Here is a 67,795-nt window from a genome sequence, read left to right as displayed (position 1 = left end):
TCTTGATTAAGCCATTAAACAGAGCATATCCTAATCTAATTAACGCATTAGCCGATCCAAATTCTTAACAATGGTATCAGTCGCCTCTAGCTATTTTGCGTTGATTAGAATTGGAAAGTGAATAGAAAAGAACCCTAGAAAAGATCCCCGGAAACATCCCAGTGCAACCCGTGAAACCCTAACCCTAGATGCAAAAGAAAAAGAAGAAAAGAGGCCAACCGGGGCGAAGATACTTACCCTCAGTTGGCTCACCGCCGGTGAGCCCGCCTCCCCGGCCAGATCCGGCGCCGTCACGCCGGAACCGAGCCCGACCCGAGCTTCGGCCCGGGCTAGGGCACCACAGAGAGACACCTCGACGGCGGCCCGTTCACCTTTCGGTGAACGCGCGCGCCGGCGAGGCGCCTCACGGTGGCGCCGCCACCGCGGCAGCCGCCGCCCGCCGGTCGCCGCCGGTCACCGACGGCCGCTCACTCGCGCGCTCGCGTGGAGGAGAAGAAGGCGTCGGGGAAAGAACAGAATGAGGCTAGGGTTTGGGGAGCGAGCGGCGAAGGGGGTTTTTGATCGGCCGAGAACCGCGCGCAGCCGTCGATCTTCATCGTGCGGTCGCGATCGAGCAGCGCTCGGTTGGGCTGCTTTTGGCCCATGCGGGCGAGCGAAATGGCGGCCCGGGCCCAGGTTGGCTCGGCCCCGAGCCGCGCGCGCACGCGGAGCCGTGCGCGGGGGGGTGCGCGAGGGGACTGGGCCGGGCCTTAGCAGGCCGCGCGCGTATGCGCGCGCGCGCGATGAGCCCGGTTCTCCAGCTGGGCCGCGCGCGAGCGTTTTGGGCTGGCTGTGCTGTTTGCAAAAGGAAAAACAGTGCGTATTTTCTTTTTCCAGAATCATTTTTTCCAATAGAGTTTGATTGAATTTGATACATTTCAAATTCAAACTTGAATGAACTTTGATGCACTGTTTATAAAAGATATATTTCGATACATTTTGATAGAATTACAGTTTTCCGCTGCAAAGATTTAATATTTTATATGTTTTTTGTTTAATTGCCTTGAAATTTAAATTTGAACCAACGGAATAATTTAAATTCTTCGAGGCAAATAGATATTTTTCTGAATTGTAATATTATTATCTTTTGACCAACGTTAACGAGTGATAATATTGCAATTATTATTGAATTACTTTTCATAGATATTTTCATGTATTATTTCTATTTATGCCCAACGGTATTCTAGACTTAATACAAAAAGATATTATGCCTTAATTTTAATAGATAATTTTTCTGTATTAATTCTAATTCTGCCCAACGGTGTTTTAGTTTTAATACACAAGGTTATTGCATATTTCATTTTATGACCAACGTCGTATTTTACATATGCAATAAATTTTATTTGATTTTAATTTAATGTTTTCACCACTCATGGATATTTTTCAGGAGGAGTATCAATGATGTTTTCCATCAACGATATTCCGATATTAAAGGGAGATAATTACAATGAATGGTACAGAAAGCTGGAACTCTATTTCATCATGGGTGAATTAGATTGGGTCCTAGCTACACCGACTCCTACAGAGCCTGTGCTTCCTGAAAGGGAGGACACAGACACAGATGCTTCTTGGAAGCAAACAGAGCTTGCTTTTAAGAAAGTAAGAGCAGAATATGAGAGGCTGTATGCAAAATGGTTCCCTGCCAACAAGAAATGTTTGGCAGTGGTAAAGAACACGATTGAGCCCGCAATCATGGGCTCAATCCCAGATTGTGCCACCGTCGTAGAGTATCTTGAAAAATTAAAGAACCAGTACACTGGTTCTTCAAAGACTTATGCAACCCAGTTGATCAAACAACTGGTTTCAGAGAGATACACTGGCGGTGGCATTAGAGAACACATTCATCGCATGGTCAACCTGAATAACAAGCTAAAGTCGTTGGACCTTGCCTTCAAGGAGGATCACATTGTCCATCTGGTCTTTGCTTCGTTACCAAAAGAGTTTGACACTTTTGTTGTCAATTACAACACCCAACCACAAACTTGGGACATAGAAAAGACCATTGCGATGTGCGTTCAGGAGGAGGAAAGGATCAGGTCCACCACTGGAGGATCCTTAAACTATGTGAACAAGAAGAAGCATGCCAACTTTAAAGGCAATTTTTCATCTTCTTCTTCAAACTCCTCTAAAGGTAAAAACTCTCAACAACACAGACCGCAGCAGGGACAGGCGCTCGTAGATAAAGATCAGTGTCTCTACTGCAAAGAAAGGGGTCACTACAAGAAGAACTGTCACAAATACTTAAAGATGATCATGGAGAAAAGAGGTGAGAACGTTATTTCATTCGTAAATGAATCCTTGTATATAGAATATTCAAAATCTACTTGGTGGATTGACTCAGGAGCAACTGTTCATGTTGCAAATTCTTTACAGGGATTCCGTTCGACGAGAACCACTCAAAGAAGCGAAAAGCAAGTTAGAGTGGCGAATGGAGGTCAGGCAGACGTAGAAGCAGTAGGAGACGTTCATTTGGAACTCGACACTGGCTTCATTATCGTACTTAGAGATGTTTTATTTGTTCCTTCTTTACACAGAAACTTGATTAGTGTGTCTCGCCTGGATACAGATGGTTATTCTTGTCTATTTGGAGATGGGAAATGTTTGATCGAATGTAATGATACAGTAATTTCCACTGCATTTAGAAAGAATGATCTTTATTTGATATCGTTACGCGAAAGCGTTAATTCCGTATGCGATAACAGTGCGAATGTATCCTCGCCTACACTCGCGAATAGAAAACGTAAGAGAACTCACGATACGTCGTCGAAATTATGGCACTGTCGTTTAGGCCATATTTCGAGGGGGAGAATAGAAAGATTAATTAAAAACGAAATTCTTCCTCCATTAGAGTTCTCTGACTTAGAACAATGCATTGAATGCATAAAAGGCAAATTCGTTAAGAAAATAAAGAAAAATGCTAAGAGGAGCACAGGTGTATTAGAAATAATTCACACAGACATCTGTGGTCCGTTTAATGTAAAGAGTGTGGATGGTTATGACTGGTTCATAACATTCACAGACGATTATTCCCGTTATGGATACATTTATCCAATTAAAGAAAGATCGGAGGCTTTGGATAAATTTAAAATATTCAAGGCCGAAGTAGAAAATCAACACGATTTAAAGATTAAAATTGTAAGATCCGATCGTGGAGGGGAATATTACGGTCGACATACCCAATATGGCCAAGTTCCAGGACCTTTTGCGAAGTTCCTGATGGAGCAAGGCATAGTAGCCCAGTACTCGATGCCGGGCGAGCCTCAGCAGAACGGAGTGGCTGAAAGACGCAATCGCACCCTAATGGATATGGTGCGAAGCATGATCAGTTACTCTACGTTGCCAGTGAGTTTATGGATGGAGGCACTAAAAACCGCCATTCACATTCTCAACAGAGTTCCAAGTAAATCGGTGCCGAAAACGCCGTATGAAATGTGGACAGGAAGAGTACCCTCACTAAATCACCTGAGGGTGTGGGGGAGTCCTGCTGAGGCAAAAGTGTTTAACCCGACTATTGCAAAACTAGATTCAAGAACGGTATCTTGCCATTTTATTGGCTATCCAGAAAGGTCAAAGGGTTTTCGTTTCTACTGCCCAGACAGATCGACGAAATTCGTAGAAACGAGGCATGCAGTTTTTCTTGAGGATCAAATGATCCGGGGGAGCGGCACAGCAAGAAAAATTGATCTTGAGGAGAAGAGGGCGTATACACCCAATCCCGTGATTCAGGAATCTTTTTTCTCGCTGCCCGTTGTATCTGCACCGCCAGTGCAAGTCACTGCGATGCCGATACCTGTAATGACTCCTCCTGTGGTGACGATGAATGAGGAAGAGGAACCCATTCCTCAGGCTCCTGTCGAGCCAGTTGCCGCACAAGAAGAGGAGCCCCAGCAGCCCCAAATAGATGAGGCACCGCAGGCTCAGGCTCACGGGAGACCTCAAAGAATAAGGAAGCGCGCTATTTCCAATGACTATGAAGTCTATAATAGCGAAGAGACCCAAATGGAGGATGATCCCACTTCATTTGAAGAAGCCATGAAAAGTGAACATTCGTCGAAATGGCTTGACGCTATGGAAGACGAAATAAAATCGATGAGTACCAACAAAGTGTGGGACCTAGAGGAAATTCCTAAAGGAGCCAAAACAGTAGGCTGCAAATGGGTCTACAAAACCAAATATGACTCCCAAGGGAATATAGATAAATTTAAAGCACGACTCGTGGCAAAAGGATACACACAAAGAGAAGGAATTGATTACAACGAGACTTTTTCCCCAGTCTCTTGTAAAGATTCCTTCAGAATCGTAATGGCTCTCGTAGCTCATTACGATCTAGAATTACATCAGATGGATGTGAAGACAGCATTCCTTAACGGGGACCTAGATGAAACCGTCTACATGGCACAGCCGAAAGGTTTTGTCGTGGAAGGCAAAGAAAAATTGGGATGCCGTCTAAGAAAATCGATTTATGGGCTAAAGCAAGCTTCAAGACAGTGGTACTTGAAGTTTGATAAGACAATAAAAGAATTCGGGTTTAAAGAAAATGTCGAGGATAATTGCGTTTACGCAAAGTTCAAGAATGGAAAGTACATCTTTCTAATCTTGTACGTGGATGATATTCTACTGGCAAGTAGCGATGTCAATCTGCTACTAGAGACGAAAAAGTTTTTATCCTCGCATTTCGAGATGAAAGACCTCGGTGAAGCAAGATTTGTTCTAGGAATCGAGATTCATCGAGACAGATTAAAAGGGGTATTAGGACTGTCTCAAAAGACATATATAGAAAAGGTCCTGAAGAAATTTAATATGCACAAATGCAGTGCCTCACCTGCACCTATAGTCAAGGGCGACAGATATGGGGAATTTCAATGCCCCAAGACTCAATATGAGATTGAGCAAATGAAAATGGTACCATATGCTTCCGCTGTGGGAAGCTTACAGTATGCACAAGTGTGCACACGCCCTGACATAGCTTATGTTACCGGGTTGCTTGGCAGATTCCAAAGTAATCCAGGACCAGAACACTGGAAATTGGTAAAGAAAGTTCTGCGCTATTTGCAAGGAACAAAAGGCCTCATGTTAACGTACAGGAGAACAGAATCTCTGCGTATCGTAGGATACTCAGATTCCGATTACGCAGGAGATGACAGAAAATCCACGTCAGGATATGTATTCACCCTAGCCGGGGGAGCAATATCGTGGAAAAGTTGCAAACAAACCGTCACTACATCGTCCACAATGTATGCCGAGTTTGTTGCGTGTTATGAGGCTACAGGACAGGTGAACTGGCTAAAGAAATTCGTACCCGGTCTGAGAATGGTTGATAATATATCTAAACCATTACAGTTGTACTGCGATAACGAGCCCGCAGTAATGTACGCTCACAACAACAAGACAAGTGGTGCTGCCAAACACATAGACATAAAGTACTATGTTGTGAAAGATAAAGTCCGAGATCAGATAATAAATCTTGAACACATAAGCACAGTGAAAATGCTTGCGGATCCGCTAACGAAAGGCTTACCACCCAACGTGTTCAAGGAACACGTAGCTGGCATGGGGCTAAGGGATAGCCTGTGATCTTCGGACTACAAGGGCCCAAAAAGGTTAAAGAATCGTTTTCTGAATAGAGGAGTATATTGTAGCTGTTGAATCTATCGGCGATTGACCGTGACGATAAAGCATGCTCTATGTACAAATCCATGAAGAAGCGAGAAAAGTAAAGGAAAGAAAAACACAGAGTGAGATCAAGGGGGAGACTGTTGGTTTGATCTCCTACAACCCCTCGGATCCCAACGGATCCGAGAGGGCCTTCCCTCTCACGCGCCCTGATCGGGGGCGTACCAGCACGATCTAGCTGGTGGGCCCCCCGTCGCGCCGCGCAATATAAAAGGGGGGTGGGGGCCAGCGGCTCGTATCACGAGGTTCGACGCGCCGCCGCCGCCCCACCCACAGTTGACCTAACCGATCTAAGTCAAGCGCGGTAAGCGGCGGGAAGCGCCTCCGGCATCACCGTCGACGCCCCTGCGCCAACGCCTCCGGCCATCGCCCGCGGCACTGCAAGCACGTACGCCTACGGCCGGTCCACCCCGAGCCCCGCACTACACCACCATGGCGGCCACCTCTGCGTCAGCTCCCGGCTTAGGCCACGAAGGTATACTCCGTGATATTCCCTCCTCTCTCTGTCCCTCTAATCATCTCTATCTCTTGATTAAGCCATTAAACAGAGCATATCCTAATCTAATTAACGCATTAGCCGATCCAAATTCTTAACAATAACCTCTACGTGCTGGCGGCCGTTGGCATCCAACCTGGAGAGTTCATCCTTGGTTGGCCTACCGAGCCGCCGTGCGTTGTTGCAACGAGCCAACGACGATCCAAGACGCACGGATTCAGAGAAGCCATCACCATCGGCAGAACGACAGCTGCATCGTGCGCCCGCTAGCCCTCGTGCTCCGTCGATCCAGTGGTAAGGTACCAGAACAGCTTCACTTGTTTGATCTAATCTGTCTTGAAAACTCATCACCTTGAATGTCTGTTATTTCTCAATGTATGTTTCGTTCCTCGGCAAATCCATTTAGTCCCACGTTGATCCCTATCATTTTATTGCTTCGTTTGGATGCATTCAGCACCCTCGTGGGTTTACTAAATTTGCAGTTTTTCTGATTTAGATTACTCGCTGAGGAGTAAACAATGATCAAGATTTGGATGTGCAAGGACGACACTGGCTAGCGGCCGGAGACCAGCAGACAACAACAGATTGATAACTGTTCTACCTTTTCTTAGATTGAATATGTAGTGCGATCTCCACTTACGTAAATTTTAATTACTCTTTTTTAATCAATGTATCGGTCTACCTGTGAAATATAAAGAAGTGTTATGATCAGCATCTTCTGTTTGTTCCTCTTTTTTTTTTGTCACGCGGGATATTTGTGCATTGCAGGAAAGTGGTCAAAATTGAATTCAAATTAAATAATAACTGAAAGGAATAAGAACAGTTTAGATCTAAAAATGTACAAATGGAAAACTAAAAAGTATATTTAGAAAAATTAAAATGGCCGCCAGGAGTCACGCCGGTCGGTAATTGTATGGCTGTCCATTTGTTTTGTACGCTATAATCAAGAGCAGACCGAGAGTGAACCGTCAGGCATTCACCCTTGGTAATCGTATGGCTGACGGACCATCGGAGATTGGTCAAATGCCCGACCAAGAATGCTCGAGAGGCACTGGCCGACGGTTTACTGTTGGGTATTGTTATTTCCGAATGTGCTAGGCAATGGCCAACAGTTTAAGAAGGCTCGCCTAATGTTACGATTCTGGTAACGATTCATCTTACTATCGCAGTAGGTCTCAACCCAGTCAAATGTCAATGCGATTGGTCTCCGGTCGCGCCTGCGCGTCCGCCGCGTTAACAGTGAACCTTGATGATCATGAAGACTTTTGCAACAGCGTGCACGCTGTACGAGCGTTGTGCTCGTCAGTCTCGTTGTCGTATCATTCTGCCGCCGCCGGTGCCTGCCCTACAGCACACCACACCCAAGCTTTGTTCTCGTCTCCCTGCACCAAGAACAGTAGAGATTTGGCAATGTGACGCACGAAATGACTTTTCCCCAGGCGACACTACTGCTGCAACTGGGCAGCGGGGTAGGTGATCCTCGCTCCTCGTAGCGAACACAGGCCCGGCCGGCCGCGGCTTCAACGATTTCACATCACTTCACGTGGCGGCCGTAACCGAACTGGCCAGCAGAGGACTAGTGGATTAAGGTCCACGGATTCACACCTTGCTCCTGGATCCTGCGGCCACCCGGGAGCCGGCCATGGCGGGGGAGCAGGCTGCCGTGCATTCCCTGCTTTTTATTACGACAACGTTAGATTAGATTAGTGCGGGGGCCTCACGTTTCTCGGAGCCACGGCGTTATCCAGGACGGGGGCAGTTGGTACTCCGTGCATGTCTTCACGGTCTCACGGAGTCATCGCCTGATCACGGATGTAGATGTTTTTTCCGTGGTGCTGATGAAGTCGCGGTATTTTTTCCTCGCACGGCGCCTTCACGTACGTCAGACAACGTGGCTCGTGCAGTCAGCGAACTGACACACAGGTGTTGATGAAGTGCTACTGGTAGTTGCAGTAGTTTGTCAGATGTCGGGTGCACACTAGTCAACTGAAGTCACGAGATTCTCTAGCCGGCATGTCCGGGCGTAGTTGACCTACTGGTCAACACGGTGTGATTTCGCTTTAGAACTTTATCAGCTTTATTCTGTTCTCTCTGCAAGAAACTTGTTTATTTATCCTTTTCTTAGTAAAACATCTGTATGTATTTATCTCAACTCGATACTGTACAGACTACAGATTCAAAATACCATCACCTCCGGACGCTGCTCCGACGTCGGAGGCAGGAGGGGATGTGGTCATGTGGACAACCTGAACAAAATTCAGAAACCCTTTGAGACGAGTGAATGGGGAACAACTTTAGTCAGGGTGTATTCGTTTCCGGGTACCTAAAATTTAGAGGGGTCACATCAAAGAGAATCTTATCATTTAGAAGTATTAAATAAAGTCTAATTACAAAACTAATTGCAGAACCCTAATGCTAATTCGCGAGACGAATCTAATGAGGTATATTAGTCCATGATTAGCGAATAATTACTGTAGCATCACTGTGGCAAATTATGGATTAATTAGGCTCATTAAATTTGTCTCGCGAATTAGCACCTAGCTGTGCAAAAAGTTTTATAAACAGATTTTATTTAATACTTCTAAATAGCAAGATTCTCTTTGATGTGATGGGTCTAAAGTTTAGATAGCAGGAGGGTAGAGGATGCGACCCCACAACCGCCTGGATCTATGCCGGCAGTGCTTCTCTAGACGTTAGCTGTGCTAATGGGCCGGATCGAAATGGCAGCATGAATGGGCCCGATCTGGTTTGGCGGCATGAACCTCAAGGAATGAAGGGTGAAATTGGCTGAGATCAGCCTGCTAAAGAAACAATATATGTGATCTGTGATCTGTGCCTCGCTCTTGTAACAAAGTTGCTCATTCCCTAGCTGTTTTGGGACGTATGTGTCCTCCGGAGGTCGACATTGCATGTAACGGCTCTCCTAGTTGTGTTGAGGACTTGGTGGCTAGCGACATCGCTGAGCCGATGAGTTTAATGGAAAGCTCTCTTCCACGAAAAAAAAAGAAGAGGAGACGGAAGATGAAGTGCATCTAAAATGGTTCGCAACCTTTTGTATTTTTGCTGCTAAAACTTAGCAGAGCGCTCGGAAAAATACTTCTACATCTGTTGTAAAATACAAATTATTTTAGTTTCATTCTAAGTTAAATGTCTTTATTTTGACAAAGTTTACGAAAAATACAGTAATATCTACAAACATCATCATTTCTTAATATCGTGTTTACTTTAATACTGTAGATGTTAGGAGCTCTTTCTGTAAATTTGGTTAAAGTTAGATGAGTTCGAATTAGAACAAAGTTAAGATAACCCACATTTTCAAACAAAGGGAATTCAAGTCTGGCAGCCTAGGAAATGGCAGAGATATGATCCTGCAACTCTGCAAGGGCAGCAGAGCGAAAGAAGTTTGTTGAAGGAGATGAAGAAAGAAAATGGCGATGGCTTATTGGAACACGGGGAGTAGGAGGAGGAAGTAATTATAATGTGCAACAAAATTGTTTACTCCTAAGTGTGAGGCACCGAGGCTCACTCAAACAGTGGCGGAGCTGGCGAATCCGCATGCCTAGGGCCAACATCCATGCTTAATTGCACAACAAATTTGATGAAAATATGAGCCGCGAACAAAGGAAACGTCTAATTAACAACAATTTGGTTAATCCCGCCTCTTGCATCTTCGTCAACAGTAGCCTGTACATCGGCCATTAATTTTGCAAATATGTAACTAAGAAGCACTCTCCATATCAGCCCAAATGCCTGTATAACTTGTAACTTGGTGCTGACTGCTGAGGGGTACGAGACGGAGACGCCATTTCTCGATGCGCAAAGGCGAGGGTGCTAAGCAGGCTGGTGAGTGAGGCTCGGCTATGCGAGCTACAGGCCTTTGCTGCTGGTGGAAATTTAGTGGGGATATAAAGGGGGGTTTTGGGCCACGACTGGACCACGACCCCAGTGCTCTAGTGCCCTAGGTCCAAATCCGCCCATGCACTCAAATACTCTCTTCCTCCGTAAAAGAATGCAACTCTTGTCATCACAGCTATGCATCACATATGCTGCAAATTCATAATCTGATGGATGGCGGGTTCGTTGGTGGGCTAGATGATTAACTTATTTGACCTAATTGTTCGGCTCGGTGTGGCCTATTTTGGCCAAATAAATTTATAGCAGCCCATCACACATAAAAGATGGCAATAGGTACCCAAAATCTAAAATCTGATAGGTTTTACTTTAGTAGAGTACGGGGTTGGATCAACTTTTAGACCTATAGATTCGTTAGTTAAGAAATTCTGCCTGTTGGGTTTATGAGTATGGATTTATTCCTATAGGACCTAAACCCGTAAATTCGTGGATTTTTAAAATCCGATGCAATCTAGTACATACTACCATTTATTGTGAACTTCTAACAAATTTGATGTTAATACCATCATTTTATTATTATGAACTTGTAACAAACTTGATTTCAATACCACTATTTTATTCTAAACTTAAAACAAACTTGTTAATACCGTTCCACTTGAAATAGTAAACTTGTTACATGTAATTTTATTCCCTCTAGTATCTTCATACAATAAATTATAAACTTATTACTCATTCTATATTTATGCAAACTATAACTTGTTGCTTAGATAAATATATTATCTTTTTTAGTGGTTTAAATTGAAGCATAGTTGATAATTAGAAGAATATGCACGTATTGATCATTGACAAGCTTTTATCACGCAAGTGTGTAACCAATGCATAAAGAAATATCCTCGTCACGGCTGACCCATGGGCGACCCGTAGGTACCCGTTAACCCGATGGGTTTGGGTTTGGGCAAAATTTTATACCCTTTATAGGTATGAACTTTTAATGGGTTCAGATAATTTTCGCAGGCACGGATTTAGTATAGCAAAATCCAATAAATTTGTACCAGTTGCCATCCTTAATCGGGCACGTGCTACGAAATGACAGCATGGTGTATTCGGAAGTCACATGCTAGTCGCAGCCTGCGTGCATACAAAGCTAGTGCATCTTTTTTCTTTTTTCCTTTTCTATTTTCTTACTCTTTTCTTTCCTTTTTTTCTCTTTCTGTTTTTTTACTCTTCTTTCTATTTTATTTTCTTTGTTTCTTTTTCTTTCCTTTCCTAGTCTCAGCGTGAGTACTGCATGCATGCAAAGCTAGTACATTATTTTCTCTTTCTGTTTTCTTTACTCTTTTCTTTCCTTTTTCTCTTTCTGTTTTCTTACTCTTTTTCTATTTTCTTTTCGTCGTTTGTTTTTCTTTCCTTTCCTTTTTTATAGATTCCTTAACATAAAATCATATATTTTTTCACCATTGCCCCCTTACAGACTTAGATACCTACAACATGAAAATAAATGCTACATATGAAACCATGAAATATGAAAACTATGGTCACAATTTTCCTTGTGAATCTTTACTTATTTCTTTAACTATGGTCACAAATTATTTATGTGTTCTGCCTTCTTGAAAGGACCTCAAGATGCCTAGAGGGGGGGTGAATAGGCTAATCTGCAACTTAAAAACACTTCGAACACGATTAGCAACACAAGTGTCCGGATACTTTGGATATATGTCCGGATACTCCGGATGATGTGTCCGGAGTTTCCGGAGATAATGTCCGGACTATCTGGATATGAAACAAACTGCTACAAAACAAAGATAGAAATGCTGTAAATTGGATTCAGTAAATTTAGAGGAACTAGTGGTATCTCTGCAGTGTTTCTCACCAGTTATCTTACTCCTGAAACTTGTATAATAGTGGATCGCCCTCAAACCCTAAAAGGTTAGTCTCACAAGCAAACAACCACAAATGCAAGATAGAATTGAGAGAGTGACACAGAATTTGTTTTCCGAAGTTCACTCCCAAAGGAGCTACGTCTCCGTTGAGGAAGAATTCAAGAGACGGTGCTCAAGAACTCCTATGCTCTTCTCCCAAGGGTGAGACCAACGCTCAAACCCTAGGGTCACTTACTATGAATTCCTCGGAGAGAAAAGAAGATTACAAACCAGCTGTGATGCTCACAAATCAATCACGCAATCACAAGCGACGCCTAGCCGTCTAGGAGCTTGGAGCTCCGAGAGTAATAAACTAGAATCCACGGGCTAGACTTGGATGATGTGCTCAAGAGATGAAATCAAGGCTTACTTGCACAATCTTAGCTCTTGCAACAATCTCACTTCAATCCCCTAAGAAAATCACTCAAGAATGGGGCAAATGGGGAGTGAGAGAGCTCTCTTTTGCTTTTAGGCTATTCTGGTCGAAAATGAGCAAGAGAGAGAATGAGAGGGGGTATGGAGGTATTTATACCCCCTCATCCAGAAACTAGCCGTTGGGAGAGCGATACCCGGAAACTCCGGGTATATGTCCGGATTCTCCGGGCATAGAAGTCCGGAGTGGTTTTTGCGGACAGGTAACAGTAACCCGGAGACTCCGGGTATATGTCCGGATACTCCGGACACTCTGTCCGGACATTCCGGATTGAGACCCGGACACTCCGGGTTAGACACAGAATTTCACAGGAAGTCTCTTTTTGAGTGATGGGATGGTTTCTTACGATTTTTGTGGGTTTTCTTGAGCACAACTACCTTGTCTACACTTGTAGATCAAAGTTCCCCTTGATAGTGCGGCGTTCCTATACTCAATTTCAAAAATAAAATCTAGTCTTTTAGTACACTTGAGAACGCCGCTTTTCATATCTTTTTTATGGTTCACGCTTCGCTATATGCTTTGCTCAGTCACCCTTAGCACCTGCACACATGCTTAATAACACGATTAAATATACATATACTTTGTCATTTATCACCAAAACTCACTTAGGGGCCTAGATATCTTTCACTTCTTCAGGTTTGTGGAGCAGCATATACTGAAACAACTTGCATGGACAATTTTATTTACTCTATTTGTTTCTTTCATGATTAATTTATACTGTAATTTATGCTCTTTATATTTCATATCAACCATGATTGTCTTTTATATAATTGAACGTTAACAGATCTATACTTACATATTACAATAGTATAATACTAATTTTTCATATTTAAGAATGAGTCTTGCTCAATATATATTGATTTATTTGTATTGTATACTCATTAGTTAATGTTTGAAGTAATTTATTTACTTTATACAGTAATAGTTCATGTATGCTTATAAGAATAATTTTTTTGCAATGTGGAAGTATTTGTTCTTCTTGTAAAATTATATGTCTTCATGTAACTAATTTATTCGCAATGCCAAATTATTTATTCCTTTTGTGGATTAAATTGTTCATGATATTAACTTATTTATTCGTGATATTTATTTTTACTATTTATCCTATACAATCAAATATTCGCGATGTTTAATATTTTGTTAGTAGTACATTATTATTTGTTCGCCGTATTTAAGTTTTTGTTCGTAGAAAATTTTTATTTGTTCGTGTTATTAAAATATTTTGTTAGTAGCCGAAACTAATTATTTAGTATTATTTTTTAAGAAAAATAGTGCAAACATAGGCAAGTGTGATCTTTATTTAAAGATCTTGTAAGAATAAAGATAATGGTGTAGTAAGAATTTAATTTGATTACATATTTTAAGATTTATAGATTTTTTAGGTTTGAAACCCTTTGCACGCGGTTGATGTCATCAATTTTTATCTGCATGTATGCATCTCTTATTCTTTTTTCTCTTGTGTGAGTACTGCTCGTGATGCTAGTTTTTCCTGTAAAGTTTATGGGCCTGCTGAATCTAATTATGCGTGACAAAAATAGTAACCGCACCCCGCGGCAATAAATCTCATCCCGTTCAGTGATGGCATCTGAAGCGTTGGGTAACCGCGCCCAACTCTCGTTTTGCCCGACGAGTGAAATAATTTTAAATTTAATTAATTTTATAAAAATTACTAATATTTATATATCCAAATATATATATAGTATAAAAAATATTACATGATTAATCTAATGATATTTATTTGTAGTATAAATATTAATATTATTTTATATAAATTTGATTAAATTTAAAATTATTTAATTTCTCGGGAAGCGAGAAACGCATTCGTAGTGAGGAAAAATAGCATTTATTCGACTTACGGAGTACACCTACTTGTTTTTTTCAAATTGCTGCCTGTTTTAAGACAAATCAAACTCCGCTGTTCTTATGTCGTCAGATTTCCTTTTTTATGCCGAGCCATGTTTCATGGCAGTTAGATTTCTTAGTCACCTGACAAACATTCCCGATCCACGCGCTGTCATCCCGCGAAAGCACCGCAATCTAACGCCCACAGCGCACACACACAAAAAACGCGGAAATCAAAACCCTGATGGCCTGATCCGATCGAGCTCGCACACTCGCCGCCGACTCCGCCCCCAAATGGGGCTCCTCAGCTCGCTGCCGCCGCACCGCCGGGGCGGCGTCCTCTCCGGCGGCTGGCAGTGGTCGTTCCTCGACGTCGTCTGGGCGGTCTTCCTCCTCGCCGTGGTCGTCTTCCTCGCGCTCGTCTTCACGCCGCGCCGCGGGGGCGGGGACCCGCTCTCCGTCGCCCGCTCCGGTGGCGCCGCGGCGGTGCCGCCGTGCGCCGCCTCGGAGGTCGACCTCCTCCCCTGCGAGGACCCGCGCCGAAGCTCCCGCCTCAGCCGCGAGATGAACTACTACCGCGAGCGCCACTGCCCCGCGCGTGGCGAGGCGCCCGCCTGCCTCGTCCCGCCGCCCAGCGGCTACCGCGTCCCCGTGCCCTGGCCCGAGAGCCTCCACAAGGTGCCTGCCGTTGGCAATGGCCTTTCGATTCTCAGAAGTCAGAACTTATCGCTTGTTAATTACAGCACTTTTTGAGCATTGGTCGGAGTGTGCGAGTTCTAGTGCTGGTGTGAAACTTGGTTTAATCTGATATATGTGCATACATTGTAGCGCCTGATTCGCTTTGTGAAGCTCAGATTGCCTTAGTTTCGTACTTAGCTTTGTGCTATTGTATAGCTTTGTGCTATTGTATGGCTTGCTTCTGCATCTAGGTGTCAGCGACTAAATCCTCATGGTCTACTGATTTAAATCACTTGTCAAATGGGTTTCCTAGTTTGCACTTATAAAACTGTGAGTTCTAGATACTGTCAAGAGTGATAGATTGTCTAAGGATTCGCTTACTGGTAGTTGTGTCTGTCTACTTGCCTAGAGATTATTTTTGGGGTTAGGACTTGGGAGATGTTAGATGTGCGCTCAATTAGTTTACAGTTTCTGTAGGAAGTAGTATAAGCTTACGCAAGTGATCAGACATTCTGTGCTAGTGTAGTGTGCATGATAGCCTTAAGCTAGCAAAACAGAAGAGTTCAAAACTTAGACGTGTTGCATTAGTAATTGGTATATGAACTTAAAGAAGGGCCACAAAATTGATTTTAAATTTTAAGTTTCAATTTTAATCGAGTTTTTTTTTCATTTAATGTTTTATCGTTGGAATATAGGAATGTAGATTAGTTTTTCATTTATTTTATTGATATTTATTGTTGATAGTCACTTTTCTCCTTTCAGATCTGGCATGACAACATGCCTTATGGTAAGATTGCTGAAAGAAAAGGTCATCAAGGGTGGATGAAGCATGAAGGTGCATACTTTATTTTTCCTGGTGGTGGGACTATGTTCCCTGATGGAGCTGAACAGTACATCGAAAAGCTTAGCCAGTATGTTCCACTGAAAACTGGTGTCCTCAGGACAGGTCTTGATATGGGATGTGGGGTAATATTTTAATCCAAACTTGGAAGGTTCTAGGTTTTATTTTTAGGAAAAAATGGATACCATGATCTTTTCCTCTCTGAAGGTTGCCAGCTTTGGAGGGTTTTTGCTTAAGGAGAATATCATGACACTTTCATTTGCACCAAAAGATTCTCATAAATCCCAAATACAATTTTCTTTGGAGAGAGGAATCCCAGCATTTCTTTTGATGTTGGGCACACGTCGTCTTCCATTTCCAGCACAGTCCTTTGATTTTGTCCATTGCTCCCGGTGTTTGATACCTTTTACTGCCTATAGTAAGTAATTTCCTCCTTCTGCATCCCATAAGGTGCATGGATATGTGCACACACTTTTGGACCAGCCTCTGACTTGTACACTCTGGCAGATGGATCTTATTTGATTGAAGTTGACCGTTTACTTAGACCAGGGGGGTATCTAATCATATCGGGTCCCCCTGTGAGATGGAAGAAGCAGGAGAAGGAATGGGATGAACTTCAAGTAATGGCAGGAGCTTTGTGCTACAAATTGATGACTGTAGATGGTAATACTGCCATTTGGAAGAAACCCGCTGAGGCTTCATGTCTTCCTAACCAAAATGAATTTGGCCTAGATCTGTGTAGCACCAATGATGATCCAGATGAAGCATGGTACTTCTTTTTCCTGTGCCTACAAACTATATTTATAGCTTGAGATTGAGGGTGCCAGAAAGCCTGTTGTATTTTTTCATATATACAAGTTCTGTTGCAGGTACTTCAAGTTGAAGAAATGTGTCGGTAAAGTTTCTATGGTGGAAGAAATAGCTATTGGTTCCATTCCAAGGTGGCCAGATAGGCTATCTAAACCTTCTGCTAGGGCATCGCTTATCAACAATGGAGCAAACTTGTTTGAAGTAGATACTCAGAAGTGGGTGAGGAGAGTATCATATTATAAAAAATCACTTGGTGTCAAGCTTGGGACCACACACATACGCAATGTCATGGATATGAATGCGTTCCTCGGAGGTTTCGCAGCCGCTATAGTGTCTGATCCTGTATGGGTTATGAATGTTGTTCCTGCTCGAAAACCATTGACACTTGGAGTTATTTATGATAGGGGCCTTATTGGGGTTTATCACGACTGGTATGAGCGTAACTTACTACTAATGTCAATGCCTCATTTAACTATAAGTTCTCACTTTTCTGCATTTTGTTGAACTTCATCTTATTGGTAATTTAACATACAACATTGTTACTCCACAACTCTTTGCTATAGCTCTTCCGCTAACTTTAGCTTGAATTTACTGGTGTATCTGAATCTGACATAGCATTTATCAACCAATCAACTTAACATTATAATCCTTGGGAACTCTCGGCCTGTTGCTGCACTAAACAGAACTGTAATTTTAGTAGTATTTGGATATTTGCCTCTTTCAATAGATCTGAGTGACACCATATAGCTTTTAGGCCTGTACTTTCTACAAGTTCTGGTCACTTCACAATTAGTTAGATATATATATGGTCAACTTATTTGGTCAACTATCAAATGCTCCTTCATAAATGTTGCACCTGTTATTTTAAGTTCATTTGTTGATGAAATATTCATTTAATAAACCGATCATCATGATCCTGAATTTTGCCTGATTTTATGTATTTGGTCTCAGGTGTGAACCATTCTCAACATATCCTCGAACTTATGATCTCATTCATGCTGATGCAATCGACTCCTTGATAAACAATCCAATTTCAGGCACTAGCAGGTACACCAGCCATATACCTGGAGTTATAGTGCCAATTTTCTAGGATCCTTATTTTGTGCTTGTTTCCTTTATTTTTTCCCGTCTACTACAGTAGTCTATTCTCCATATACTTTGGCATGATTTTTCCTGTATTAATGTGGTATAGAAATTTTTTTATCTCATATTCCATCTCTTGCACTGATAAATATGTTAAGAAAAAGGGCCACTGGCATGTGAATCTCGCAAATGTAAATTAGTAACAATCTGTAGTTCATTTACAAACCTCTTTAGACTTGCTTTCTGTTTAGTTTTTGAAGTCCTAGTCCTTATCTTTTATTTGTTTGCAATGGCTTGTGCAGCATGTGCTCCAGGTGCTAAATTTTAGGTCCGGTCAGTTCACTCATTTATTTGTTTCAATGGCTAGTAGTGCAATGTGTGTTGCATTTTCGGAATATACAGAAACCATGGGCTTCAGCAGCATGTGCTCCAGTTGCTAAATTTTAGGTCCGGTCAGTCCACTCATTTATTTGTTTCAATAGTCAGTAGAGCAATGTGTGTTCCATCTTCAGAACCTACAGAAGCTTGAGTTTGAGTAAGCATCCTATACCGTGATCGAACTTGAATTATTTTTTATAAAAATCTAGTTATGGTTGACTTGACTACTTGAGTGAACAATTAAAGCACAGAGAACTGAAGTACTTTGGGAGTTGTTCCTGTACTATTGTATTGGCCTTTAGCAGCTCATAGTACAATTAACCACAGTCTTGCTAGATTCAAGCAGATATATTATGCACGAATATTACCATAGCCGTACCTTTATGTGATTAATCTTACGAACGGCTCCATGCGACTCTATTTCTTTTTTCAGATGTGATCTGTTTGATGTCATGTTGGAGATGGACCGCATACTGCGGCCAGAAGGAACTGCTGTTATCCGGGGCTCCCCAGATGTGATAGATAAGGCAGCACAGGTTGCTCAGTCAGTTCGGTGGAATGCCCAGGTGCATGACAGTGAACCAGAATCAGGTAGTACCGAGAAAATACTTGTGGCTACGAAAACATTTTGGAAGCTACCGCTAACATCACAATAGTGTAACTGTATGCTATGCATGTGTGAACCCTTTGCACTTACACTCAACTCTGTTTTTTTTTTGGGGGGCATATGAGGCTAATGGGATTGACGAAATAGTTTAATCGAGGTGGTCATTCTTTTCTTCATTCTTTTGTTTGTTCCATAGTAAAGGTTAGGTGTGGCTCCATCCCCTTTTCCATTTGACAGCTAAATACCGCTAACATTGATTAATTGATTTGGCTTACTCCATCGGTGGTTACGGCACTCAATGATCAGAAGACCAACCGATCTTGCTATAGCTGTATAAGAGATTGCTTCAATCCTGACACGATTTGCGCCAACTGTATGTGTTTCATGCTCATACAAAAAGCTGACCCATTCAGCAAACGTGAAAGAAGTGGTTCAGCTATCAAATGCGATCATATTATTAGTCTCGACATTGCAAACGGGACAGAACACATGATGAACCAACGAATAAACGCATCAATCAGAACACAGGCAGAGTGATTTACATATTTCTTGAAATATACAAGAAAGATTACTGATGAACTCGTCATGTGCAAAGAATGCGAAAGGGACAAGCTTGAAATTCTATACAAGGCTGCGTTTAAAAAACCAAACTTGAAAGCAATATGTTGACAATGTCACGGAAGGTGAGGGGCATGTATCTAATCTTGACATTGTCTCCAATGGTGGGGACGCATGTTCTCACTTCTTCTGTAAGACGGACGCAAGCGTGCTAACGCGTCACTAATCTCTGTTCAGTTCAATTGTCACACTTCCAGCTTGACGTCGGCACGCAGGTGAGGTAGTGGCACCAGCTGCAGTGATCGTTGCCGTTCTCTCCCCTGAACACCATGACCAATCCAACAGCAAACCTGAGGCAACGCATAACCAAATGTTAGAAGTTAGAACTGAGACGTTCCGATCGCATTATGAGCTTTTCCTTGGGAGCTTTCAGTCTGTAGGACAACGAATTATGCGTACCCTGCAGCCAACAAGACCAGCGCAAGCAGCAGGAGGATGATCTGATACGCCTTGTACTTGGACTTGGACTTGGCCCCGAAGGGCTGCTCCAGCCACCCGAACTGGGGCTGGATCAGCAGCACGAACCCGAGGAGGAAGCCGGTGGCGAACCCGCCGATGTGCGCGAAGTTGTCGACGTGGGGGAGGATGCCCAGCGCCAGGTTGATGGCGGCGATGATGATCAGGTTCACCATGGCTGCAAACTGATGTGAATTCAACGATTCAAGGTCAGATGCCAGCACGACGACGAGATGGTTCTCAATTGCTCAGAGCTCAATCGAATGGCCCAAATGGGGGGAGACGCGTACTCTGTTGGTGTAGATGGTCCAGTTGGTGATGAGCTCCGACAGCATCGCTCCGAGGAGGCCGAAGAGCGCGCCGGAGGCGCCGACGGAGACGCCCTTCCTGATGAAGAGCACCGAGAGCACGCTCCCGCCGAAGCCCGAGACGAGGTACACCAGCCCGACCTTCCCTGCGGGAGGACGACGGCGACAAACGCCGGTCAGGTCAGAAACGGCGTTCATCCGCCTGGCGGAGGAAGAAGGAACCTGACAGGCAGAGCCGTCAGGTGTTTGGGGGACTTACAGAATCCGAACTGCTGCTCGAGGCGGACGCCGATGAAGATGAGGCTGATCATGTTGGCGAGCAGGTGGATGAGGCCGGCGTGCAGCCAGGTGCACGACTCCAGCCGCCACGCCTGGCTCCCGTGCACGACCTTGTACCAGTCGAGGGCGCCGTACTTCTGCAGCCTGCGGCGAGACGAGTTGGGCCATCAGAAAACCAGATGGGAAGGGAGGTTCGTCTTTCTTCCTCCGCAGCATAGAGATTGATCTCGCTTCTTACGTGGCGGCGGAGGGGCCGAGGAGGGGGTTCTCCTTGAGCGGCTGGAAGGAGAAGCGGCGGAGGAAGCCCCGGCCGACGCAGTCCCCGCCGCCGCGCGGGCAGTTGTTGGCGAACATGACCACGACGAACATGGCCACGTTGGCGATCACCACCAGCGGCACGAGCCACGACCAGTGGTGCCGCTCGTGCGCCGCCGCGTTGTCGTAGTAGAACGGCGACGGCGGCACGTACGACGCGTTGCCGCTGCCGTTGCCGTTGCCGTTGCTGGCCATGTTGTACCGCCCCGGCGGCGGCTTGATCCCCGTCGTCGCCGGCGCCGCCCGCGCCGGGCCGCCCGCCTCCACGTCGGGGTTCGACATCGCCGGACCACTAGAACAACGGACGCGCTTCTGGTTCTGCGGCTCTGGGCTGGTCTCCCCTCTCGGCGTCTGGCGTCAGCTGAATGGTCTGTTCGGCTCCCGGGGTGGAGAAGAAGAATGCGGGGTGGACGCGGAGATGACGACCGTCGACCGGAGACTCGGCGTGGGAGGAGGTTTTAACCTGTGGGCTTTAACGTGTCTTCCGTTTGGCCTTTTCTCTTGAAACTAACACAATCTCCTCTTGTTCAAATTAAGGGGGCAACGAACCAACCAACGACCGAGGTGACTTTTTAGGCGCCTGAAGATTTTACAGCCAATGAATCTGCAACCAACGTGCAGGATTTAGCTTAGTGCAACTGAGAAAGTGTCTCAACGTTTTACTTTTAATATTTAATATTTCCTTCAATATTGTTGGGAGGTTTAATTTTGTGAGACTGCTTAATTTAGTATTTCGCAATCAAGGTTGTTGGAAAGACTAGGAGTTGGGGCGACATTTTCGGGGGAGCTTTGTGGGTTCGAGGAGTTGAGTTGATGACGCAATTACAAGTTGACCCGCCGGCTCCGTTTGATGGTACTACAGTAGAGCCGTACTTTTTTAACCTGACTCAACAGACTGTAGCTTAAACAAAACATACAGGTCAGCTCTAACCTGAAGCTTGCCAGCTGCAGTTCCTTCCTTCCTAGTATCACAGATCTCCAGATCATGCATGCTGCTCCAACCTTCAATAGTATTCCATGCATGTACCTTGATCTTTTCCATAGCTTAGATAAGCTAGCTAGGATGGTTAACCCTTGGCAGTTTAGCTGGTTCTGTGGAGCGAACGGTAGTTTTCGTCGACCTCATGTTCGTGCCTTTTTTTTTATTTTGGCTAGAATGCTTCCCTGGCACATCGTTACGGCTGAAAGCTCTTGCTGATGGCGAGTGCGACATGAGGGGCGCGTCGGCTCAACATTGCCATTGCAACGAACCTCCCCCACGCGTTCCTGCAAAAGCACTCCATTTTCTAACCATATTTCGCCCTCCTTCCCCTTGGTTTTGGGTGCGGCCAAGCTTTCAGAAGCACAGCTACCCGATGTTGCTGCCTAATGCACGCCCCCTCCCCAGCTCAATCTGGCCCATCACTTGCATTCTTTTTTAAAAAATTCGATTTACACCCTCAAAATTATTGCAAAAGTTCGATTTTCAATCTTCAACATAGGCCATCTAACTGTCGAAACTGGACAAATTTAACTCTTAGAGTGGTTTCGAAAGTGATTTTATATTTTTTAAAAAATAAAAAAATCCAATAGATCTTTAAAATCAAAAGTAATTAATTTAAAATTGTAAAAATATGAGTACTAAATTTTTTTTTAAAATGTAACCTATCTATTATAGCTCTATTTGAATCTTATTTATTCAAAGATAATAAGCATAACTACAAGCAACTAAATACTATGAATATGAAAAAATTGGATTCAAATAACTGACAAATATAGTGCTAATAGATAGGTTAGATTTTTAAAAGGTTTTGATACCCATTTCGTATTTTTTAATTTAAAATGAATTACTTATGAATTATTTAGTTTAAATTTGAATCTTTTTTATTTTCACAAAATGGAAAACACCTTTGAAACTACTATCAAAGGGTCAAAGTCATCCGGTTTGATAGCTGAATGGCCTATGTTATCAGATTTTATAGTTGAAGAATGAAAATCGGAGAAAATCGGACTTCTATAGTAGTACGAGGATGTAAACCGATTTTTTTTCTACTTCTTTCTTCCTTCTTTAACGTGGCTCGAGAAAGAAACAGCCTGGTGCCTCGTCCTTTTCCGAGAGGCAGCAGCGACCATCTTCATCTCAAAGGCTCCTGTTTCTCCTCTTTTGCTTGTGCCGTGCTGGAGTTTCTTTTGCCGTTTCTGCGAGATGCTCTCTGGTTGCAATATATTTTTTTTAAAAAAAGGAGGTTGCAATATTTTTTTAAAAAAAAGGAGGTTGCAATATTGCATCATGCTATTGCTGTAGCTGGACAGTGCATATATTTCTTTTTTTTTTTGAAAGACCTGGACAGTGCATGGTGCTCCCACAGTTGGCTGCATAGGGATCCCTGCTTTGCGTGATGGCTAGTGGGATCCCACTCATCGTTCGTAGATAAACAAGGACAAATGCCACGCCATCTGCGGTTAAGATGTAAACTGGGGTCATCAGGAAACGCAAGCTGAGGGCGCGAACTGAACTGGAGGTGTTCCGTTTGGTTTCTCTCCATTTCCATGGAAAACAAAACGCGGACTTGGACACGACCACGAAGATCCCTCGTGGACCCAGCAATTCCTCTGCGCTCGTGTCGCCAAATGGGTACTGCGGCTTCGCTCGTTGGTTGGCTTCGGCAGCGTCGGAACACGCCGCCGGTGGTTCGCAGCGCGCGGCGGCGACACTGACGGTTTCTTCTCTGCTCCTTCAGGCCGGCTCGAGTGCCGAGGCGCACGGCGACGGTACCGATGCCGTGGTGAGACATGGTCACACACAACACAGCATTTCCAGGCCGTGCCGGTTTAGCACGGCTGATTAGCGGTTACGGAACGGGCGGGTGCCCGTGCCGGTGCAGTTCCGTCGCGTCGCTGCTACGCCTGCTAGCGAATCGGCCGTCGCAGTCAGATCAGCCCCCTTCTCCGTGCACACCCGGCTCGTCGCCCTCGTCTCTCTGCTGTGCTGCTGATAGGTTGTTGGCGATGCCGGTAACCGATTAAATCAGGGCCGGCGTCACGCACGCGAGAGTCCAAGTGCAGGTGCTTAGCATCTGACGGGGCTCTGATACGGCCAATAATCACCAGGTCGAACCGACCAATCATGCTAACTGAAGAGAGAATGTGCAGGTGCACTTCCAAAGCCGTCAGCTCTGCAGGCCGGGTCAAGTACATCCACCAGTAGTTCCCAAGCTGATCCTCCTGGCAACCACCTCTGCTAGCGAGGTGAATTGTCGCCGTCGGCCAACGGACCTGCAGCCAGAATGCCCCCTGCATGCGGACGTAAGAGAATTGGTGGGTGGGGCTTCATCTGATCTGAAATTCTGAAACCCCGGTCCTCCGAAAAGACAAGAATTCCACTAAAAAAAAAGAAAAGACAAGATTTTCTAGTCGATTCAGGTTAGGTGCAGGTGCAGCAGCTGCTAGCCTGCTACGCACCTCGAATCGGTGGCGCCGGCCGGGAGGGATGCACGGGCGGTTGCGTGCGTGCTCCCGGCTCCATTTGGCCAGCCCTGTCGCGCCTGCGTCGAGAGGACCCGAGCACGGAGGGGGTGCGAGGCCGCTCTGTTGCTAATGGTGGGGAAAGACGGCCAGGAGTCGGCGGTGGGAACGGTCGGTTAGCACCGGATCAGCGGCTGTTCCTTGCCGAGAGTGCCGTGTCGCTCGGAAGACGCGCAAGTGGTTGGCACGACACGGGGTTGGCTCGCGCGAGTCCGGGACGACGACCTGCTCGCACGTCGGGGCCACACGAACACGAGCGCTTGTTGGGCTTGCCTGGGGACGCGTCTGCAAGTCTGCACGCGTTTCGACTCGCTGCGCTTTGAAAGGGAGATTGTTCGTGGTCCGTCTGAACGAATCTGCCTGGCACGACCGGAACTCGTACATAGTAAACACTCTCTCATGTGTACGGTACGGGCAAAGGCATCACTGGGAAACAAATCAAGGCCAGGCCAACCATTTCGGCCGCATTACATGGAGCTACTGCAGCTTGGAGGCCACGGGCCCATGATCTCTCGCGACTGATAGGATCCCGCCCGCCAATGATAAAAGAAATTGTTGGTAGCCTCCGGGCCGTTTTGTACAAAGGAGCACGTTGGGCCCATTCAAGCCTTGCTGGCCCAGCACATTGCTTTTCCTCCTCCTCCTCCTCCTGCTGCTTCTTCTCCTTCTTCTTCTTTCTTTTTGCGCCCGCGACGTTTCTCTCTCCGATTTTTCCTCGCCGCCATCGACCAGTCTCCGAACTCCGATCCACCGAAACCGGCCGGCAAGGCGCAACCACGTGCAATCCGTTCCGCCTCCTCCGATCCCCTCGACCGAGACTGCAGCAGCAGCAGCAAGTCTCAGTTCCGATTCGAACTGCGCTCCCTAAACCTCTCAAGCGAGCGCGCAAGCAGCGATCGATCGCGCAGCGGAGAGATCCAGGCCGGCATGAGCCAATCTTCCGCACGCCCCTCCCTCTGCCCGCCTCGGCACGGACACCCACCCGACGGCGGCGGCGCTCCCCCGCCGAGCTGGGTCCTCCTCGACCTGCACGCCTACGTCGCCGACCGCGAGAACGTCACCTCCGCCTACGGCACGATGAGCAACGGCGAGGCCATCCGTGTCACCTTCTGCACCGCGCCGCCGCCGCTCGTCTCCTACATCTGCGTCTGGTGCCCTAACCTGCCGCCGACCAAGCTGGTCATGGAGCCCACCATCGAGGCTGCGGAGGTGGACCTCGTCCACTTCCGCGTCTCTCTCAGAGCCTACAGCTCTCTGTGTGACTACTTCGTCGACAAGCTAGGCCCCCAGCTGCGGCAAGGGGCCCTCGTTGTCGCGGCTCGAGAAGCCTGACCGCTACCTGCCATATGGCAACTGCATTGCCCTCCTCGCCCAACGCGAGGTCGGCGACATTCGCCCACATGTGGAGGATGAAGGCCACTACTACTTGGCAGCACTCAATCACTACATGAGCCGGCCTGGGAATTTCAACCTGTTGCTGCACAATTCCATGGACAAGAAATGGTCAAGCAGCCCCGTTTCTCTAGATAGGTTGCGCATCCACTTGACAGCCAAGACGATCACACTTGGAGAAGGTGGATTGCTGGGCTTTGCTGACGCCTGGAGGGGCATCCTCGTCTGCGACATACTTGGCCGCAAACCTGAGCACTACCTGCCTCTTCCCGAACATCTCATCAGACTCGACAAGCTCCACGACGAGCCATTGCTTCTGCGAGACGTCGCTTTCGTCAAGGGCCGCCTCACTCTCGTCGAGATGCGCCGCAGCGCACCCGACCCGGACAGCAGCTCCAGCTGCCAGAGCTGGGACGTTTCCACATGGAACATCTCCAGTCCTTGGGAGGGACAAGATGGTTGGCGAATGGACTACATGATCAGTACCCGCAACATCACAGTTGATGAAAACACTGCCAATGTCGACCTGCTGCCGAAGTTGCAGGACAATGGAGGCACGCCGAAGCCATCCTTGGGTAGGCTCGGAATTGCTCATCCCACGCTGAGCTTGAGCGACAGTCACGTCGTTTACCTCATGGGCAAGGCCGGCGACTGGGACAAGAAGACACTGGTGCTGTATGTCGACATGAGGAACGAAAGGCTGCAGGGAGTTGCCGTGTTTGATTTACGTATACACAGTCCAGGGTCTCCAAATCGTTCAGCATGGTTCCAGGTGATTCCCTCTCGTTTCCCAGATAAATATGATAGTTAGCTGATATATGTTTACATTTTCTGAAACCCTGATATTATCTAGACATGTGTGCTGCTTAGTAGAGATTTTACAAGGGTTTAATCCAAGCACAGATATACGCACATTCAGTTAGTTGTTTCTGCACCAGCTTTTTTTTGCATAGCATAGGTACTGTTTTGCTGAAACCACGACCATGATCCTCAGCTGTTTCTGCACGAACTCTTTTGCACTGACACAGGAGCTGTTCTGCTGGGCGCAGGTGTCAAGCGCAACCTGAAACGGCCAGGGAAGTTCCAGATGCTGTACCCCCGCAAACTGCAGACTGGGGTCGGTGGGATGGACGATATGGTGTATGAGGCAGTGCAACTCTTTGCTCAAGAGCAACATGATGCTGGACCTGAAGATGGGGACAATGATATGGCCTTGGATTAGTCTTGCATTGAGGACGGCCTGAATGTTATGCAGTTTTCGTCGATCACCCGTTCAAACTGACCGATCATGCTGGCCGAAGAGATAATAATGCGCTGCATGATGTGCAAGCTGGTAATCCTGGCAACTTCTGTCAAGGTCCGCCAGCGAGCCTGCAGCCGGAACATCCCCTTCGTACGGACGGCCTTCTAAAAGCAAGTATTTTCTTGAAGCGTCTGAAAAACGTCACGGTTTTGTGGATTATACTAGTAGTAATCAGGTTTAAGTGCAGTCGCCGTGCAGCTGTTGATTCCGGCTTCTGTCTGGTGCAGTCGCCTGCGTTCACAAGCGTCCGATCTGTCTGGGCATGGCTGCCTACGGCTGTGAATTGGTGACGGAGACAAGATGGCTGCGATTAGCACAGGATCAGCTATTTCCTTGTCTCGCAACCGTGTGAGACGGGACTACGAGCAAGTTGTTGCCACGAGCACGTCACGGGGTTCGCTTGGAAATTGTCGAGCGGGACCTTGACCTGCTCGCACGTAACAGGGTTCGATCATGGTCGTCTGAATCAGATCTGCTACAGGAAGCTGTTTCTGTTTGTCCGTCGACCGAGAAGATGGTGCCACACAGAATAGACACCATGAACTCTCAGAAGTGCCCAAAATCTACTCCCAATAACTTAGCTTTGGGTGTGATTAATAAATATAGACTCCAATTGTTTCTAAAATCAACTCCCAATTTATTCGCACACCCGAAGCACGCAGGCCCGGGAGAATTTTGGCCAGGTCCCCGCGCTCCCAGGCAGACTCCAAAATCGACCGCACGCGACATCTTTCGCCGCTTCCGTCGTCCCTGCGTGCCATTTGCCTCTGCACCGTGGCCACTGTTGCATTGCCTTCCTCCACAAATGTCGTGCTGGTCAAATCTTACTCGTCCTAGTTCCCGTCGCCGCCTCACATACTGTCGTCTTCTCCGCTCCCGTTGGCACCCAGCATGCTCTGCAATCGCCGTCCGGCTTTCAACGTGCTCAGGATTCGATCTTCTGGTGGCACGGCGTCCGGAGCGCCCTGGCTTTTTCTTCTGGAGGCGTGGAGTCCTCGGTCGAGGACGTTGTTGCTGGAGGAAAAAATATCAAACAGCTGGGCCACATATGGACGATACAGCAGGAATTCAATTTTTTAGGAGTTAATTATTAGGAACTGTTGGTGATAAGGGTCTTTTTTGCTCCTAGTAATTTTTGACAAGGTCCCAAAACTAGATTTTAGGTACTAAATTTTTTAAACACTCTTGGAGATGCTCTCAGCCATTTGGCACCGTCCTAAAAGGCACCATGAATTGTTAGCCATTTGACGTCGTGGCCCGTTATATTGTTGAGGAACTCAACACCGACAGTTTCTTTGAGATGTTCAAGAATCAGAAGAAATAATCATCTTTGTGTTGCAGCAGATTAAGGAATTTGGGCCCGGCCTACCCTAATAAATTTCCACTAATTGGGCCCATTCTGCTCTGAGGACAAAGTTGGGCTCAGAGGCCTCAACCCATTGCTGCCTTCAGTCGCGTCGCGCAACATCGTTGCGCTGGGCCGCCTTTTTTATTGATACCTACATTCCTACTGACTACTGTGTTGTCCCACAGCGTATAGCGGCCTCTTTCCTCGACTGCAAACCACAGCCATATGCCAGTATTGCCACCGTGGTGTCGGCTCCGGGTTCTCTCGGAACCAACCGCCCGGCCGTCGTGCGCGCCCGACACGGCGCCGTCCCGTGCTGCGAGCATCCCGTCGAGCCCCCAGAACGCATGCCGGCTACACAGTCTCGACGATCGGCAGAGCGACCAGGCGCACGTCGAACCATTCTCGCCGTCTACCGGCGCCACGCACTCGCCTTTCCCATGGGCAGCAAGCATCCTCGAGCGCCCACCGCGGCCTACCGACTGGCGCCGCCAGCCGGGGCCTTCCAGCGAGCTAGCCCGCTCTGCCTGCAGACTCCAGTTCGCCGCCGCCGCCAATCGTCCGGCCGTAGTACGTCGGTTTCACCGCATGCCACGCCCTCTTGGGCTCTTTGGCATCCCCGGGCGAACGGCCTCCAGCCGGCGGCCGGTTCCCTCGATCACGCGCAGAGTTTCTCTTTCTCGTCTGCGTCCCAAGTGAGATCCCGCGCGCATGGCCTGCCACCTGCGTGCCGTCCGAAATGAGCTCAAGTTGTCTAGGACAGTCCAGGTGCTTCCTTCCGATCGGTCACGCTCTCAGCAACCGGTGCAGACTTTGTGCACAAACAACACCGGAGACCTTTATCCGGGCTTTTTGGGGTGGCATCCCACTCCAACCAAACGCTGACCATGCGTTTCTTGCACTGGGTCGGGTTACCTTTTCTTCCTCCACCAGTAGAATTTTTAGACCTAAGCTTTCCCACGGTTCGTCAATGCTAAGCTCGCCAATGTTCTTGGAAGCTTGCACGTAGTAGAAACCCCTTGCTCGACGCAGAGGCACCGGTCCCTATCGCGTCGAACTGGCCACGTCGGCACGTCGCGTCCTTGGACTCGAGGAGCACATGCACACCCCGGTGCGTGTACACACTGGATCGACTAGTGGGGTCATTGGGCGGTCGCAGGCAGATTTTCTTGGAGCTTGGAAAACGGAGGCAACGCACAGCCGGAGAAGAGGTCATCTAGACCGCGCTCCAGTCCAGACTGAGCAGTGCCGAACGAGATCTGCGTCCGCCACAGGTGTGTGGCGGCCGGCCCGGTCTCATGTTGACAAGAGGGGGCGCAGGGTCGTCGTCGGCGAGCTGCTGATGTGAGCGCAGAGGGCCGGCGAGGAAAGAGACCCCGCGCGCGTCGCAGCTTGCGAGCATCCGGGAGCGGATCAGTGCTGTGCTGGCTCTTCGTAGGTGGACTCACCTGCATGACCGGACAATGACATGGTACGGTCACAGGCACAGCTCGTTGCAGGTTCAATTCGAACTGAGAAAATAAGCGGCAAGACAAACGAGAAAACCATCTGTTTACCCATCTGCACTGGTGTGGGTCTAGTTCGTGCACATTGCCCTTTTGGTGCTCCTTTCCTAGTTACCTTGAGGGAAATTCAGTATAGGGGCTAGGTCGAAAATGACACTGATTGAAGCATGGATTTGCATTTCTGCTAAGAGTCCCTTTGGAAGTAAATTGGAACAAAGTATAAGGAGGATTTACGTATGATTATAAATTCTATAGGGAAAGAAAATTCTATGCGATCATTTTGGAAGGGCAGAAACATCCAATGCGCGCGATTCGCATGGGCGTGCAAGAATTTTCTGAACCGAGGTCTAGTTTACCGTTTGCGAGTCTAACCCCGGAAGTAGTGGCTTGTCGACATTACCCCAATGTTTGGAAAATTTTCTAAAAAAGAATTCCCAAGTAAGGGCCCCGAAAACCCGTCAGAGGCGTAGACAAAGATGCAGTCCAATGAGCACTTGGTGGACCGGACTCCACATTTGTCCGTGTCACTGTGTGATGTGACTGGACGACTGATGGGTACGTGTGGCTAGGACACTGGGTGTGGGTGAGGTGAGGCCGTGAAGCAGTACGAGTACGGAGCAGGAGGGTGGGATCCATCAGCAGGCCTCTGCACACAGGAATGTGTGATGATGGCAGAAAATCTATCTATATCGTCGATGACACGGCGAAAGGAAAGCCTAGCAAAGGGCGGTCGTCGGGCGCAATCCAGCTTACTGGCTTACGGCTACCGTCTGTTGTCGACGACACGGCGAAAAATGAAATACTCAAAGTGTAGCATATGCAGAATGGCAAATGGTGTAGAGATCCTTTTTTTTTAAGAAAAGGAAATGTGTAGAGGGGAGCAATTTGGCGAGGAAGGGCAGGAGGCACCTCTGCTTGGTTTACCAAGAGCAAGGAGGCAACAGTAGCAGCCAAGCCAGAGGCAACCGTAAGCAGCAGTGCAGGGCAGCACCCCGTCCCCGTCGGCCATGCCGGCCTGTTCCGCACGCGTCACGACGGGATGTCACCAGCCCAGTCCCGTCGCTCAGCTAGTCAGCTCGCCGCCCACCCTCCCACCGCCACCCCGCGCCGCACGCCTCGGCTATCACCCCATGCCTGCCTCGCATTTATGACCGAACCCCTCCCCCGGACCCGCCGTCTACGCGTACCGCTGCCACAGCGTCACCTCTCAGCTGACAGGCGGGACCGGCTGACACGAGGGACCACCATCCAGCCTGACAACCAGGTCACCTCAGCGTGTCCAGCGGCCAGCGGTTTTGTTCCCTATCCAAGAGCCCAAGGCACAGAAGAATTCCCACCCCTCCCCCGCAAACCTACTCCCATCCGTCGGATCTCATCACACGGCCCACACCGCTCTTGTTTCCCCGTTGGCACGTGACCCCACGCCCGGGGTGGTCACGCCGCCCGCTCTCGCTCGCACTGTCACGCGGCCGGCCGGCCGCACAGTGCCGCCGCATCACGGTCCAGCAAGGCAGCTAGTACGCAAACCGAACCAACGCACACTGGCGCTCCCTTTCCGGTTTGAATCCGGCGTGTCCCCTCCGCGCAGAAACAAACAAGGAGCCGAGCCGCGCGGCAGAAAGCCTGCCTGGCTGGCTCTGTCTGGGGTCGGAGTCGAGTCGGACGCGGCGGACACGCAGCTGGCGGCCGCCGGCCGCGCCAAGAGCACGGACCACGAGGCCGCTGCCCGGGACCGCCGGATCGCCGGCCGGATCGCGTCGCGTCCGCCGCGCGTAACCTGTGCCGGGGCAGGCGGCCAGCCGCCCCGGCCGGACCCGCGCCGAACGCGAGTGCCATGCAGGCGCAAGCGAACAAAACCCCCCGCCCCTTTGACCGCCGCGCGCGCGTCCACACACACGACGCTTACACTGACTGCACATTCCTTCCCGTGGACTACTGGACTGTTCGCGTGCTTGGTTGTTTGCTTGCTTTGACGCATACATGGCAGCTTACCTGGTGCTTAAGCTTAAGCTGCAGACCCGTCAGTCACGTCGTCGTGCCTGAACCCTTTTTCTACGCGGTTTTGCTTAGGGTTTTGAATTTTGATCAGCCATTAGCGTTCCCATACTCGGTGACCTGGCGAGGGTAGAGAGAGAGAGAGAGGGTGAGTGAGTGAGACAGGAGGAGAGGGGAGAGAAGACACTGGAAGTCTTTTGCCGGGCCGGTGCTTGTGCGACCTGTGTGATGTGTGCGGGGAGGAAACTCGAGGTCGAGGGGCGGATCCGGGCACGGTAGACCTTTTCGGGACTAGAAAAGGGGAAGGCTGCCAGGGACCGAGGCGCTGCCGCTGCTCCTCCTCCTCGTCGTCTGCTCGCCTGGCTCCCGCTTCTTCTCCCGAGTCCCGACGCCAAGGGGAAGGAAGGAAGGGCGCGACGACGACGAGGTGGAGCGGGAGGGCATGAGCTTCGGCGATCTCCTCGGCGGCGTCGGGGACGCGGCCGGCGTGCCGTACACCCCGTGCGGCGTCTTCGCGTCCTCGCCGGCGCTCTCCCTCGCCGTGGTACGTACTACTGCTACATGCGCGCCGACCCGTGCGGCGCCCGCTTTGCGTGTCTCTATGCTTGCGCGGCGTGGGATTCATTGGGTGCGGTCGACTAATTCGGGAATGCGCGCGTGTTTCGTGGCTGATTGGTTGCAGGCCGACGCCGGGCGCCGCCGCGACGGCAGCGGTGAGCGGGCGGCCGGTGGCGGCGGGAACGCGAAGGACGCGCCGGAGGCGAAGAACGACAGCCGGTCGCCGATGAGCGGGCACCTCGACGTCGTCCTTGCCGGCGGCGGCGAGGACGACGAGGACGGCGAGGACGGGAACCCGCGCAAGCGCAAGAAGCGGTACCACCGCCACACGCCGCACCAGATCCACCAGCTCGAAGCGTGAGCGCTCCCCCCGCCTCGATTCGTTGCGTTCTCTTCTCCTGCGCTTGTGCGTGTCCGCTGTGCTAATGCGTCGATGGTTGTGCCGCAGGATGTTCAAGGAATGCCCGCACCCGGACGAGAAGCAGCGCGCCGAGCTGAGCAATCTCCTCGGCCTGCAGCCGCGGCAGGTCAAGTTCTGGTTCCAGAATCGGCGCACGCAGATGAAGGTAAGCGACCGGCCAAACCCCAGCTGTCTGCGGCACGCGCGTTGCTTTTCGCTATTCGTGCAGTGCTTGACCCGAGCTTTCGCTTTTGCATGGGGGCTGAACTTGGAAGAACCAACTGGAGCGGCACGAGAACGCGCTGCTGAAGCAGGAGAACGACAAGCTGCGCGCCGAGAACCTGTCCATCCGGGGGGCCATGAGGGACGCGGCGTGCAGCGGCTGCGGCGGCCCAGCGTTGCTAGGGGAAATGTCACTGGAGGAGCACCACCTGCGCCTCGAGAACGCGAGGCTCAGGGACGAGCTCACCCGAGTCTGCGCCCTCGCGGCCAAGTTCATCGGCAAGCCCCTTTCTCCTATGGCGCTGCCACTCGTGCAGCAGCCTCATCCCATGCCAGACTCGTCACTGGACCTTGCAGCCACCTGTGTTGGCTCCGTGCCACCAAGCACGATGCCCTTCTCGACGATCTCCGAGCTTGCTGGCAGCGTGTCCAGCCAAATGGGCACGGTTATCTCGCCAGTGGTGACTACGCCATTGGCGATGGGTAGCGCTGACAAGTCCATGTTCGTTCAGCTTGCAATGAGGGCCATGGATGAGCTTGTCAAGATGGCGCAGATGAATGAGCCGCTGTGGATTCCAAGCGTTTCCTCACCTAGTTCAGCAACCATGGAGGCGCTGAACTGGAAAGAGTACTCGAAGACATTTTTGCCATGTGTTGGGGTGAAGCCTATTGGTTTTGTGTCTGAAGCCTCTAGGGAGTTTGGCATTGTCACAATTGACAGCGCTGCTCTTGTGGAGGTCTTCATGGATGAGGTTCTGATCGTGCCACAATGGCCCGTCGTTTTGCTATTGCCTGTATATTGAACTGACATGGTTTCTTGAATTGTTGCCTCAGAGACGGTGGTCTGACATGTTCTCGTGCATTGTTGCCACGGCATCAACTATCGAGGAAATCTCAGCTGGGGTTGCGGGAAGCAGAGATGGTGCATTGCTGCTTGTGAGTGTTGAATGGTATCTAGCGTTGGATTGATCATAACATGTACATCCTGTTCCAGTGGTTAAGCATAATATCTGCATGTTTTCTGTACCATTTTGCTACAGATGCAGGCAGAGCTACAAGTGCTTTCACCTCTTGTCCCTAGAAGGGAGGTGACATTTCTTAGGTTCTGCAATCAGCTTGCTGAGGGCGTGTGGGCTGTAGTGGATGTTTCCGTTGATGGACTGGAGAGGGATCAGTGCCTAGTTACGAACATGAATTGCCGGAGGCTGCCTTCAGGTTGTGTGGTGCAAGACACCCCCAATGGCTGCAAGGTACATCATATCAATTCTTTTACCTCTTCTTGTTTGTTGGAAGACTTCAGGTTGGTTTACGTTTAGTTGCCTATCAAATCCTTGCAATGTTGTCATGCTTATCATTGATTCTTGAAGTCCATAATTTCCAATGCCATGGCCCAGCATATCAGTAACTTCTCAAAATAACCATACTAATTGCTGAGATTTTCTACTCTACTCAAAGTCTTAAGGATCATCGTTGGTTCCTATTCTCCATGTCCACCATGACACTGTTGCACATAATACTTAGTGTTGTTTGGTAGCGTTCCAAGTGTTTCTTGTTAGTTTATTGTGCGCTGATAGTCATGCGATATAGTGTTCAGAGGTCATGGGTAGGCTCATGTCCCAATAAATGAATCGCTGTACGAGCGCACCACCCAATATTAATGGATTTGGTCAGCGGGGATGGGTTTAAAGAATTGATTTGAGAATAATTAACTGGTTTTCTAGATCCAACACTTCTCCCCAAGCATGCTCCCTTGCTTTTGTTTAGTCAGGAGCTCCATCCAAGGGGATCAGATACTTCTACCCCTGGAATTGAGCCCCTTGGGTAACTTCTTGTCCGCAGTTCAATCCATGTGTCTCCTCGTAGAAACTTTGGCCAGTTCCTTTATTATTTAACCCAATGAAGAAAAGTCATCTCCTTGGGTTTGACATCTGGGTTTTGTCTAATCCTGAATCTGAAATGCACATCTGTCCATAGACGAGTGGCTGCTTTTCAATTATTTTAACTTGAAATAAAGAGAATTCAAACAAATTCATTACTGATAGGAATATAAGTTCTTGATTTACGTGGAAGCTTGAGCATTTTTTGCCCATCAAATTCACATGATCTCAAATCACATCATATCAATAAGAACGCGTGGTAGTTACATGTTTTCAGGGTTTCATGAAGAATATACTTTTGCATTACTTTTATGTCATTCTAACAGCATATCGTTAGGAATTGATAATTAAATATCTTGATCAGAATGATGTCAGAGCTTGTGACCAGACCACATGCAGAAAGATCTGCTATTTCTTGTCAAATTTGAGATGCCGTCACCCTATGCAAGATATCAAGTTTCCCTATGTTCTTATTTCATCTGTATTGTTTGGGTTCAACTTTTCTTCATTTCATATTTCTTCTTTTGTTGAAATGTGGGTGATGTGTTTCCTTTTGGAACACTGTGTTAGGGTATGCTCCTGCGATTTATTACAGTGTAAGCATTCAGTAGAAGTTGGGGGCCATGGGGCCAGAAATAGGTTAGCATTTCAAGGCAGCGTTTGTTGTCAAACACGTCCGCTGTGTCCCTTTAATATTGTAAACCCTGGCCACACATCATACTGAGGTGTCAAAAGTCAAAACATGGTTTATTTGGCTCTGTTTAACTGGTACCTGCTGTAGCCTACTGTGTGGTAGAATTGCATTGCATACCGCCTCCCCTGGTGTATTGCATCTCAAGGCATTTACATGTGGGCATGCTTTGATATGCTAAAAGATGAAGTTGCATTTACACTGTAGGTCACATGGGTTGAGCATACAGAATATCATGAGGCATCCGTGCACCAGCTTTACCGGCCTCTTCTGCGCTCTGGCCTCGCCCTTGGTGCAGGGCGGTGGCTTGCAACGCTGCAACGCCAATGCGAGTGCTTGGCCATCCTCATGTCATCAGTTGCAGTACCAGAGCATGACTCATCAGGTATAGAAAATTTTATGAAACATAAGATCTGTATAGGATTCCTTGTGTTGCATCCTAGAAACAAAATGGTAAATGTTTCACTCTTTCCACAGCTGTTGCGCTGGAAGCGCAAGGGAAACGGAGCTTGTTGAGGTTGGCACAGAGGATGATGGAGAACTTCTGTGCAGGGGTGAGTGCATCATCCGCTGAATGGAACAAACTGGATGGCTTAACAGGCAGCATGCGGAAAGATGTTCGTGTCATGGTACGGAAGAGTGTGGATGAACCTGGGGTGCCACCAGGTGTGGTGCTCAGTGCCGCCACAGCAGTCTGGATGCCTGTGACACCTGAGCGGCTCTTCAACTTCCTTCGCAATGAGGGGATGCGTGCTGAATGGGACATACTCAGCAACGGTGGCCCTATGCAGCAGATGTTACGCATTGCTAAGGGGCAACTGGATGGCAACTCTGTAACTCTACTGAGAGCTGATGTGAGTATATCCTTTGATACAACTTGCTGATCGCACTTTCTACATTTGTCATGCTTGTTCGTAAGTTTTCCAATGATAGACCGTGTAGATATGTGTTGGACTCAGATGTTAGTGCCAAATGCTGAAGATGATGAAACTTAGCATGTGTTTGGTTGGTGGGTCCAACTGGGTTGGGACGGGTTTGACCCAGTTGGACCTGTGTTTGGTTTGAGGTTCATGTGGGTTGGGTTCAACCCCGAAGGGGTATATTCCCCTCAGTTGCGGGTCGGAGTTGTCCGCCTAAATCGAGCGGACCACCCCAACCCACTTGGACTCCGTCTCGATTCCGTCCGCGGGGGCGTGTGCGAGGCCGAGCTCACGGGCGTTGGGGCGGGCGGAGGCACGCCGCGGCCGACGTGGGGGGCGGGCGGAGGTGCGGGCGAGCTCGCCGGCATTGGGGCGAGCGGAGATGCGAGTGTGGGGGGGGGGGGGGGGGCGGGCGGAGGCACGCCGTGGCTAGCGTGGGGGCCGGGTGGAGGCGTGGGCAAGCTCACCGGCGTTGGGGCGGATCGGCGGCGCGTGGGCGGGCGGTGCGGCACGCAGACCGGCGAGCTGTGGCGCAGGGGTGCGGGGAGCGGGGCCGCCTGGCCCGCGGCGCATGTCTCGGTGGAGGAGCGGGGCGAGGCGAGGTGGAGGAGCAAGGCCCGCGGTTTGGGCGTGCGGCCGGCGGCGCGTTGCACGGGGTGGGCACAGGATAGCTCCAGTGGGAAGAAGTGGATGGGAGAGGAGGAAGAAGGTGAGCTGAGAGACTGACATGTGGGTCCCGCAAAAGGCTGCCTGGTGTTACAAACGGTCATCCCAACCCACATACACATAAGTAGACTTCGAATCAAACAGAAAACTGGAACCAACCCAACCCTTTAACCAAACACTAGGTGGGTTGAACCCAACCCAAAAAAAATAGGGATGGACCCAACTCATCTCCAAACCAAACACATGCTTACGCTCTGAAGCAATGATCTTAACTGGCCATCTGTAAGTAACATTACTAGAGAGATTAGTAGAAAGATATAGCAAGAAAATCTGCTAGGTATTATAGGACGTCAAGCAAGCAGACCCATCCCAACAGCAAAGGTCTTAAATTCTCAGTTTTGTATGTTTTTGAGTGGTGGATTTCCTCAAAGTACAGTAGAATTTTATCGGTTCTGCATGTTACCATTGATGCTATAATATTCTATCCTTAATGACTTGCATTATCTTTACAGCCTACAAACACCCACCTGAACAGCATCTTGATTCTTCAAGAGACATGCACCGACAAATCTGGTGCAATGGTTGTGTACGCCCCAGTGGACTTCCCGGCAATGCAGCTTGTGATGGGTGGTGGAGACTCGACATATGTGGCACTCTTGCCGTCCGGTTTTGCCATTCTGCCTGGTGGGTCTAGCGCTGGTGGAGTTGGGCACAAGACAAGCGGATCGCTGCTGACGGTTGCATTCCAGATCCTTGTCAACAGCCAGCCCACTGCAAAACTCACCCTGGAGTCAGTTGACACCGTGTACAACCTCATCTCCTGTACCATCGAGAAGATCAAGGCCTCGCTTCACTGCGAGGTCTGAACTTGGGAGCAGGAGACTTTTGGCCTTGAGGGAACATCTGGTGACCAGCCTGAGTCAAGAACGAACCGCGCGAAACACTAGTGACCTTTGCTAGGTGGTACGGACCTTTGCTAGGTGGTACGGACCGACGGGGCGGTCCGCAGCACAGAGCAATGGTGGTGGTTCGGGTATTGACTTGGCCTATCCCTGCCGCTGTTCTCAGTGGTGGCAGTGGATTTTGCATTTTGGAAACTTAAGTAGGACAGCGTCATGGTTGGTTTTGGTGGTTTTAAGGAGTCTGGAGTCATCTATGTTTTTTTTTTGTTGGCTGGCTCATGGTTTTTGTTATCAAGTTGGTTTTTGTTACGGTAGATGTCAGCGCCCCCGATTTATGTTTCTGCTAGGTATAGCCTGATAGTGGCGAGCTCGGTCAATGTCTTGCAAAATGCAGCATTGTATTGTGAGACTCGGATCACTATTTATGTCAATATGGAATAGTAGAAAGAGAAGCACTGAAGCAGCAGCAGTTTATGCTTTATGGACGTGTTGTTTGAAACAAGATTCCTGTTTTGATGATGGGAATCGACACATTTTGGGACCGTGTCTCCGGTTTGCAAGTTTCGACCTTGCACGAAAGAGATCGTTATGGGACACCGGGACAGTAGTGTCTGATCCCAAATGCTACAGCATTTGATGACCTGCGGCTTTCTTCCAATTCCCTCGGCTCAGGTACTGAATAGCTCTCTTAGCTCTCAAGGCGACCGGCATGAGATAAATCGATGCTACTCCCCGAAGCCAACGTGTTTTGATATGGACGTATGGTTATATAGCACTAAGAAGGTTGAGCAGGACCAAACTACGAATAGAGGTGGCAGATGAAGAACTTGCCCTGTCAAGCGCACCGACTCGGCGACTCCTGGTTACAACTTGCAGGTATGCTGTCACAACCTTCAGTTGGACCAGCATGGCCAGCCTACTCGAGTATTTGGTACTAGCACAAGAGCAGAGCGCCAGAGCCCGTGAGATCGTAAAAACACTATTTGAGACAACAGCAAACAATATGTGCGAACAAGGATGGGAAGCACACCTCAGCTAAATGTTTCACTCTGGATAGGCATGATAGACTAATAGTTGTTCACTTCATAAGGTACTATCTTACAGACTGAGATACATGACGGCTGTAGTCACAAGACATGCATGCCAGTAGTGTTAACAGAAATAACTAGGTGTGCTGACATACGCCATTATCACCGGCAACATGACTTGTTCAAGGAGCTTTTGCAGTTTCTCTCACCAGCGCAAACTTCGCAAGTAGGCCAGAAAGCTGAAGGAACGACCCAACACCATCGCAGATTCTCATGTGTGCAAATCCTGTTTCCTGTGCAAACAAACAGAATATTTTGTTCAACAGAGGAGAAATCGATTGCATCTTCGAAAGTCCCAAGACTACACAGCAGGGTCCAGATCCATTCTATTTGTTTCTTCTAATAAAAAGTCACAAGGTTGTGAAATTACCTTGAGCATTTCCAGCTTCAGATATTCAGCCATGTCATAGTTCTTGACAACTCGGAAGAGAGTAGTGATAATGTCAGTAGGAGAGTATCCCAAATCATAAAGTTGCTTCAGTGCAGAGCAGGCCTCGTCAAACTTTCCATCGAGCACATTTTTCACCATGTTCTTGATGTGCAAGGGATGTGGTTGATCGCATACCTGGGACAGTACAGTGCTACTATCAACTGAACAAATATTGAACATGCAGAACGGGACAAGTTGAGTATTAACCTTGAACACATTTTCTTGATTAACAAAGCGGAAACCACTAAATGTAGCTTGCAGGTTGTTCAAAGCTTGTCTCATGTCACCGTCAGCAGTAAATATGATAGCTTCAAGCCCATCTGGCACATAAGGAACCTGATTGTACAGTAAAATATAAATAAATGACATTTAATCTGGAGCCTGGACCTGGACTGGATAGTTCAGGATAATTCACAGAAAGAAACACGTGAACAGTAGGGACAAAACCCAGCTTCATTGTTTTACATCCAGGCAAAGAGACCATCAACTAAACCACCCCTGGTGTCTCAAAATTTGAACAAGAAATCACAAACTATTTAACCTACATACATCAAGTAAACTTATATAGTTGTCTACCAATCTAGTAGGCAAATATGTTGATTTATTCTGATGGAATAGCTGAGCATATCCAGTTTTGTTTTGTTTTACTATCAGTTCTGTAAATTGACAGTGCAAATCATATGTAAGCTTTAGTAATACACAGTAATTGGCCATAGATACCTTAAGGATATTCTAAATATAACATGTGGGAAACTATAAATAAAGGATAGGGCGCAAGCATATCTTCATGGTTACACAAATGAAACATAAACATATGTAGGACAAAAGCAAGTGACTCTTAAGTTGCAACAGGTTGCAGGTGATAAAGCTATATTAAAAAGTTCACATAAATACCACGACCAGGGACAATAAGATGTTTCTCAAAACCATAACTTGTTCTACCTAATGCAACCAAGGTTATAGCAATCATAGGTAAGCCCTTACAGTTCAAGACTTACAACATATGTTCTCTTTTACTTTCATTTAGAACACTAGGACCATCTACATTCCACATGTTTGACCAATACAATTTCTAATGGTTAGTACTTTTGACGATAGATCTACTAATATCATCTTTGTGACAAACCAAAAATTCTTTCTGTGTATCAGTAGCGGTGGCCAATGTATAAAAGGTAGACCACATGACTTCTAGTATGAAATCTATTGTGGACCGAACTAGCACCCAAACATTACCTTCTCAGCTGCCACAACAATCATGAGGCGGCCAAGGATCTCCTGATCAGAGAGCCTCGAGAACCTGACAATAGCACAGCGACTTTGAATGGGTTCTATTATCTTAGATGAGGTGTTGCATGCAAGTGCAAATCTAGTGGTGTTGGAATAAATCTCCATTGTTCTTCGCAGAGCTTGCTGTGCTCCTGATGTCATGCTGCACACAGCAAGAGTGAGGTTAAACAGATACTCAAATACTCAAACAATGAGATATGCGTTCACATATTAGAGAAATATAGGCTCAAAACTTCAAATTTCTATTTCAACTCCACGGAATAATGAAGTACAGATGAGTCTCCACAGGGTTTGCCCATTTCCTAACTATAGCACCTAAGAAAAAAAGACTAGTACTAAATTTCCAAACAACAACTGATGGTGTAAGAAATAGCTTCTAGCTAAACATTCTCTTTTTTCAGTGGCGCCCCCATAAGGCCATAACATGCTGGAGGACTGGAACCACTCTGGATGGCGTTACCTGTCAGCCTCATCCAAGATCACAATCTTGTGCCGCCCTGGCTGCAGAGTGACCTTCTTCTGCGCAAACATCTTGATCTTGTTCCGCACCACGTCCAGCCCCCTGCAAAAGCACGAATCGACCATCATGCATCCAATCCACACACCACCAAAGGCGGCCCCGAATCGCAAAAACAAAAAAAATGTCACGGTGGCAGCAACCTGTCGTCCGAGGCGTTGAGCTCGAGCACGGCCTCGCGGTAGCTGGGCCCAAGCAGCTCGTGGGCCAGCGCCAGGATGCTCGTCGTCTTCCCAGTCCCCGGAGGACCCTGCGCGAAAGGAAAGGGGAAAAGGGCGTGAGCTACGCCGTTCCCTGCTGGCGCGCGGGTCAGGTGCTCGCGGAAATGTCGCTTACCGAGAGGATGAGGTTGGGCATGTTGCCGTCGCGGGCGATGACCTCCAGGCGGGCGACGGCGTCGGAGTTGCCGACGACATCCGCCACGCGGGTGGGGCGGTACTTCTCCACCCATGGGATGTCGTAGGTGTCGGCGGGGGCGGGCGCGGCGGCGGAAGAGGCGGCGGCCATGGCGCGCGCGGGTGGGTTGCGCTTGTGCGGCGGGAGGGGGAAACCGCGCGATTGTGGAGGGAAAATTGGGGAATTGGCGAGAGCCTGCGGCGCGAGGGTTTGTTTCGCTTCCTGGATCATCCGGCGGACGGCTGAGATGAAGCAAACATGGATCTTTGGGCGGTATGTTTCGGAAAATAGGTTCTTTTGAGTGCTACTATTGGACTGTTTTTCTTAAATATAATTAATTATAGAAAATAATATACTTCTTTCATGGATTCGAAAAAAGATTGTTGCTCTATAAAAATTAGGAAAAAAAGGTATGGAAAATAACATGGTTACCCACATTTACTTCATCAGTTCATGGCAAATACTTTTAAAAGTTATTATTAACTGTGATTAACAGCTTGAACCCCTCGGTTCCTGGACTGTCAGAATTTTTGGAGCAATTGAAATAACAAAAAATACAATTAAAATAACAAAAGATACACAGTAAAAGTAAAGGATACAAAGATTAATTCATCTTTTAAAAAACTCTTTGTAACATGAGAAGGGCAAAATTTTGATAAAAAATTGAATGGTAGAATAGGATGACAATCTTTCGGAGGAAATATATCGTATTTATTCACTAAAGATAATATAATATTCTCTAGCAGAGTACTCCATATATGCAATTATTTTGTACATAGCTATCTTGATATAAGAAAATCAACAAATAAGACTGTAATTAATAAATTTATATAAAATACTATTAATATTTATTTTATAAAATATATATCATTATATTAATTATATAATATATATTTATATTAAATCTCTTTAAGATATAAATATTACTAATTTTTATATAAATTTAATTAAATATAAATTTATTAAACTGAGTAAGCGAGAGCTGTATTCTTTTTAAAACGGTTTTTGAGACCGAGGGAGTACTTCAGTATCCTCTCGTGCTCAGTTACTCGCAGGCTGCTGCAGCTGGTCCAACCCACATCGGCCACTCGGTCAGGGGCACATTGAGGAAAAGGAAAAAGAAAAGAAAATAGAGAAAAAGACTCCAGAGTCCCCAAATCCGTCCCCATTCCCTTCCCCTGAAAGAAGAGATCACTTCCTTCCCCTGATCTCCCACGGGTTCCCCTCGATGGCGACGCCCCGCTCCCCAAGCCCCCGCGCCGATGCGCCCCTCGACTCGGCGCCGCTGCTGGGCGGCGCCGGCGGCGGCGGGAGCCGGCGCCGAGGCGGCGCTCTTCGGCGGCCCTCCCTCCGCGGCGCGGCGCGGCTGCTGCGCCGCGGCGGGCGGCGGGCGATGCGGGAGCCGTCGGTGCTGGTGCGGGAGGCCGCGGCGGAGCACCTCGAGGAGCGGCAGGCGGACTGGGCCTACTCCCGCCCCGTCGTGGCCCTTGACCTGCTCTGGAACCTCGCCTTCATCACCGTCGCCGCGGTCGTGCTCGTGCTCAGCCGCGACGAGGACTCGCCCATGCCGCTCCGGACCTGGGTCGCCGGCTACGCCCTCCAGTGCGTCGTCCATATGGTCTGCGTCGCCATCGAGTACCGGATGCGCCACGGCCCGCGCGGTGTGGGCCCAGCGCCCGCCGACGAGGAAAGGGGCAGCGATGGATCGTCCTCGTCCAGCGACGAGGATGACAGGGAGCTTGATCGCCGTGGTCGCCGCACCGATTACGCCAGGTAATTCGATGGATCTGCTAGGAAGACATTTATATTGTTGCTTATGCACAGTACATGTGCAGTAATCTCCATCTAGCGTGTTATTGTTGTCCCAAGTCCCAACCTACCCATTAAGTGGACCGATACATGTGTGTGGTAGTGTAGTTTCTAGTGGAAATCTTCAGTCTGCTTATCTTAGTTATAGATTAGCTTCGCTGAAGGGAGTAAACTGGAGAATTACATTGAAGATCAGTCTTATGTGTCTAGAATGTTCACCAGTCTTCTCTTTTAGTTTGGGCTATATCACAGTGTGAACCAGCTGTTTCTCCATGTGTTGCTATGATTAGAAGACCTTTATACTGGTAGACTATGTCTAGATGACATCAATACTCTGTTAAGTAGATATTTTTGAAACAGTGATGAGTAGCTAAAGAGTCAAGGCAAGGATACTGGGTCCTAAAGAGGCCTAAAATCCATTTACAGTTAAAAAGATGGATATTATATTTCTCTCCTAAATTGAGTCTAAAAAAGCAAGCAGTCAACAACGTTTTCTTGTTACATATCAATGCTACGTTGCGGTGTTCCATAGAATTTTGAAATCTAATCTATTTGTTAATGAATTTTAAGTTTAATATGGTCAACATATCATCTTGAATGGACTAAGGAGCTGCATTTTTTTATTTCTACTCTGAAAAATATAAAAATGTAGAATTTGATACTCAGTTAAGAGATACATTGTTTCATATACGATTTCTGTTCCAGCTAAACAGTGACAGCGGCCCCAAATGCTTGATGTATAAATCACATGTTTTTCAGTCATGTGGAGTTGATTGCTCTTTTTTTTTTACCGTGCAATCTCAACATACCTATTCACTCCTTTAACCCAGGCAATCAAAATAATAAAAGTTTCTCTAATTATGATTTGTGAATATATTCAAGAAGGCATGCTTCTCACGCCTGCGTATATTAATATAAGGATGCTTCTGATGACTAAGGTCTTTTGTGAATTTTGCTTATATTAATACACACTATCATGAGAAGCATGCTTTCTTGACCTCTTAAGAACAGAAATCATAGCAGTTGTAGTTGCAGACATGTAATAATTCCAGTGTTTCTTTAACCTGATGATTAATTACTGGTTTAAACCGACAGTATTGCCAAGCACTTGGAGTCTGCTAATACGATGTTCTCCTTCATATGGTGGATAATTGGATTTTACTGGATATCTGCTGGAGGTGAAGAGGTTATCCGGGATGCACCTCAACTTTACTGGTACCTACGTTTCTTAATTTAACAGTAACTTTTTGATAGCATACTCATCACATTTTTGTTAGTTAAACATGTTTCTGTATGACTTACTTTGCAGGCTTTGCATAGTCTTTCTGGCATTTGATGTGTTCTTTGTTGTATTCTGCGTTGCTCTGGCTTGTATCATTGGTATTGCTGTTTGTTGTTGCCTCCCTTGCATCATAGCAATTCTCTATGCAGTATCTGATCAGGTATGGCTTTTCAAGTGTCATGGAATATTAGATATAACATGTGAAAGTTGACGTAGCATTCTTGTTTAGATAACCATTTACATCATCTCACTGAATACAGGAAGGGGCATCTGAAGATGATATTCGTCAAATCCCAAGGTACAAATTTCGGCGGACTGATGAGCCTGAAAAGCAAGATGTTGACCCAATGGGGCCTTTTGGTGGAATAATGACAGAGTGTGGCACAAATCAACCTATTGAGAAAGTGCTTGAAGCTGAAGATGCAGTGAGTTCTAATGCTTGGATTTTTTTGGGACATCACTACATAACTTTGACATCTTTTGAAGTTTGACCTATAGCTTTCACAAACTCAATTCATCCATAGCGACTGATATTTGTTGTCTATTGAGTAGAATTGTCCAGGACTATGATTACATGCTTGCCTTTGATTATTTTACATGTCTTCGTTGAACAGTCCTGCATCACAAAGATTCCAAGTATCTACCATTTATATGCTGTGCTGATATATGTTTTCTGAAAATGCCGTCATAACATATAAGACTGATGTTCCACCATACTATATTTTATGCAATCTGATTAAATTCGTTTTTGTTTTGAATGAACTATCTATTGCAATAGTGCTGCCAAACAATATTAGCTGAAAGATGCACACATCATTTTGTTTGTTATGTATTATGCACATAATTGATGTTTTATGAAATCTTTTCTTACTTGATCTGTGCAGGAGTGTTGTATCTGCCTTTCGGCATATGATGACGGTGCAGAGCTGCGTGAACTCCCTTGTGGGCACCATTTTCACTGCACCTGCATCGATAAGTGGCTGCACATCAATGCAACATGCCCCCTGTGCAAGTACAACATTCGGAAAAGCAGCAGTAGCAGTGGAAGTGAAGAAGTATGAATGCCCACCCCTTGACAACGCCAATCCGTTTCGACTTCATGCCTGTGCCGCTGCTAATGTGACTCCAGGTCGTGTCCTGTGTAAATTTTTGTATCCAAATGTGCTGATAGAGTCAATTATGTACTAAAGTTACTCAAAGTGCTGTCCATATGTCGCATAAGTTAATAAATAGTTGGGTGTGCACCTGTTCTTACAGTCGGGAGTATATGTTAGTTGGACTGTTACTTGTATTCTATGAGTGATTGAGGCGTCTTCTTGCTTGCTTGTGTCAGGTAGTGCTGGTAATATTTCTTGCATGGTTTGTGCTGACAAAGTATTCCCACCTTGGCCATCATCCACAGCAACATAGCTGATGAAAGGACCATGGGTGATGAATACTTCGTCTGTTGAGTAATAAAAGTGTGCTATCCTGGTGTTCTTCAAAAGATGTACAGTGTTTGCTGTTTCTCCTGCATCACAATACAAGTCTACGAAGGAACCGACGCATTTCAGTTAGCTAGGCTTAGGGTGCTAACCATGAGAAATGCACGATTAAAATTATACGAAAATTTTTAGCCAAAAATATGAGCACCTGCGCTATCCCGTGAGAAATGAGCCAATAGCTTATAGATAATTTTAACCAAAATATGAATGGATGGTCATACAAAATTCAATAAAAACTTGTGCAAGAAAACAAAATATGAATTGTAACCTGCTATCGTCACATGTAGATTTCTTATTTCTGTGTCTCTTTACATGTACAAGTTTTTATTCGACGTATGCACATATTGTATGTGCATTTTTAGTTGAAATTTTTTCATAGAATTCAAGTGATGCATTTCTCGCGTGGTAGCACGGTACTATCGCAAACTGCAAGCACCGAACTTCTCCCGAGGTGGGCATCGTCGGTGGATCTCACGGCAGGGGGGGCTTCACTCCAGTAATTAATATTCTACTTTTCCATTTTTCGAGGACATTCGAGGACAAGCACTGATTTGATTGGTCGGTTTTTGAATAAAGGCAGCAGTAAAATATTTGAAACTCGATCCGGAATGTAGCCGTTTCGGAATCTGTCGTGCCAAGGACCACGGTTGTCGGCGATCCAGGCATCTAGCACAGCAGCTTTCAATGCCCAATGCGCCAGAGACGATTCAAATCACTCTCTCGTCACAGCACTTTGGCCAACACACGCCAAAGGCGCATCCTACTACTCCGTCAAAGGGGCAGGAGAATTTGAGCGCCGCCGCAAGAAAAGAATACCGACCGAGAGGGACCGTGCCGGGTACGCCGCGTCTAGTCGTGTCCATTTTTGCTGGCCGCGCTGCTTCTCCGAGTCTCCCTCTCCCCGTCTCTCCTGTTCCTGAGCTCACGCAGTCACGCGTGCGGCCTTGTTCACCGCACCAAAACCCTGTCCCTCTGCTGATTTCCGTTTCCGCACTCGCAGAAGAGTCGCGGTCACAGACTCACAGTCGGAGAGCCGGTCTCCTCGCCCCCTCCGCCTCCCCGAGCCGACCCCTTCCCCCAAACCCTCGGCCTCGGCGGGCGGGCACCCATGGACGCGGCGTCGATGCTGGAGGTGTACCGCCGCGACCGGCGCAGGCTGCTCGGCTTCCTCCTCTCCGCCGGCGGCTTGGGCGGCCGCGCGCTCGACCTCTCCCGCGTCGACCTCGACGCCGTCAGCGCCGACTACGCGCTCGAGTGCGTCGCCGCCGGTAAGGCTGGCAGAACCCCCTCCGCGCCCGCGTGCGTTTTGACCGGTGAGGCGCTCTGGGTGTGTTTATTAGTCATCTGACGGTTCGGGTTTTGATCAATCCAGGCGCGCAGTTTGATGCTTCGGAGGCCACGAGGAGGTACTTCGACGAGAGGAGGTACCCGATCATGGTATGCGTCATCTGATCGCTCCAATTTTCCTCGCCATTTCGGCTCGTGGCGGTCTTCCTCGTTGCTTGTTGGATTATTGCTGCTGGGGCCGAAATAAGTCGTTTTCTATGGAGACAAAAATGTTTCAGAGCGGTAGGGAGGACGGGGGGCTAAATATTGTTGGATATTTTGGGGTTTCCCCTAAATCTCGAATGATGAAATTCGGTAACCGATCAACTGTTTCCAGTTATGTAATTGAAATGCAATGTAATTGCTGAAATAGGGACACGAGGCATCTTGACTGAGAATGTTATTCACGTCCACAGAAGTTGAGAAATCATTACATTATGGGCAGCACAGCTCTTATATCTTAATACACCAATATGCAGCCATTCCTCAGCCGTAAGGAGCATATTTCTCTAGCATTTTTTTAATCTGAGATGACTAGTCCTTGATCTTAAGAACTACCAAGATTTTTGCCAGATTTCAGCATTACAATGTAATAAGGTTGTCAGACTGTCGGACAATTTTATGTGCTCATATCTTACCCTCTACCTAGTCAATGCTTGAATCTCCTCATCGTTTCTCAATTCCTTTCATTCTTTGGATTTTAAAAGTCCACTGTTACTGTGAAGACCATGAATTTGACTTAGTGCTCCATTCCTCCTTCCTATTTACACGGGCATAATTTTGGCATTAGGAGCTTTGTCTTTGGGTATTGACCAGCAATCGAGTACTCTACAGTGGCATGTATTTTATGTGTAGCGCTATCACAAGTATAGGGTATTATCCAAACACAATCAAAATTTTCTGTTCTGTAATTGCTGTCAACTTCGCATTCAACAGATTGGTTCGCCATCAGGGAACTCTTATTTTCTTCTTTCGGGACCACAACTATCTGATTCCCCTCCAAAGGAAGCAGCACCTAGCATTGGGCCCCAAGCACCACCTCCACGGGAGAACTCAACTTCAGCAGGACAATCAAGAGATTTTTTCAGAGATGCTATTAATACCTCAGGAACAGGCTATGTCACGAAAGATGATAATTTGGCAGATATTCCTCCTCAGCAAGTAAAGAAAGTGGATATTCTTTCCCTAGGTTTGCCTAGGTTAAGCACAGGTAGAAAGTTGTACATGTTTCATTTGTAATGTTCTCGTATCTTCTTTGGATATGGCTACCCAGAATCATAGATATAGGAATATAGAATCATAGATATAGGAATATGGGATAACATATAAATTGCTTTCATGTTTTATATTCTGTTTTAAGAAGTATGTATGGATAACCTAATTTGTTTTCTAGATCTGATCCTATTTTTTTTCCTTTTTAACTCCTCAAGAACTGTCTGATGATGATATAAGAGAAACAGCTTATGAAGTGCTTCTCGCTTCTCTATTTGTCAGGTAATTTCAGCAAAACGTGTGTCTGCTTGATTATTTGCCTTAATTACATGGTGTGTCTTCATATTTGAAGTATATGTTTACACTTCTAACTCAGCTTCCTTAATAATACATTACTAACAGTGGAAAAGTACACTTCTCTGAAGAGAAAAGGGAAAAGAAGCGCAAATTCTTAAAGGGTCTAAGAACAAAGACAGAAGGATCAAATTCATCACCTCAGGTGGAAGATGGCTATGCCCACATTCTTGATTTGATCCGAGTACAAATGGAGGCAAGGTCTTATTCACAAATCGTTCACTTTTCCCTAGTTTAACAGAAAAAATTAGGTATTCCATATTTGCTCTCTCCTTGTCTAAAAGTAGATGGCGATGATAGCATACCTTGACAAGATTCTTCAATGTTCACATGCATGCCAGACTCTGTTCCAAACAGTGGTGCTAGTCAACGCCTAGGCGCTAGGCGAAGCAGCACCGCCTTGCTTAGCACCTAGGAGTTTTGTCTAGGCATTTTTGTGCACAGAGTGGTTTAGGACTTGATCTATGTACGAAAATGAGGCAAATCAGATATGGAGGAAGATGAACTATGGTCATGGAACTCATGGGTGCATGATAATGTTAAATTCATTGATGTAATATGCCATATTCCCTTTATTTAATAAAACATGACACCAACTGAGCAGAAAAAGTACATCCACCTAGAAACGCTAGGCGCTAGGCGCTAGGTGCGTAGGCGGAGCCTGATCACCTGCCTAGCGCCTAGCGCTTTTTTAAACTTTTGCTTGATTTTAGAGTTATTGGCCTCTTCTCATTTCATTTTTTTTGTTGCTGAGTACCAGAGTGTATTATGATCCTAGGAAACAAAGTTCGTAGCTAAGATCAGAGGAGCCTTTCTACTTGAATTTTAGTCAGCCCCTTTAAAAGATAACATTTTCTTTGCAGCCTTGAGACTTTGTCTAGATTTTCACATAGTATTCCTAAGACAAATGGTTCTCTCCTTTATAAGATTAGAAGTTTTTTTTTGCCTCTGTTTTATTCATTGATCATTTGAATTTTACTTGCTGAGTAATATATCTTCATTACAAGGCTAGGAAATAGTGTAGTGAGGACTCATTAGGCAAAATTGTTCCAGATTTCAGAATCTATGGACGCATTGACTAAACGAGCTTTAAGACATATTAATTTGAAGATGGTGAAAGGACAGCTTGATGTGCCTTGTATATCATTACAGCTCTTAAGTTCTGTTGGCAAACTTGATTTTCCAACCGAAAGACTGCGTGTGCAATGGCAAAAAAGACAGGCAAGCACCTTTGGTTGTTTGTATCTACAGTATGGGCATCTGTCTTACTATTGTCTCTGATTCTGCTATCCAGGCAAATGTTCTTGAAGAATTACTTCTATTCTCAACATCCCTTGAGTATGATATGAGTGAAACATTGCGGATAGTTCTCTCTAAGCTAAAAGATACGGAGGCAAGAACATGCACCCATATTTTATATCATTTTGTATTAACTAATGATACTAGTATATCAAAAACACAATTATCTCTCTTTACAATGGACCGATTCCCAGTATTGACTTAATCTATATGCACTGTTAACTGTTCCAGGATTGGGTTGTGAGTGTTCCTGAGGGCCGCGTTGAGGTCTTGACTATCATTGGAAGATACAACGCAAAACTTTCTGCTCTGACCAAGAAGTTTGACCTGAAAGATGAGACCTACCATTGGACTCATAACTATCATCTTAATTTTAGGCTATATGAGAAATTACTTTGCAGTGTGTTTGATATTCTTGAAGATGGACAACTCGTAGAGGTTTGCTTTTCGTTATTCTCTAGGTGTCAAACTGTCAATATATCCTCTTTTGTCAGCTAAAAAAGATCACACCGTGTTTTTACCAAATACTTGACTTTTTCGTGGACAGCAATGTGGCAGTAGTTCAGTGATTTGTGTTCCTGAATGTGCTACCTAATTTTGCTACCAGGAGGCTGATGAAATACTGGAAACAGCAAAGCTGACCTGGCCTATACTGGGCATTACTGAGAAGTTGCACGGCATCTTCTATGCTTGGGTGCTTTTCCAGAAGGTCTGTTTGCTGCTATAGTTTGCCCATTCTCCTTTTGTATAGCATCTGCTGTCACTTTTCTTGATAGCATGAACCAGTGAGTTATGAATTTGGTGCTCATCCATCATTTCCTCTTCATTTCTTTTGTTGCAAAAGCACCTAGAATGTTTGTAGGCAATAGGAGCTAGCTTTTTGTTGACATTTAGAATGAACTAATGTTATGGTGCACTGGTACCCTCGTTTGAACAGAAGAGCCAAAGTCTGGTGTTCAATCGATTTTCTTGTGAACCATGATTAAATCAATTGCCTTTGCTCATTTTAGAGTCTTGCAGGCAAAACTTCTTTAATCAAGATAACCTTCTTGATACCTGAGTATTTTATTGGTGTTACCTTGTTTGTCTCCATGACATATTCGTATGATTGTTTTTCTTCCATTCAGTTTGCTCAAACTGGGGAGATTCTTCTACTGAAACATGCAAGCCTTCAGATACAGAAATTTTTATTGCATCACGATATTGAAGAAGCAGAGTTGTATACAAACAGCTTTGTTTGTTCTGAGGATGCCTGTGGTGGTGACAGGGCTCTAAGTTTGGTTGACAGTGCTCTTCTTAAAATAAATGTCTGGTGCCGCAGACAGCTAGAGAATTATCACGCACACTTTAGTAAGGTTTGTTGACATCCCTTGCTTGCAACCATATACATTTCTGCTGATGTTTTTTTTGGTACATCAAGGCATCAACTAATTTCTGAATGTGCCTTCCTGTTTTAGCATGCTGATAAGAAAAGCTGTTAACAAATGCTACATATTTAACTCTGTCCCAATCATGTGAGTAAACATGCTTATGTGTTACTCCTTACCGCTGTGGTTGCCCATTACCTAGTCAGCTGGTCCAACGGTTTAAACTTCTTTAACCTTGATCCCTATGGTTTGACAAATGTTTACCCATGCTCGTTCTGCAAGTTTATTGCGGACGAAGCATGTAAAAACACGATATAATTCCATGGATAATATCCGGTCACCTAATTTTTTGTACCATGGAAGCACAAGTGTAGAACCCACAAGGCTGTTGCTGATGTAGGTAGGCTATCCTTATATTTGTGTGATGAACTTAATTTTAAGAGGTCTACATTGTCCATACAATTGACGAGTTAACGGGAAGGAAAAGTGTGATCATGTAATGCTACCTGCATAATGTGAATATAACTAGTATCGTAGTACGGCAGTCCTGATAGTTTGCAACTTGTGTCAATTTAGAAAGAAGGGCTCGATGATTTTCCTTTATTGCTTGCATTGATGGTAAATAATGTGTTTAAATGATTATCATCTTGAGCCCCTGTCTTCTTAATATAATGATGTGTAATTCTCCTGCATGCTGGAGAAAAAAAAATCTGAATCAGTATTGTATGATTTGTTCTGTGATATTTCGAAGTTCATTTTTTTGACCCGATTTCCTGCAACAGAAAAACTACTCGATCTTTGAGGATACACTGAACTTGGCATTACTTTTGGTGAAAACCCACATTGAGGATGGCTGTGAAGAAGACATCATGGTTAGATTTCTAATGTTTTTGCTGTGGTACTTGTATGATATGCAGCACTCATCCAAACACAAAGAATTTTGGGTTTAACTCCTCTCCATAAGTTTTATAACCCTGATTACCATTAAGGAGATACTTTGTGTTTCTATTTAGATGCTTAGAAAATATTAGATTTATCATTAATATTTCTATGATATAACAAAATATGTTTCTTGAGTTCTGTATAACTAGTCATTAAACCTTTAAAATCATGTGGCATGAAGACCTTGTGTGTTAATGAAATTGAAGCTCCATGTCGCCCCTCGAAGTTAGGATTTTTTCAGAACCTAAAATTCTCTATTACAGCTCCAATTTCATCCTTCAGTTTGCATTGGAAATTGGAACTCTTTACTGGAATGTATCCATACTAGATCTTCCTACATTGTTTTAGTGAAAAAATATGGATACAACATACAACATACAACATACAGAACACAAGAGGTTAAAAGAACAATAAAAAAGCCACTTAGATCAGTTTTTTTTGTTAACAATGCATTGCTGTAGCCACCAATGTAATCTGTAATGGTTTTAATGACATTGGTCATAACCTGAATTGTTGTTTCTCATTGTAAAAATCGTCACTTTTTTATAGATGTTAATATTTGATATATGCATGTCTGCATTTTTGGTCCCTCAATCCTTCTGTCAAATTCTTGGGTTCAATCCATTTATTCTTCCTTTCTGCTTGATGCTGACCTGTTATTCTCCGGTTCACTGATGAATAATGGTTCACGAGATTACTCTTTTTTTAATGAGATTACCTTTGAAATATTGTGCTTTGGTCTGTTTTGTATCTATTTCAGCTCATTGAGAGCCCAGAAGGGAGTACACCAGAATCAAAGTTGGTCCATTTACTCGTTGTCAGATCCATTCATGCTGCATATAAGCAAGTGAGTCGACAATCCACATATGTCACTTTTAAAAGTTCAATTAAATATTAAACAGTAGAGTAACTTTTTGATATTTATTTATAGGCCCTAATTTCATCAGATGGCCGATCAGAAATGGAATTTAAACATCCATTGACAATTCTCGCAAATGAGCTAAAGTTGGTGGCAGAGAAAGAGTGCACTGTGTTCAGTCCAATACTTACCAAGTGCTATCCTGAAGCTCAAGGAGTAGCTCTAATTTTCTTGCACATGCTGTATGGAAAACAATTGGTTAGTCCGTCTCTTTTTCCAGCTATGCTATGTTTATTTTGGGATCCTGGGGACTTGCATTTACGTATAGGGTTGCTATTGGCTACTAGGAGCTGTTCTTGGAAAGGACGGATCATTTGGAAAACTCAAAAGAGATACTGGCAGCATCGAATAATTTTGAGCTCTGTATAGCTCAGAAGCTTTACTCAGTGTATGGGGAAGCAGGGTCTTCATTCTCCAACTATTTAAAGCCATACATGGTAAGGCATCACAATGTCCTTTATGGTCATGATAAGTACTTTAATGTTTGAAAATGTGTTTAATGTATTAAATTGACTCTGCAGTGCTTCCTGTGTCTTCTTTTTATTTATCAATTGTAAAATAATATTGTTCTTTTCCCCTGTAGTATGGTTTCCTATGAAATGAAACATCTTCTATAGTCTGTTCCATGATTTGATGTTGCACTAAGTACTATGCAGAGGCAAAAGTCTGGAATCAAGTGTTTTTTTCATCAATCTATTAAGTGATTCTTTTCATTGCTCTTTGTTAGTGACACACTTTATCTGCTGTAATGCTGTCTTTTCTCCGGATAGGTGGCGTCCTTGTCTTGGGTGGCTTGATTATCCTTTACTAAATCACCTTTCTGCAATAGTTCCTTGCCAGTTGACTTGCAGTTTTGCTTCACGGTGCTCTTTGGGGTTGTCATATGTGTTTGAAGTACTTGATGCTTTTAGTTGTGCAAAGATCTTGTATTAGATATGTATAGCTGTATATGTCCTGTATTTGACTTGTACTTGTCTTACTTGTACTCCAAGCCTATACGGCCTATATATACAAAAGGTCACACCCCCTCCTAGCGTGTGGGGTGTTTGCCCAACTCTCTACATGGTATCAGAGCCCAGGCCTTCTCCTAGCCAGCAGTGCGCCCCACCCCCCTTCCGCTGCCCTAGCCGCGCGCGTGTGATTCCCCACATGTGCGTCCACCTCCAGGCGCGCCGTCTCCTCCAGATGGCGGTGCCCCCCCCTCCCCCCCCCCCCCTCCCCCCCTCAACAGTAACCAGCACCTCCTCTGCTGCTACTTCTCCTGCAATGGGTGACGCTGCGATCAGCCCCTACGCCATCATCGCTGTGAAATCTCACGTCCCCATGACCCTGGAGCTCTGTTCTTCCAACTACACCTAGTGGAGCTCCTTCTTCAAGGCCATGTGCGGCAAGTTTGGGCTGCTCAAGCACATAGACGGGACCCTCCCCCCAATCCTGTTGATGCGACTTGGACCCAGAACGACTACTGCGTTCGCACATGGCTGTACGGCTCCGTCTCTGACTCCGTCCTCGACTTTGCCATGGCTGCAGATCAGACAGCGCGAATGCTTTGGGTCGCCATCGAAAATCACTTTCAGGCGAACAAGGCTCCTCGCGTCCTAGGGTGTTTGGTGTTTGCCCAACTCTCTACACCTTGCCATTGTCTCTTTTTTCTCAACGTCTCATCAGTTTCTGTTTGTTACTAGGAGTCTAGGACAAGCCTCCACGAGTAACGTCAAGCAGTTTTTAGATAATATATGGCATGCTTATTTTTTTGGGTTTACAATAAGCTTTATTGTGGTATCTTTCTGACATTTGACATTTCCATGGGCACATCTACATCTAACTAAATGATGGCTCTGAAATTCAACAGATAGGTCGCTTGTCATCACCTCTTATTCTCCAATGGCTGCATGCTCAACATGAGAATGTCTTGGAGTGGACAAAACGTACTATTGGGATAGAGGTTTGTTATTCTGAAGAAACTTCACTGCTACTTTATTTTACTTTACAAAGTGATGTGTAAAAGGTTGAGTAGTTGTAGCATGCTATTTAGAAGGGGCATATATTGCCATTGCAATCCACTGGTGCCTCTGCACATAATGGTTGTGGACTTATGTTGTGAAATGGAGGGTGTAGTTAATTAATTCGTGAAAATTATGTCATATTCCTGCACATCTGTGTTTGTATGGAAGACAATGGAACTTCTATGTATTTTCTGTATAATAAAATGGTACTGTTATCAGTCTATATCTGGTACCATTAAAATTGGCTGTATCCAACACACTACAATGTTCATGTAGTACATACGATGACTAGTACGGTACAGTTTAGGGTGTTAAATTGATAACTGCGGTCAGGTTGTAACCTTCATAGGTGTCATACTGTCTGACGTGCAACCAGTTACCAATTGATACCCATGAATTTGAACTTCGCTATGTTGGATGTATCTAGCTAATTTTAGAAAGTTTGATGGGCATTGCTGGCTCTCCCAACTGTGCAATTGTTCATTGCAATTGATAACAAGTTGTCTTTTGTTCATCTGTGGGCATAGGACTGGATGCCTTTATCAGCTCACGAGAAACAAGCGACATCAGTGGTCGAAGTATTCCGGATTGTGGAGGAGGTCAGCTTTCTTTTGTTGACTTTCTGCATGATATGCTCCTTTACTACGATCCTTTCCCTCAAGAGATTAAAAAATAGAACTCAGTTTAGAACATCATTATGGTGCAAACTTCATCTGTAAACATTATTTTGTTACTTGCAGCCTTATTTGATCCTAAGTGCAACTGAACATCTGAACTTCCACCTTGAAGGCAGAAGCTTTCTGTTACATATTTTCTCCAATTACTTTTGAACCTAGTGCTTTGATTATAAAACTGAAAATTATGCTTTGATTCATTGTTTGTTCAGTACCTTAATATATGCATATTTTAAGTATCACTTTGATATTTGTTTGGGGGTGCTTATTTCATCATTTTATGTGCAGACTGTTGATCAGTTCTTTAGTGCGAGTCTACCTCTGGATATTGTCCACTTGCGAAGTCTACTTATAGGAATCACTAGCAGTCTGCAAGTGTATTTGCTTCACATGGAAAATCAACAAGGTATGTGTCAGGTTTTGGATTAACTGCTGCTATTGCAAAATCTTCGCTTGACTTGCGTTTTGCTATTTGTTTCTGAGTATAGATCAGAACATCTCATTGTGCAAATGATTCTGGTTTTGTGTTTTCTTGACAAACAATTTTGGTTTTTGTTTTACAATCTCTGATGACAGTGGACCTTAAAGTTAGCATAATTCCTTGATCATTATTCATTATTGGCATCAGAAACATCTACATAGGCATTGATTGTTCTATCTCTACAATGCTAAAATTGCATGTTTCGAATGATCTGTTGAATGTTGCATGCATACCTTCTAACAACTGGCATAAGCATTTTTACTTTTACATTATGTTTCCAAAAGTGACCTATGAATAATGGCTTTTCAGAAGAACCAGGAAATAACTGTACTTATTGTTGTCCTCCTGCTGCAGTTTCTGGATCTACCCTACTTCCTAGTGCTCCAGTCTTGACACGTTATTCAGAATCAATGAACCCATTTGCAAAAAGAAAACTTATTGAACCTACAGTTCCTGAAGAAAAGGTGACTACTAAATTGAACAATTTGACGGTGCCTAAATTATGTGTGAAGCTCAACACCCTTCAAGTGAGTTTTGAATTGACTATCCATTCCCCATTCGTTTCCGTATGCCTTATAATGAATATTATTTTAGTAGAATTTGAATCACCAAAACACGCGCTAAGGGTTCAGGACATGGTCCTGGAAAACCTTTCATAGAAGTCTGTTATGCTAAGCTTTTGCTATTTAGCTAATGCCACTACATCTATACTGGTACTTGACATTCATCGAGTTGCTTTTATATCTGCTCATAAATGATTGTTGGTTTTATTTTACTAAAACACTGAAAATGGGGTCAGTTGATTGCTTGAGTTCTCTTATAAAAAAACCTGCAAATTTATCAATGAAACCATTTAGGAGTGTGAATAACCATGGGAATATACTTATGTGGTTGCAGCTTATTGTTTGAAAAATGTTCAGCTAAATCATGTCCTTCAAATAGACATGGCTGTTTGAAAACCATGAGGGTAATGTGTGTACTAGAAATGTAACTTCTTGTTTCACACATACAAATATGATAGTTACCTCACAAAAATGATTGCGAATAAACGGAGATGCCAAACTCTTAGTAATTTGTATGCCATTAGAGGTAACAAGTGAAAGGAAAAGGAGAGTTGAATGGCAGAAGTTAATTTAGTGCTCTTAGCTTTTGTAGTTTTGGCTGACTATTCATTGACATATTGCAGCTTTGATACTGCTACTACATTTCAAGATTGTTTCTCGAATGTAATTCTTGGCATCACAAGATGGATATGCGCTAAATTAAAATCTAAAATATATTTTTGATTGTTTTTATAGTTGTAGGGCCTCATTTAAATCTTGTACAGCGCCCTCTGAAGTTCAAGAAGGGTCCTGCTTAAAAGTTGTTTCCACTATTCTTGTCGAAATTTATACCATTAATTCTTATTTTCAACCTGACTCTTCTGTTCCTTAAATGCTGCAGTTTATCAGGGACCAGCTTGATGTTATAGAAGAAGGCATCAAACAATCCTGGACCTCTGTCTTGTCAGGTAATCCTCCTTGAGTATATTCCTGATTCCTTTGCCCTTCAGTGTTGTTGTGTTGAATGCAGTTTGCTATTCAACAATATATTGGTTGACTGGCTGGACTGAATGCTCTTGATCACCCTTTTGACCTTCTTGTGACTTGGTCTACCTGCTTCTTGTCAAGCTTGTTCTTATAGAACTTTTGAATTACACTCAACTAGAACTTGGCAGGCCTGTTTCAAACTCAAAACAGCAAAAGATTAAGGCTCAGATTTCACTGTTCCAAAGTTACCCTGATAAATATCTGAAATGTTGCCTGGATCTGTGTATGTCAGTGACTCAATGGGCTGGGTTGGCGCACTTTGACTTCTTTTGGCTGTCTGGTTAACAAATGCCACCTCCATATGTGGGATTACTTCCCCTTTCTATTAGTGTTGTTGCATTTGATTTTCCAATTGCGTGGTTGCGAGATTAATGAACAAGCTGGCATGTGTATGACTGGTTAAAAAACTGCTTTCGAGGCACTTCATATGGGTTATCACTTTTGAGAAACTTGACCCAATTTATGTCATATGGACCTTTTAGACTTTGTAACAGACTGCATACAAGAGTTGCAAGTTAATTTTGCATCTGAAGTTTGGCAAGCTGAATATTGTGGATGGTAAGACACAAAATAACTATTCTATTTGTTCCTATACTTCTGCTGCAGCTGTCAAATTGTTGGACTACTTGGCTTGTATTGCTAGTGGAAGAGCTATTTCAGAAAACTTGTCATCATCTGATGAATCGGTTGATGAGTTGTTTACATTATTTGATGATGTGCGAATGGCTGCTGTGAACACAACTGACACGATCTTGGACTTCATTGGTAAAGCTACTAAGATTTTAATTAGTTTTTGCTTCACAATCTGCACTTCTATTTGCCCTTTGCAATCAGGTCAATAGTTTTTAGACTTGGACTTCTTTGTACTGGTTCCATATAATTCTTATGTTTATGCTTAGCTCTACAGAGTCAGCTAAGTTTACTGCTAGATTTGTCATCAATTCGCTGTGAATGTATCTGTAATGTCATGCGCCTTACGCATGGATACATCACTAAGAAAAAGATTATCAGCAATTCAGAGTTTGTATATGGCATGCTCTTTTAATTATCAGGCTATCAGCCGACCTGCATTTTCTTGAATTTCTACAGTGAGATCAACCTCTGTTTCTGACAAGATCCATGATTAGATGCACAATGTACCATTGCTACAACTTTGTAGTCTCATTGTATTAAATGCTTCTTGGTAAATAACTGCCAAATGATTCATATTCAATGTTGAAGGAAAAAAATTATATTTCTGTTGTGTTTCCTGACATAGATTATATGAGTCATGAATTGCTGAAAATATAACTTTGCAGGAACAAGGTCTGTTTTCTGGGATATGCGGGACTCGCTTCTTTTCTCTTTGTACCGAGATAGCGTTGAAGGAGCATGCATGCAGATATTTATCCCTAAAATTGATCAAGTAGGGAGACTGAACTTGAGATACCCAGTCACCTACACTTTGTTCAGTTTAGTTCCTTGCTTAGCTTCACTAATTGTTGAACTTGACATGTGCTGCAGGTTCTTGGTCAAGTATGTGATTTGATTGTTGATGTGTTAAGAGACCAAGTTGTGCTCAGAATATTTCAAGCGTGCATGGTATAATCTTGTTATCTATCATGTTTGTCATTGCAATTGTTAGGTAGCTAAAGTAAAAGGTATTCATTATCTAATCTTAATTAGGAAGGATTCATTTGGGTTGTACTGGATGGAGGCCCATCCCGTGCATTTTTGGAGGCAGATGTGGACTTGATGCAACAAGATCTTGCTATGCTCAAGGTATGAACAGGGTTAAAAGAATACATTAGACTTACTTTGTCCATGAGTGAAGAAAGAAGCAGGAATCTTGCAATAAATACAGCTTGTCATTTAGAAAAGCCATCTTGCTGAAACTTAACACTTATCACCATGATTTATTTGTCCTGGTCATTCAAAATTTTCTCCTAGGATCTCTTTATAGCAGAAGGCCAAGGTTTACCACTAGATGTAGTTGAAAGGGAGGCTAAACAAGCTCAGCAGATATTGGACCTATATATGCTAAAGGTCTGGTATTCTTTTTACTTTATTTTTACTGCATAGACCTTCTGCAGTAACCAACTTGCTTAGATGCCACCTACTGGTTTTCAGGCTGATACAGTTATTGAAATGCTGATAAATGCAAGTGGCCAAATGTCTCAACATCTTGAAGTTACAAGTGCTCGAAGAAGACATGCACATGATGCCCACACCCTTCTTCGAGTTTTGTGTCATAAGAAGGATAAAATTGCCTCTACATTCTTGAGAATTCAATACCATCTTCCAAGGTCTTCAGGTGAGATAATGGTCATGATTTGTTATGGTTTATAATGTTTCTCACATCAAAGGACTTAGGCAATTCTACCTTGCAAAATATGTGCCAGAAAGTCACATTTGCAGTTCACCTCCAATGTTATGGGTTTCTGCAGAATTAAAGTTCCTTCGAGTCCGGTTCATGGAATGACGGGCATTCCTTTATTTTGCAGATTATGATGATGTTCCTGTGAAGGATGTGTCCTCAAAAGTACCTATCTTTTCAGACATGCTGAAAAGAGGTACCTCATTCAATTGGTCAGAGACAGGGCAGCAAAGCTTTATGGTTCTGAAGAAGAAACTGCAAGAAGCTACTTGGCAGTAAGATATGTCTTGCTGAGAAAAAATCTGCTTGGTTTGCAGATTGTCCCTTCTATACACGACAGCAGGTATAAACAAAATTCTGTAACACCTGGATGTGCAGTAACATTGTATTTTCAGTGTTTGCAGTTCATCTGCACCGAATTCTCTTTTGTCGTTTATTATATCTTTACATATGGCGACTGAATGGACCTCCTTTTTTCAGTGAGCTTTACGATCAAAGGAACTCTGCACTTTCGAGATAAGGCATTGTTTTAAAAGATATGGGCTGCACCTCTGTTATGCTAACTGCAACTGCAAGTAAGACCACCCGTTCTTTTTATTTGCACTTTGGAATTTTAGTTGTTCCTTTTAATGCTATTGAAGTATTGATGAGTGCTCTTGTAGAACATTGAAGGCTGCATATTGAGTATGGTTTTCAGAAGGGCCAACACGGTGCTCATTCTAATTGTTACAAAAGTAACTTCACAAACAACCCCGGCCCTCATAGAATTCATGGAACTGTACCTGCAGAGTTGCGTATGAAGGCATCTGCTACAAAGCAACATCCGTACGCATGATTGCTGTTGCACAGCCCTTACCTCACATGACGACAATGTGACATTGACAGAAGATGGGTAATTAGCAAGAAGGTTCAATTGGCAACTTCAAGGGTTTACTGCAATGGAGTTGTACCAGAGACTGTCATTGTACCCTTCAAGAGCTAAAAGTTTGCCCCTGGCAAAAATTAACGAAGCATCGCGGAGGGTCAGCTACTCGTACTTCCATGAGATTTGCCAAAGTAAAGAAATCAACAATGCTCAGGTGCCTTTTCTATCTTGCAGGGTATTTCTTCCGAGAGGAGCCTGCAGGTGCCGAGCGTGATCGGCATTATTTATTCAGAAATGGTTAGGTTGGCAATGTTGCTCCTGCCGGAAGCAGGATACAAATTGTAGTGCACTGAAACTGTTTTATACCTGAAGGCGTCGCATTTGGATTTCATCGTGGCTTCTAGGTCTCCTGGGCGGATGCTCTCGCTTCTCGGCACCAGGTTGACGCGTGGAAGATGGGTTTTGCAACGTGAAGTCGGAGCTGCTGCATCGGGGGCGTGGCTTGGCAACTATGACACGTGGCGTCCCTCCCCCCTCCGCCGTAGTCTGGGACTCTGCTGGGTCTACATCTACCGGGGGCGAGGTGTGGGTTTGCTGGGGTCTCCATCTGACGGGGGTGAGGTGTGGGTTCATGACTGGAAGTCGGAGCTGCTCTTCATTCGAGCTCGGCAGATAACCGGCTATGGCCGCTGCTCTTCATTCGAGCTCGGCAGATAACCGGCTATGGCCGCTTGGTTCGGATCCATCACGCCTGCCATGGGAAGTTGGAGCTGCTGGCGGCTTTGCTTCCACGCTTAGCAACGATGACCTATGGCAGTGTCGTGTCTTTGCTTAACCACATCGCGTGGGTTGATTTGCCCCTCGAAAGTCTTTTGACTTCTGTTTGGGCTAGCTTTCTTTGGCTAACCTTTCTTGTAAATGATTTCTTTTGTCTTTTTTTCATCTTAATTGAGCGGCGGAGTTCCTACCTTTGTTTTAAAAAAACAGTTATATATTCTCCGTCTTGTCCCCTCTGTTTATAGTTTCTAGATGCATAGATTTTTTATTTACCTAGATATAAATATACCTAAATTTTTTATGTACCTAGAATTCTCAATGACCTATAAAATATATTTGTTGCCTTTAGCCTCGGTGGTTCAACATTGTTTTATCTTCTGGTCCTTGTATGCCTCGCGTGCTTTATGTTTCAGTCAAACAGTCACGAGAACACCAATGTTTGTTTGTTTCATTATTGTGAAGAGATTGCATGCAATCTTTTGGAGGAGGTACGTATAATTTCTTTTCACTTGGATGAAAAGAAGACTTATATTTATTGCACGATTATCAACGAACATGAAGGTGAAATTATAAATTACTTCTATTACACGTTTACAGAGCTACAGCAAATCATTTGGCCAGCTTGCCTTTTGGCTAAACAACTCCATTTTTGAACTAAACAAGCCCTAGTTAGAATCGGCAGGAGTTCAGAAAGGCCATCATTGAATCTCGATTGCTAGCAACTACAAAGATGTTTCAGTTTACTACGCAATTACGCCTACACCATCTGCCCATACAAGCGAGGCTACTCTACACGAGTGTCACTGACTTCAGTCCTAGCGGCGCGGGCTGTCACGAGACCGAGCTCTTGCGGTCACGCGACCCTCCGCCCGGTCTCGCCGCCGCCGCCGCCCGCACGGACAGCGCCAGCACGTCGAGATCCGACATCTCGTTCCTCCTCGCGGCCTTGCTCCCCCGCCTCCGCGCCGCGTGTGTCTCGTCGTCGTCATGTTCCTCGTCCTCCTCCTCGCCGTCTTCCTCGGCGGCCCCGTCCTCGCCGTCCTCGTCCCCGTCCCCGCCCTCCGCGCCGCGCGGGCGCTTGGCCCCAATCGCAACGCCGAACAGCATCGGCTTCGCTCCGGGGCCGCCAGGGCCTCCCCCGCCGCCGCCGCCGCCGTGCCCATCGTCGCCGTCCGCGGGATCATCCTCCCCGCCGCCGCCATGGTCGTACCGCGCCACGAGCTGCCGTACTCCGTCGCAGAGGCGCCGCGCGCGGGCCAGCTCCCGCGCCAGCCTCGCGTTCTCTCGCCGCAGCCGCGCGTTCTCCTCCTCCAGCTCGGCCACCGCGCCGCTCACCCCCGCCGCCGAGCCGCGCGGCGACGACGAGGAGACCGCCGGCTCCCCGCCGGAGCTCGTGGGCGGGGACGAGATGATCGGTATCCCCGTCGGTATGGCCGCCCCGCCCCCCGCGCCCCCGGCGCCGGTCCCTTTCCGCCTCTGTATCCCTCCCAGCAGGTGCTTCTCCCCTCGCCGGAAGCCGTCGTTGGCGAACTCCCACCTGTCCGCCACCACCTTCTTGAATCCCTGCACGGAGAGAACGCAGAACCCGTCGTGATCTCGATCTAACCGTGCGGACCGTTGGGTAATAGAAGAAGAGGGGCGGGACGGGGAGGGGTGGTTGTGCACGCACGTAGGTGTTGAGCTGGCGCACGAAGGAGGAGAAGTTGCTGTGCTTGAAGTGCTTGGGGAGGAGGTCGCGGGCGAACTCGGCGGGGCGCCACACCACGAAGGCCGTGCCGGTGTCGTTCCACGAGATGGTGTCGTCGGTGCTGGGGTCCTCCACCATCGCGTACGTCTTCGTCAGGAACGGCGGCGTCCCCGCCGCCGGCGACGCCATTGGGCAGGCGATGATTCGCGTGCAGAGAGGAGAGGAGAGGGGAGGATGCGGGAAGAAGCAAGTGTTTCCACGGGAAGGAGGACGCGTCTAGAAACGTGGATTTGGGGATTGGGTTAGGTTGGACATTGGTGAGAGAAGCATCCAGCGGGTTCTAGAAGGTTCCCGGCCCTTCCATGCGCTAGCAGACACGTGGCGCGGCTTCTAGAAAGTGCCCGTTTGGATTGGGGAGCTAGATGGGCTGGAGTAGTAGAGTAGGAGATGTTGGCTGAGTTACACTTGTACAAGCCTAAACGTGCTCTTTTATTCCTTTCCGGATATATTCTTCGTCAAAGTTCGTTGCCTGCAACATTTCATGAAATTGTTCCTTTTTTAAACGTAATTTTTAAAGAAGAGGGAAGAAACATGCATTAGCCAACAGTGTCAAATGGTCACAGGACATGTTGAGGTAACCAATATGAGGCTCCACTTTATTATACGAACTCAAAATCAGCACTCCAATAGTGCATTACAGAACGACGTGTCTCCTTTGTGAATGCTAACGAACGTCTAAACCACTGCGCCAGTATTGTGCACTACCATTCGGTAATCAGGCGTAACTGTTGTGGTTCAACCACCAACAGTGCAACACGATGATCAGATGATGACAACATCGGTCGGTTCATCGCTGCACCGTGGACGCCACCACTCTACTCCAGGTTCGTGTGGCGGGCCCTCATCTGGGCCGGGCTCTGGCCCAAGACGCGCGCGAGCTCCAGCACCACCATCTCGAACAGCACGAACATGGCTCCCTCGTACAGGCTCCCCATCGGCAGCTTGGCCCGCGACGGCGCGCTCTCCGTCTCCGTGGCCTTCGCCTCCTCCTCCTCGTCCGCCATGGTCTGCGCGGGGAGGTACGCCACGACGTCCGCCTGGCGCGGCGGGAAGTCCCCCTCGGGGCGGGCCGTGAGCAGCAGGACGCGGGCGCCGGCGCCGCGCGCCACGGCGCAGATGGCGTCGACGGTGGAGAACGCGCCGGGCCCCGCGGAGGCCACGAGGAGGTCGCCCCCGCCGGCCGGTGGCGTCGTGACGTCTCCGACGCAGTGCGCGGGGAGGCCCAGGTGCGCGAGGCGCATGCAGAGGGCGCGCATCATGAGCCCCTCCCGCCCGACGCCGTGCACGAACACGCGCCCGCCCCGGGCCGCCGCGGCCGCGAGCTCGGAGACCAGGACGGGGCGCGCGGGCGGGTGCGCCGAGGGCGCCGAGAAGACGGCGGCGATCTGGGCGCAGATGACGGCGGCGTCCGCCTCCGCGGAGGCCGCGGCGTCGCTGCCGCTCATGGGGACCTCCGTGCCTTATCCGAGGCTCCCGTGGAGGTGGGACGGCCGTGGTCAGAGTCAGACTCGACCTGACGACCTTTGGTGGCAGCAAGCGGGCGTTCGCTGGCTTCTGGTTTTGGATGCGGTGACCACACTCGGCGAGCCTCTGACAGTGATATTTTTTAGCAGAATCACTGACACTGTCCGCTGGACTGACCTAGGATTTGAAACTAGGGTAGTTCTGAACAAAAACTTTAAAGCACAATCCAATATAATCTAATAGCAATTTGATAACAATACGGTATATAATAACTAAACTTATAACAACATAGCTACAAAGATCCTATTATACGCTTAATTCAACAATGTTTCCATTTTTCATGGCTAAACATCCTGTGATAACACATAGCAGCAATACAAATGGATGCAAATTATTTCACCTAATGTCTGAATCTGAATTCAAAAGTGTTATTGAGATGGAATAGAGGGAGAGAGAAAGCAGTACATACAACGGAGGGGATTGCAATTGGGCAATGGAAATTGGAGAACTGGGGATGCTAGTTGCCGCATCCCGGAAGGTTGTTGGCCTGTGCTCCCTGCCGCTTGCGGGGCGCGTGCAGTACCCACGCGCACCGCGCGTCGGGACGGCCGGGCGGGAGGCGGTGGGCGCTGGCCGGTGACCGTTGGGTGTGGGGCTGTGGAGCCGTGCCGAGCGGCTGGGGGCAAGGCGCGGCCGCGCAGGGCGCCGGCAAGAGGCGCGGCCCACCCCGAGCAGGCAGTTCCAGCGGGGGTCCGCGGTCCGCCGGAGTCGAGGGGCAGACGACGGCGCAGCGTGGGGACAATGCGCGGGCCGGCGGCGCGGCGTGGCACGGCCCCACAGAAACGCTGCTGGCGGAGGCTCGGGCGGGCAGTGGCCGGCAGAGGCGCGAGCGGCCGGCGGAGGCACCGTGCAGCCCCACGCGGCGGCGCAGGCGGTCGGGGCTAGCCGCCTGGGCGGGACGGGACGACGGGCAACGCGACTCAAGTTAGACGATTTGGGCTAGGTTAGATTGTTGGGCCAAAATTTGGAAGTACTAAAACAATTTTGGGCCAGAATTTAGGGTAGTTCTGGGCCTACCTGGACTACCCTTTGGGCCCGCCACTGACACTGTCTTCTTTTTGTGTTCTGCTAAGAGTTGCTCAGACCTGATCAAGTTGCTGGGGCCAATTTATCCAAGCAGCCGTTGGATGCAGCAGCAGCTGCCATCAGCCACAGCTGCTGCTAGTCTGCTACTAGCACTAGCAGCAGCAGCTGAGTACCAGAACTGAACTGGTAGCAGCAACAATAAATCGATAATTAACACAGGCTTGGTAGCAGCAGCAGTAACTTATTACGAGGCCAAACAGATCGTTCAGATGAATCACACAAATCTCAACGTCTCACGCTGGGTTTCCTTCTCTCTTTTTTTTGAACACGGTGGACTTGAGGGTATCAGTGCAATACCGATGACAAAGGATCGCTCTTCAGTTCTGAATCCATCGCCTGCAGCATCGAACACAGAAATTCTGCTGAACTTCAGATGGGGAAAAAAATGCACTTTGTTGCCCTTTGTAACACGGTGGACGTGGCAGCCGTGCTGCCGTAGCGGCGTAGCTGCCGCTAGCTGCACGGCCAACGTAAGATCTGAAAATTCTGAAGAAACTCTGATCGCGGCATTGCGCCAGCGCGCGTCATGAGGCTCCAACGCTACTGAAACTGAGCACTCGGAAGCAAATCGGCAGCACCAACGGAAGGAGGGGGAGTGGCGGACTGACCAGATCGCCGCCGTCGCCCTCACTGCAGCGATCTATGGCCGCGAGTCCCATCCCCAGTGCCTCCCGTCCTGCGGAGAAGAAGAGACAGCGGCACCGACAGGTCGACGGCGACCTTGGGGGCGACCGTTCTGCAAGGCCCCCTGCCCGAAGGTGACATTGCGCCTCCCGTTGGCGTTTTCCGAACTAACCGGTCAGCACTGGGACCAACTGGATGCTGGACGGATTCTCCACCGGGGACATGGGCGGCAAAAGCCTTCGCCGGCGACCGGAGGCGGAGCGGGAGAAGTCGCGGCAGCCGGCGTCCTTTTCGGACGCAGATGGATCTTATATATCCACCGGTTAAGGAAAGCCTGCTCAAAAGTGGTATGCGCGGTCAACAGATTTTTCTAATACACCCCTTATTTACATATACCCCCTAAATATTTGCAGAAAACCCCCTAAACTGGATCGCGATTATTAG

The 67,795-nt window shown here is 46.5% G+C and overlaps 8 protein-coding genes across 16 annotated transcripts; 4 read left to right on the top strand and 4 right to left on the bottom strand.

Annotated features, from left to right (window-relative positions):
- Positions 1 to 14,467: 14,467 nt before the first annotated feature.
- On the top strand, positions 14,468 to 18,912 carry LOC112900199 (probable methyltransferase PMT13). Of its 2 annotated transcripts, none has more exons than XM_025968975.1 (7): positions 14,468 to 14,932; positions 15,695 to 15,898; positions 15,981 to 16,191; positions 16,281 to 16,542; positions 16,643 to 17,014; positions 17,535 to 17,630; positions 18,478 to 18,912. In XM_025968975.1, the coding sequence occupies exons 1-7, from the start codon at positions 14,549 to 14,551 to the stop codon at positions 18,698 to 18,700; spliced, it is 1,752 nt and encodes a 583-aa protein (XP_025824760.1). In that variant the 5' UTR covers positions 14,468 to 14,548; the 3' UTR covers positions 18,701 to 18,912. The 2 variants fall into 2 exon arrangements, with proteins under 2 accessions (XP_025824760.1, XP_025824761.1); XM_025968976.1 differs by lacking the exon at positions 18,478 to 18,912 and adding an exon at positions 17,969 to 18,469.
- A 229-nt stretch (positions 18,913 to 19,141) lies between these two features.
- Positions 19,142 to 21,068, bottom strand: LOC112900200 (RHOMBOID-like protein 2). The gene is made up of 5 exons (XM_025968977.1): positions 20,551 to 21,068; positions 20,293 to 20,456; positions 20,016 to 20,179; positions 19,669 to 19,910; positions 19,142 to 19,559 (listed from the first exon to the last, which is right to left on the bottom strand). Exons 1-5 carry the CDS (start codon positions 20,907 to 20,909, stop codon positions 19,448 to 19,450), a joined length of 1,041 nt encoding a protein of 346 aa, XP_025824762.1. The 5' UTR covers positions 20,910 to 21,068; the 3' UTR covers positions 19,142 to 19,447.
- A 10,803-nt stretch (positions 21,069 to 31,871) lies between these two features.
- On the top strand, positions 31,872 to 38,391 carry LOC112899246 (homeobox-leucine zipper protein ROC4-like). Its single transcript, XM_025967645.1, has 9 exons — positions 31,872 to 32,218; positions 32,357 to 32,589; positions 32,681 to 32,798; positions 32,908 to 33,606; positions 33,689 to 33,790; positions 33,895 to 34,104; positions 35,630 to 35,807; positions 35,900 to 36,276; positions 37,521 to 38,391. The coding sequence occupies exons 1-9, from the start codon at positions 32,117 to 32,119 to the stop codon at positions 37,872 to 37,874; spliced, it is 2,373 nt and encodes a 790-aa protein (XP_025823430.1). The 5' UTR covers positions 31,872 to 32,116; the 3' UTR covers positions 37,875 to 38,391.
- A 528-nt stretch (positions 38,392 to 38,919) lies between these two features.
- LOC112899248 (replication factor C subunit 4) lies at positions 38,920 to 41,845 on the bottom strand. The gene is made up of 7 exons (XM_025967647.1): positions 41,569 to 41,845; positions 41,376 to 41,482; positions 41,176 to 41,277; positions 40,662 to 40,857; positions 39,636 to 39,764; positions 39,369 to 39,563; positions 38,920 to 39,231 (listed from the first exon to the last, which is right to left on the bottom strand). The coding sequence occupies exons 1-7, from the start codon at positions 41,737 to 41,739 to the stop codon at positions 39,121 to 39,123; spliced, it is 1,011 nt and encodes a 336-aa protein (XP_025823432.1). The 5' UTR covers positions 41,740 to 41,845; the 3' UTR covers positions 38,920 to 39,120.
- Positions 41,846 to 42,787: 942 nt separating this feature from the next.
- Positions 42,788 to 46,065, top strand: LOC112899247 (E3 ubiquitin-protein ligase At1g63170-like). Its single transcript, XM_025967646.1, has 5 exons — positions 42,788 to 43,401; positions 44,533 to 44,652; positions 44,747 to 44,879; positions 44,980 to 45,144; positions 45,604 to 46,065. The coding sequence occupies exons 1-5, from the start codon at positions 42,857 to 42,859 to the stop codon at positions 45,778 to 45,780; spliced, it is 1,140 nt and encodes a 379-aa protein (XP_025823431.1). The 5' UTR covers positions 42,788 to 42,856; the 3' UTR covers positions 45,781 to 46,065.
- A 983-nt stretch (positions 46,066 to 47,048) lies between these two features.
- Positions 47,049 to 62,733, top strand: LOC112901436 (protein unc-13 homolog). Of its 8 annotated transcripts, none has more exons than XM_025970355.1 (30): positions 47,053 to 47,471; positions 47,576 to 47,640; positions 48,466 to 48,739; positions 48,960 to 49,023; positions 49,144 to 49,291; positions 50,149 to 50,316; positions 50,390 to 50,488; positions 50,626 to 50,832; positions 51,002 to 51,103; positions 51,522 to 51,749; positions 52,544 to 52,633; positions 53,464 to 53,550; positions 53,635 to 53,820; positions 53,910 to 54,059; positions 55,475 to 55,567; positions 56,156 to 56,227; positions 56,591 to 56,708; positions 57,138 to 57,310; positions 58,227 to 58,293; positions 58,979 to 59,137; positions 59,671 to 59,777; positions 59,876 to 59,953; positions 60,038 to 60,133; positions 60,302 to 60,397; positions 60,482 to 60,665; positions 60,856 to 61,071; positions 61,209 to 61,303; positions 61,401 to 61,438; positions 61,517 to 61,750; positions 61,828 to 62,733. In XM_025970355.1, the coding sequence occupies exons 1-26, from the start codon at positions 47,312 to 47,314 to the stop codon at positions 61,005 to 61,007; spliced, it is 3,423 nt and encodes a 1,140-aa protein (XP_025826140.1). In that variant the 5' UTR covers positions 47,053 to 47,311; the 3' UTR covers positions 61,008 to 61,071; positions 61,209 to 61,303; positions 61,401 to 61,438; positions 61,517 to 61,750; positions 61,828 to 62,733. The 8 variants fall into 8 exon arrangements, with proteins under 8 accessions (XP_025826144.1, XP_025826140.1, XP_025826139.1 ...); XM_025970354.1 differs by having other exon boundaries at positions 61,391 to 61,438; XM_025970357.1 differs by having other exon boundaries at positions 61,391 to 61,750; positions 61,828 to 61,890; positions 61,998 to 62,733.
- Positions 62,734 to 62,950: 217 nt separating this feature from the next.
- Positions 62,951 to 64,460, bottom strand: LOC112901437 (heat stress transcription factor B-2a-like). Its single transcript, XM_025970360.1, has 2 exons — positions 64,040 to 64,460; positions 62,951 to 63,933 (listed from the first exon to the last, which is right to left on the bottom strand). The coding sequence occupies exons 1-2, from the start codon at positions 64,244 to 64,246 to the stop codon at positions 63,202 to 63,204; spliced, it is 939 nt and encodes a 312-aa protein (XP_025826145.1). The 5' UTR covers positions 64,247 to 64,460; the 3' UTR covers positions 62,951 to 63,201.
- A 226-nt stretch (positions 64,461 to 64,686) lies between these two features.
- On the bottom strand, positions 64,687 to 65,648 carry LOC112901439 (3-hexulose-6-phosphate isomerase). The gene has a single exon (XM_025970361.1). It carries the CDS (start codon positions 65,560 to 65,562, stop codon positions 64,933 to 64,935), a length of 630 nt encoding a protein of 209 aa, XP_025826146.1. The 5' UTR covers positions 65,563 to 65,648; the 3' UTR covers positions 64,687 to 64,932.
- Between the last annotated feature and the right edge of the window lie 2,147 nt (positions 65,649 to 67,795).

This window comes from Panicum hallii, chromosome 7, assembly GCF_002211085.1.
Source record: "Panicum hallii strain FIL2 chromosome 7, PHallii_v3.1, whole genome shotgun sequence".
Taxonomy (NCBI): domain Eukaryota; kingdom Viridiplantae; phylum Streptophyta; class Magnoliopsida; order Poales; family Poaceae; genus Panicum; species Panicum hallii.
Note: the sequence above shows the minus strand (reverse complement) of the source record. Positions and strands in the feature narration are given on the sequence as shown.

Bases quoted from the DNA above. Each gene is read 5' to 3' on its own strand.
- LOC112900199 (XM_025968975.1), top strand. From the start codon at position 14,549: ATGGGGCTCCTCAGCTCGCTGCCGCCGCACCGCCGGGGCGGCGTCCTC. The intron at 16,543-16,642 runs GTACTTCTTTTT...GTTCTGTTGCAG, and splicing joins GATGATCCAGATGAAGCATG to GTACTTCAAGTTGAAGAAAT. The intron at 17,015-17,534 runs GTATGAGCGTAA...ATTTGGTCTCAG, and splicing joins ATTGGGGTTTATCACGACTG to GTGTGAACCATTCTCAACAT.
- LOC112900200 (XM_025968977.1), bottom strand. From the start codon at position 20,909: ATGTCGAACCCCGACGTGGAGGCGGGCGGCCCGGCGCGGGCGGCGCCG. The intron at 20,457-20,550 runs GTAAGAAGCGAG...GTCTCGCCGCAG, and splicing joins CTCGGCCCCTCCGCCGCCAC to GCTGCAGAAGTACGGCGCCC. The intron at 20,180-20,292 runs GTAAGTCCCCCA...GTCCTCCCGCAG, and splicing joins CGAGCAGCAGTTCGGATTCT to GGAAGGTCGGGCTGGTGTAC.
- LOC112899246 (XM_025967645.1), top strand. From the start codon at position 32,117: ATGAGCTTCGGCGATCTCCTCGGCGGCGTCGGGGACGCGGCCGGCGTG. The intron at 33,791-33,894 runs GTGAGTGTTGAA...ATTTTGCTACAG, and splicing joins GAGATGGTGCATTGCTGCTT to ATGCAGGCAGAGCTACAAGT. The intron at 36,277-37,520 runs GTGAGTATATCC...TTATCTTTACAG, and splicing joins TAACTCTACTGAGAGCTGAT to CCTACAAACACCCACCTGAA.
- LOC112899248 (XM_025967647.1), bottom strand. From the start codon at position 41,739: ATGGCCGCCGCCTCTTCCGCCGCCGCGCCCGCCCCCGCCGACACCTAC. The intron at 41,278-41,375 runs GTTGCTGCCACC...GTGCTTTTGCAG, and splicing joins CTCAACGCCTCGGACGACAG to GGGGCTGGACGTGGTGCGGA. The intron at 39,232-39,368 runs GTAATTTCACAA...TTGTTTGCACAG, and splicing joins TGAAGCTGGAAATGCTCAAG to GAAACAGGATTTGCACACAT.
- LOC112899247 (XM_025967646.1), top strand. From the start codon at position 42,857: ATGGCGACGCCCCGCTCCCCAAGCCCCCGCGCCGATGCGCCCCTCGAC. The intron at 44,653-44,746 runs GTACCTACGTTT...CTTACTTTGCAG, and splicing joins GATGCACCTCAACTTTACTG to GCTTTGCATAGTCTTTCTGG. The intron at 45,145-45,603 runs GTGAGTTCTAAT...TGATCTGTGCAG, and splicing joins TGCTTGAAGCTGAAGATGCA to GAGTGTTGTATCTGCCTTTC.
- LOC112901436 (XM_025970356.1), top strand. From the start codon at position 47,312: ATGGACGCGGCGTCGATGCTGGAGGTGTACCGCCGCGACCGGCGCAGG. The intron at 51,750-52,543 runs GTTTGTTGACAT...TTCCTGCAACAG, and splicing joins ATCACGCACACTTTAGTAAG to AAAAACTACTCGATCTTTGA. The intron at 52,634-53,463 runs GTTAGATTTCTA...TATCTATTTCAG, and splicing joins GCTGTGAAGAAGACATCATG to CTCATTGAGAGCCCAGAAGG.
- LOC112901437 (XM_025970360.1), bottom strand. From the start codon at position 64,246: ATGGCGTCGCCGGCGGCGGGGACGCCGCCGTTCCTGACGAAGACGTAC. The intron at 63,934-64,039 runs GTGCGTGCACAA...CTCTCCGTGCAG, and splicing joins TGCGCCAGCTCAACACCTAC to GGATTCAAGAAGGTGGTGGC.
- LOC112901439 (XM_025970361.1), bottom strand. From the start codon at position 65,562: ATGAGCGGCAGCGACGCCGCGGCCTCCGCGGAGGCGGACGCCGCCGTC.